Raw genomic sequence first — 69,131 nt, forward strand, 5'->3', positions numbered from 1 at the left:
CCTCAAGAATATCCCGGAGCCCAGGTAAGGTTAACTGGCTGCTGGAGGTTGCTGCTGCAGACTTTCCAGGAGAGAATGATTTTTATGGGCTAAAATCACCTGTCTGTGTGACTGTCAAATGAGCGCTCTTCTCTCTTGAAACTGAATTTTCTAAAGTGGCCAACTGGTACAGAACCGGTGAAGAGCCATGTTTGCAGCACGTCTCAATGCAATTGACATGTTGTTTAAGGTGTCTTAAATGGGAACAGCAAGGTGCTGGAGAGATTCCGCGCAAGGACGAGCAGCAATAAGTGGAATTTTTGGCAGCAGGCAGATTCACATCTTTCCAGTCACTGCAGACAGACTAGTCATAGGTGGTCACAGACATGTCAGAATATTAAACATCTAATTATTTCATATTCAGACAGGGTTCAAAACTGTATTTCACAAAACCAATCCAGAATAATATTATCCTCTGACTTAAATGCCAGCACTACAGAACTAGCTGACTTCTGCTCCAGGGGCTGGTGCACATTTGTGATAATAATTCATCACATCTGAGTCTCATTACAGGAGGGTGAGCTCATGCTTAAGGTATAAGTGGAAGCGATGAAGGAAACTGAAAATATAAGTCCAAATCTTTTAGTGATTCAGAAATTTCTGAGATGGTTTGCACATTCCAAGAATGATCTCCAAGGTCCCTGCTCTACAAATCAATATCTTGTGATTAATGTTCTGTAGGAACAGTTGGATACTTATCTGAATGGTATGTTCACCTGAGGGTTTCATGAAAAAGTTGTCACCATGTCAATGAGTTTAGTGCTCTCCAAAAGGCCGGCAGAATCATAGAATCATTTCAGCTGGAAGAGACCCTCAAGATCATCGAGTCCAGCCATGACCTAACCCAACTCTAGCACTAAACCATGTCCCTAAGAACCTCATCTAAACACCTTTTAAACCCCTCCAGGGATGGTGACTCCACCACTGCCCTGGGCAGCCTGTTCCAATGCCTGACAGCCCTTTCCGTGAAGAATTTTCTCCCAATATCCAATCTAAACCTCCCCTGGCACAACTTGAGGCCATTTCCTCTGGTCCTATCACTTGCTACTTGGGAGAAGAGACCAACATCCTCCATACTACAATCCCCTACAATACTACAATACTACACAGTATTCAAGGTGAGGCCTCACCAGTGCTAAGTACAGTGGCACAATCACTTCTCTAGTCCTGCTGGCCACCCCAGTGCTCGTACAAGCCAGGATGCTGGTGGCCTTTTTGGCCACCCAGGCACACACTGGCTCATGTTCAGCCGCTGTCACCAACACCCTCAGCTCCTTTTCCACCAGGCACTTTCCAGCCGCTCCTCCCTGCAGCGTTCATGGGGTTGTTGTGACCCAAGTGAAGGACCCGGCACTTGGCCTTGTTAAGCCTTATAGAGTTGACCCAACCATCTAGCCAGTCCACATCCTTCCCACCCTCCAGCAGATCAACACTCCCACCCAACTTGGTGTCATCTGCAAAATTACTGAGAGTGCACTCAATCCCCTCATTGGATTATTGATAAAGAGATTAAACAGGGCTGGCCCCAATACTGATCCCTGGGGACACCACTCGTGACTGGATGCTAACTGGACTTGGCTCCGTTCACCACAACTCTTTGGGCCTGGCCCTCCAGCCGCTTCTTCATCCATCACAGATACACCATCCATGAGCTGTAGCTTGTCCAGGAGATGCTGTGGGATACGGTGTGTGTGTCTATAACCAGTGACCACGTAGCTGAGGCTGTCTGCATTTCCATCTGCAAACCTGACTGTCTTCGAGCTGCAGGATTTTCTTTTTTGCCAGTTTTTCAAATGACCACATTAATCCTGTTCACAGTGATCTCAACACAAACCGATTTTGGAGAGAGAAGACTTGCCAAGTTCAGAACAAATGCATTTAAAAGTATATTCCCACCATTGAAAAATGGGTGAGTAAGTTTTCAGTAGAGTTTACATTTCTCTACAGCTGTAAGGTTGTTCTGTATATTTCAGACACTTTAGTGCTGTCTATGGAAACAGTGAGTCAAGTATTGAGATGCTTAAAGGGATTTGTATTCAGAATCTCTGGGGTATTTGAAACTTCTGTAGTCTCTGCTGAATCACTAGCAGAGCTGAGCCCAGAGGCTTTCAGCACCGCTAATGTAAATCCCAGGGCTGGTGGTGTCACTGGTCAGGGGACAAATGTGTTCTCAGGAATATCTAAATCTGACAGTGCAATCCCTCCACCCCCTTTTGTGAGCAGTAACCGCGGTACGAGAAAGCTTGTCAAAATTATTTGCATGCCTCTTACTATCTTGTTCCGCTAAAAACGTTACAAAATACAACCAAGTGAAGCTAGACTTCTCATCACTACGTACCTGCTTTTAAAGATGTTTAAGGCATAAATTATGCAACAAATGTCGTTGGCTACAAAGGGAATAAATGTGCACGCTGAGGCTGATGTGCTGCTCAGTCGTACTAGAGCTGGAGCTCGAGGAAGCAGAAAGGGAGAGAGGAGGAAAACGGGTGCAATGTCAGCCCTTCCTAAGGGCTGGGCTAGGAGGAGCAAGTTTTGGGATGCCTGTTACCATTTATGGTGCTGTCCGCATCAGGAGGAACAGTTTAAGTAATGAGTTTAAAGAGACGGGTTCAATAACTGGTTAAGCAAACAATTGTATTCTTGTTTTGAAGCATAGATTTAGTTTTTGCTACTTCTGGAAGGTCTTCAGCAATTTGGCTAGGCCTAGCAATGCTGATAGTGTGCTTTTGGTTGGTTCTTTGTTTGGGGTTTTTTTGCCCCCGTTCACTTGGCATGCTTTTAATGTTTAATATATAGCAGGATGAAAATAGCAACCACACAAGAAATTCTGCTCTTGCTTAAGGATACAGATCAGCAACACAGTGGTCTGCAGGGGGTTTAGAGTGGATATTGAGATTTCTGTAGTACTTCAAACTCAACCAGTCCATCGGAGCTTGGTAACTATTTTATCCACATGAAATGGCAAGTTACAGTGCACATCAAAAAGCCTCCTCATTGCTCCTTCCTCCTCTTTAACTCTCAGACTCTGCAAAGTGCTGAAGTATCTTGCCTAAGGCTATGGATACAATCAATTACAGGGTTGTAATTACAAGTCTTAGCCTGCTGGTCATTCTTTTGGTCTCTCTTATCTTGATTTTTCAGACTAAGAGCCCATCTGAGGTGCTCTTCAGAAAATCCAGGTCAAGTTTTTCAGCTCTTGGAAATCTAGGAAACTTCATATCTAGTCCCAGATTTGATATTTAAATCCATCTCTTATCAAACCAACACAGAGATGCACCACACCATGAGCAGTCAAGACCTGAAACACGGTAGAGGATCTGAGGGATCCTATCATCTTAAAGAGATGTCCTTTTAAATTCTACATTGCATATTTTTTATTTGTACTCTATGTGATGAAGCCCAAGTATACTCCACTACTGAGACATGTAACAAACCCGTTAATTTAGCATTCTCAGGCCTTTCACATCTTAGATACTCATGGTAAGTAGGTCTTTCTACTGCATTTCAAGAAAGGAGCGTGTTTCTTATCAAGAGTGGAATGCTAACATGTCATTTACAGAATCTTCCATAAGCTTCTAGCGAGTCAAGAAAACAAAGTATGTTCAATTTCTTGTGATTTTTTTTTTCCTTTCTTTTTGGAAGATTGGGAATTTGTACTTTCCAACTTCCAGCAATATTCTCTGTGTACGCATTTTATGAATCATTCTATCCTGTGAACTGTTTTAAGGGAATGCAGTGTGCTTCCAGACTTGACTCCCCTAAACTCTGCCACCTTTCCTTTTTAAGGTACCTGAATCCCAAACCACTTCTACTTGGTGCTTGACACATGCAACATGGCACGTCTGCCTGTTTCTGCAGAGGATGTGAGCAGAGAGTGTGGCAGGAAGAACAGGTAACAGATGCACAATATTTCTCAGACATTTCACTGCGATTATTAGGGGCTGCAAGAACAGATACCACAAAAGGGAAGATCCGTGTCTAGGGGGTAGAAAGGAGAGGGAAAACTCATTTAAAAACAGCTCCAGCTTATTTGACCTACTGCATATTTACTTACTGTTCAACACAGGGAGAGTGAAGTAGAAGCTTGTGTTTCTGCAAAGGATTTTTCCTCTCTAGGAAAGCTATTTTCTGATTTGTTCAGCGTGCCAAGATACAGGACTGTCAGACAGACCAGAGATGCTTACAAGGCCAAGCAGATCAGCGCTGGCATAGACGTTCTGACCCAGACACGCATGCCACTAGTTTGCGTCTGGTAGGCAGAGAAATCCTGCTCTCTGCGCAGGCTTCATGACAGAGCTTTGTGTTGTGCGAGGCTGCAGAGAGACGTCGGAAAACAAAGTGGACCCCAGGGGAGCTCCCGCTGCTGAACCATCGGAGATGAGCTGGCAGCGCACCAGCCCCAGAATAACGAGATTGAAAATGAGCTCTGAGAGGTGAGATGTGATACCGCAGGGTCAGCTGCGCTGGGTATCAGCCTCCGTGCTGGTCTGCAGAGGGATTTCAGCTGTGATCGCTTGTGCAGGGAGAAATACGCATTCCACTGTAGGATGGAAGCAACAACGTCCTTGACTGCTGAGACTTTTTGAAGGCTGGATTCAGGAGAACAACTTCTTGTGAAGCAGGGATTAAAATCCAGTGCCTCTGCGAAGTGTGATAGAATCACAGAATAGTTTGGGTTGGCATGGACCTTCCCAGCTCCCCCAGTGCCCCCCCTGCCATGAGCAGGGACATCTTCACCAGCTCAGGTTGCTCAGAGCCCCGTCCAGCCTGGCCTGGGATGTCTCCAGGGATGGTTCATCCACCACCTCTCTGGCCAACCTGGGCCAGGCTCTCACCACCCTCAGTGTACAAAATTTCTTCCTCATGTCCAGCCTGAATCTTCCCTCTTTTAGTTTATCATCAGCCCTTGTTCTGTTTTAACAGGCCCTGCTGAAAAGTATGAACAGCTACAGGGCAGTGTGTGAGAGCCCCAGTGCCGGGACTGCAAGCTCTAGGTCTCGCTCTTTCAGGAAATGCCGTTCTAGCTTCCACCCACATCAACCCCTGAATCCTGCCTTTCTTTCTGTGTGCAAGCCCTTCAGTCCTGGAATAAAGTGCATGGTGCAAATAGGGACTCAGATGAAACCACTGAGCTCTAGGATGGCTCAAGAGGTGAAGGCAGGAGTGGGTGGGGATGGAAATGCGCTCACTGCCTAGGGAGTGTTTGGACAGAGGATTTCAGCACAGCCAATGCTGTAAATCTGGACAAAGTGTGTTGGTGGAGCTGTGTTTTGACAGGAGCTCTCCAAATCCGAGATCATAAAGGAGAGTTGGAAGGAAATGGTTCTGAAACGGTAAACTACTGACAGACCCGTATAATGAGAAATATCTGTCAGCTTCTCCATGCACACTAGATTTATTCACTTAAACAACAACTTTGCTAGGAAATTTATAACCATTCTACTCCAGTGGAAAACTGAGCCCTAATTACTGTGCTAGTGTTATTCCTCACTCAGGGCTTAAGAAAAGACTTCCAACCCCTCTAAGTCTCTTCCAAAATCGAGAAGAATTTAAAAACATCACCCAAATATAGCTTGGTTCCAAACCAAGTAGTGGTTTAGCTTGCCGAGTGTGGTGGCTTTATCCATTACTCTCCAAACCAGGAGAAATACTGGTGTATGGGTCTGGTATGACAGGGACTGGCTTTTAGCAGAGCGGAGGGAAAGCTGGGCTTAAGAAATCCTTGCATTCCCTTTGCTGAAGAGCTCTGCCTACGTGCAGGCTAGAGAAATGAATTAAAGGTTGGAGTTGGTGCCACAAAGCGGCGCATGTTGACCGTGGAATCTGTGGACGTGATCTGAGGAGGAATAAGGGACAAGGGTTGAAAATAAAGGATGCGAGAAGGGTACTGCCCCACTTCCACAGCACCAGTGCAGCTCGTAGTCCAAGTCTGGATATATTAAGACCAAGGTAAAGGATTAGGAGCCTTATTTTTAATGGCTTCTACCCCATTGAGCCTTCTGACAATTGCCTTGAACTTGAGCTTCATGAGGTTGTTGTGACATTTCCCAAGAGAAATTCAATGTACAGCATTTTGTGCTGGTGCCCGTAGGTACGGCTTCCTTAACTGAAAACTAGTTTCTCATGTGGGCACAGAGAGAGGTTCATCTTCACCATTCCTGGAACTGCCTGATTATTCACACCAGCTTCCAGCCTCCAAACAATTTATAAGTTCTTATGTCTCCTTCTCTCAACAGTCTCCACATTGATTAATCAACTTTTCTAAGTTGATTAATAGCTTGACAGAGACCGCGTGAAAAGTAATGCTTATTCTTACATCAGAATTCCTAACTGAGGTCCCAACCATCTTTCAAGATCAGATAATGGCAGCAACAAAACACTAATGTGGAATTTGTCTTTAAATGCAAAATCTTTGAAAATTAATGCTAGAGTCTGAAACTCTTTGTCTACCCAGGACTTTCTTGGCAGATCTGGGCATGTGTTGCAGCCTATTCTGAAGTCTGGTTAGGTTTTCAGCTAAAGGACACTTTGTTTTTCGTGTGGGCATAAAGAGAGATTTTCTGGCTTTTTAAAGCTGTTTTCCTCTAAGAAGATCTATTCAATTGTCCATCAGAAGGTGTAATTGTATTTTACATTTAAAAAAAGCTTTGCAGTGCCTTATGAAAAAGAGCTGATGCTTATCTTACGGACTGAGAATGGGAAGTAGAAGTAATAAAAGTGATTTACCAGAATGAATGAAGAAAATCCATGATGGAGCTGAGATTAGAATCTGAATCTGTTTCCTTCTCTATACCTTACTCTAGATTTAGGTCAGCTCTCGCTGGGCTGAAACTAGGATCACTGAAAGCAGCAGCAAGCCTTCCAGCAACTTCAAATGCAACAAGTTTTTCCCCTTAATATGTCTGAAGTAGTGATATGGAAGTTTATAATGATCCTTTTGCTATATGTCCAGTGCAGACCACCACTAGTTCCCAGGCTGCTTTAGAATTTCTCCATGGCATTTGTCTTCATTTAATTTTCATTCTGAAGCTATTCATCTTCATGGTGATACAAATGTTGGGTGTTAAAAGTTGCTGGCCCTACAGGGGTTGCTGTAGTAAAGGGAGGAATGCCTTTGATTCCCTGATTGATCACTGAGTTTGGTGCTGATGTCGCATCGGTGGGAGTTCAAAATGCAGCTGCAGCGAAGTCTCCAGCTGGATCAGAGAAAGAGAGTTTATCTTCCAGGGTGGAGAGTTTGCTTTGGGCCACAGTGGTTCAGAGAGGGATTTAAAGACTGTCACAGAAAGCAACTTCCATACCTGTGCTTAGTGCACAGTCACAAAGACAGTTTTTCGGATTATATATATCATAAGGGCATAAAAAAGAATATGAGCACAGAGAAGAAGATGAAGTCTTGATTCCAGGAGCTGACTTAATTCCTTGCCACTACCACCAGTAATCAAGCCAAATATTTTCCCATGTATATTGATGTAAACTGTTTGTTTTCCCTGCAGTGGCTGTTTAGGGAGGGGGAGCGTGTGGGACAGCCTTCTGGACCTGCAGAGTTGATGGCCCATGTTCTGCCCTTTGGAGAAAGCTGAGCTGCGTGTTGATATGCTCCCCTCCATGGCCAAGCAGCGCCATGTACAAGTAAGAAAGCAAAACAGGAAAAATTGGAGGGGAACTGTGACACCGTATAGAAAAGTCTGGAGTCTGTGTATTTCACAAGAGATTTTCTTTAAAACTTAGCTTAATCACAGAATCACAGAATCGACTGGGTTGGAAAAGACCTCAGAGATCATCAAGTCCAACCCTTGGTCCAACTCCAGTCCATTGATTAGATCATGGCACTAAGTGCCATGTCCAATCTCAGTTAAAAAAACCTCCAGGGCTGGTGAGTCCAGCACCTCCCTGGGCAGCCATTCCAATGCCTGACCACTCTCTCTGCAAAGAATTGCTTTCTGATCTCCAGCCTCAATTTCCCCTGGCAGAGTTGAAGCCCATGGCCCCTTGTCCTATTGCTGACTGCCTGGGAGAAGAGACCAATCCCCACCTGGCTAGAACTGCCCTTCAGGTAGTTCTAGAGAGTGCTGAGCTCACCTCTAAGCCTCCTCTTCTCCAGACTAAACAACCCCAGCTCCCTCAACCTCTCCCCATAGGGCTTGTGTTCAAGTCCCTTCCCCAGTCTTGTTGCTCTTCTCTGGACCCACTCCAGCACTTCAATGTCTTTCCTGAGCTGAGGGGCCTAGAACTGAACACAATACTCCAGGTGTGGACTCCCCAATGCAGAGCGCAGGGGAATGATCACTTCCCTTGTCCTGCTGACCACGCTATTGTTGATACAGGACAGGATACCATAATATTTCATCCTTCTTGCCCATATAGTTCCTGCAGGTAACAGTCAGGAGTTATGGTTTCAAATGTCATGAATATCGCTTTGTTGTTTTGTGGCATAATCTTTTTTATCAATAAGTATTATCAATAAATAATAAGTTTGTGGGTCGGAGGTTTGGCGTTGCCAACAGAGAAACTGAGGCACAATCCAATATGAGTGTACAAGAAAGAAATAGAGTGTGCAAGACTTCTCGAGCCAGATCTGGGCAAAACGTGACGCTGGACAAGGTGGGAACGGGAAGAAGGTGGCCGAGCATGGAGGGGAAAAACTGCAGAAGAGAAGAGAGAGAGAGGGAGCAGTGGATTTGTAGAGGCGAAGGAAACGCAGAAGCCAAGTGTCTATGGAAGGAAGTGAAATATTGGGTATGATAAAAGCCAGAGAAGGCTGGGAGAGCCAGATCAGTACTGGGAGAAGACAGAGTCCACAGCACTTGCTGCAGCGCTTACTCTGCTGTTGATCCCTCGTGTGTTCCTCGTGCCGCTGTGTCGTCCATCTCAGTCTTCAAAATTCGCAGAGAAAATTCCAGTTCAGCCTCTGGTGATTTAATCCGTTGCTCTGTGTCTTTGCTTCTGGCTCTGAATTCTCCGGGAGGAATAGAGGGCAGCAAAGGGCTTAAACAACAACCACTTTTGCTGTTGTTGTTTTTAAACTCTCCGTTGAAATCCATGGTCTCTTCCAGCATTAGTCTGAAGCCTCATTTAGTAGAGGAAACTTTGCATTTAATCCAGAGGCCTATTAGGGAAACAGCACAGCGGGAAACTAGTTAAGACTGTTGAGTTGAAAATAGACTTGCTAATAAACCTCTTGTTCTCATTACAGTCCCAAGGTGCTGAGCATTTTTTGTTTTAATAAAGAGACGGTGATTTTGGATGACTTTTTCTTTTCCCCTTAATGTAATACCTTGCAATCTGGTTCAAAGGCAACAAAATGGGGTATTTCAGACAATTACACACTTCTTGTATATAACTCATCCCTTTGCTTAACATATATGATCACGAAGAAAACAAAAACTTGGCTTTTTTGTCTCACTGTAACTTTTTTGTCTAGTATGCCTTGGGATGGCATAAATAAAAGGAGGACAAGGCCCTGGAGGTTCTGTTTCACTCATCATTTTGTCCTTTCATCTTGCCAGTCCTTGTTTTAGATTATGTCTGTCTAGAGCCGAATTTCAGTTTGCTCTTTATGCCCGTTGTTTTTTGGAGACCTGTGTCTCTGATTGTTTCTGTGCCGATTTGTGCTTTCCTTAGGAGCTGAGAAATATCAGCTTGGCGATGCCTCTTTCAGACCTGTCACCGAAGGGCTGAAGCGCAGCGAGTCGTACAGCTAAGGATGTGGCAAAGTCTGTGTCCAGTTTGGGTTGGGAACGTGGATATCCTGATCCCCAGATCTCAGCTTACATCATTTCATTCTTCCCCAATACATTTCGGATGTAGCTACAATAAGCAGGAAAATTCTTCACAAATGTTCAAAGATGAGGCTGCTGAATTTAGAAATAATCCTTCAGGCCTGTTTTGGGGCACTGGTAGCCCAGAGTGGTCTCATATGGTTTCTTTTTTGTTTCCACATGCAAACCTGTCTCTGTTGTAGCTGGGTTTTGGGCATCACATCAAAGAACCTGTGAGGGTTATGTTGTTTTAACTGGGAAGAATGAGCTTGTAAGTTCCCATCGATGTAAAAGAAAGCAATGGATCTCTTTTGGAAGACAGGACAGTTACAGATGCACAGAGTAATCATATAAACGTCACCAATGCACAGGCTTATGGGACAAGAGCACCTACCATCGGACTAGCATAGGGGTAGAAGGCGTATGTAGAAATCGCCTATATTCCCTTAAGTAGTATGTTATGGAAATTCATTGGTTTATTTTGACTCTAATCAGTGTTTATTAGTCTTAGTAGTACTGATTTTAGCAGTAATCACTGTCATGGTTCTCACGTGAACCATTCCAGATTTTTATTAATTTTGTGTCATAAACATGCCATCAAAGGATGTTCTGCTTTCTTCACAGAGACCTTACATTAGGTAACTGAAAGTCAAATCCAGCGTAAGGACAAAGACCTCGCATGCTTTTATAGCACTTCTGAGGGTAAATCTTGGTTTGGCTGGAATAGATGGGAGTTTCTTTTGATTATACAGTTCTAAAAAGGGATTTCATATTTTCCTAGTCCGTTCACAGAGTTAAAAGCGGGGCAGCACTGGCAAAAATGTAGCCCTTCCGCTGGCTAGGAGATTAATTTGCTGGCCAGTTTTGCATGTTCATGTAAACTGTGGGACTGGCAGGCAGCGCCAGTAGCCACATATAGAGTGTGAAATCCTACAGTTATGGTTTCTTCAGGCAGTTTTGGCTGCAGGAGGATGGGAACTGCTGCAGGGGTTATAGCAAGAGCCTCATCTCGTCCTTTCTCCAGCCTCGAAGAGCAGCCACCTGCCCTTTAAAGAGTCTTGTAGAGGACAATTACAGAGGTACCTGTCTAAAGAGCGAGAGTGTCTGACACAGACCACATTTATGCATATATTCTGATCATATAACCATATACAATGTCTCTGAGGCAAATTGTCAGTGAGTTGTCATTGCTCCAGTGGCTCTGAATCCCTCCGAGCCTGCTCTGCTGTCTCTGCAGCAGCATATTTCTGAAACTCACTCCCTTTCTAGTTGTGTTCACTTTTCAGTCCATCACAGTACAGGGCTCTCATCTCCTGACCCCACATGCCAAGATTCAGACAACTTGTTTTAGGCATCAGAACCATCTTAAGAAGGAATTTCCTCTCCAGCCTGTGCTCAGAATCATTTACTGCCACCGAGGGATCCAGAGCAACAAAGGGATGCACCATCCTCTCTCCACTGGCTGCAGAGGGGCCCTAAGTGGCATCAGCAGGTAATTTTGGTGGTTTTGTTTAGTTTTATTCCCCAACTGGAGCAATGTGTCTGCATGTCCCTGGACCTTGTGTGCCTGACACAGGGCTACACACCAGCACAAGATGCAGAGACAACCCACTGACTGTAAGGTCAGAGGGGCGCACAGAGCGTCAGTTTTCTGAATCCTCTGCGGGACCCGACTGCCACTGTGGCATCAAATGCAAACCTGAGGGATGTTTAGATAGTCTTAATCTCATCCTAAAACAATCAGGAGGAGTTTTTCAGTTTCTCAAAACCCTTACGAGGTAGATCTCATCAAATGCAAAACTGAGGGATGTTTAGATGGTCTTAATCTCATCCTAAAACAATTAGGAGGAGTTTTGCAGTTTCTCAAAACCCTTACAAGGTAAATCTGACCCTGTCTGTAACAGATAATTTTGTTGATATGTTCAGAAGAGGTGGCTGCTATTTCCTATGGGGAAAACAGTGCATGAAATTCCCTTATCATCTGATACAAGTAACGAGTCTATAGCTTCTTTCTCGTTCGTTTTCAGGCAGCTTATCTGTTTGAGTTGCAACTTGATTAATTTTCTTAGGACTCAGGCTTCTTTAAGGCCCTCTTCTTCTTGCCATGCTGCTAAAACCCATTGATTTTCTGGAGAACAGCAATGACGCTACTTAATTCATAACTTTTCAGAAGCCTTAGCCATCCTATGAGGTTGTTTACTCTGCATTTATTTTCGTTGCCGATTTGATTAGCTCAGTCTTTCATACTTCTCTTTCTTTACTGGAAGATACAGCTCTGAAGTACATATCTCCACAATGAGAGCTCTGAGACAAATCAATCAGTTGGCTTCTTTGCAGTATCTCTGCTTGGATTAGTTGCTCTCCGTCCTTTCTACAAGGACTTGTAGCATCAGCCCCAGATTAGCTTTTCTTGATTGGATCATCTATCTTGTAAAAGACATTTTCTTCTCTTTTTTGCCGCTCTGAGCTGGTGTTCATGGAGATGACTATGACAGCCTTAGCTTCAATCCTTAGGAGAGTTTTATCTTGAACAGTATAAGCAGCCAGAACTTTCTTTGGAAGCCCAAGGATAATGTCTGTTTAGGTTAGAGAATGTGAAACTCTTGAGAGAAAATTAGTGCTCTTTTGCGCTATTAAAAGTAACTTAATCACGGGTGATCAGTAATAAACTGTGCCATTTGTTGGGCAAGTTCTCTCGTAGAGGGCACTGGAATGAAGACTTTGGCACTAGAAAGACAGAGACAACTACATTTATATAATTTAGGAAAGAGATTTCTCTGAGGAGACATAACCGGAGGCTCTAACTGTCTTCAAGGTAACCCAGTATATTTCCCTTACTTTGTTAATTCCTTTCCTGTGGGACAGTGTAATCCATTTCACACAGTGATAGGACAGAGAGTGATGACCTGAAGCTAAGGCAGCAAAAATTTAAACATCCGTCAAATTATTCAGGAGCTCTAAAAGCACCAAGAAAAGGCACAAATGGTGGAGGGACTAAGTACCATTTCTTAAGGGAATCAAAACTGGCAACAATTAAGGGTGACACACTAACTCACCAAGGTTATTTAGAACATGTTTAGCACATTCAAGGGAACATCTGTGTTTTAGAGAGCCAAAGCACTCTGTACAGTTGTTGGTGTGAAAAAGCATTACCTTCCTTAGCACCGTACACTTTTATCACTGCAGCAAATGTTGCCAGGATTAGCATTATCTTTGTGTCATTGGGTGGCCAGGGAACATGTTGGGTGGGAGCAAAATTCCCAAAAGCATGAGGGAGCACTGATTGGTTTTGTTTCTGGACCAAATTTTATTTTCTGAAGTAAATTAACCTAAGAAGGAGTTTAGCTAATTATCATCCAACAAAGCAACCTATCAGACTAAAGTTATTTACAGGTCAGTAACAAGGTTGGTGCAAGGAACTGAAAAGAAATGCTAATATTTGAAGGCAAAGAAGTCAGAAATTAGGAAACAATCGAATTACTGTTTCTCAGAAATGTTAATTTGTTGAATATGTACGTTCGAGTCCAAGACTGCCGGCTCAGTTTTGGTCTGTTTCAGTCTTGGTCGATCACACTGAGGATCAGGAGATGACCAACACTTTTCCTTCTGTACGGTTTTCTTCTTTGGTGCACTTGCTGAGCTGAGCAGAAGCATCTACATAACATTGTAAAAGTCGTGTTTGTGCATATCCTGTGTGTCTGTCAAATTGAAAGGTTTATTTTCCTTGCTGCTTCCATTTCTGAGTTCGGTTTTGCTAATTCAACCTTTTGGGGTTGACTTTAATTGTTGGCAGCGCTCATGTTTTTGGAAGGTTTCAGAAACCACTGTCTGTGGCATCTTCTGAAACTTTTCTGCAGTGTTAGGTTGATTTTCCAAAGAGCTAAATACTCCAGTGTCACTATTTTAGATGGTACACAATTACATGTATCACTGACAGCAAGAATTAAACCAGGAGAGTGAGTTCAGGCTGGTCTGTGATGGCTGCAGGATCCTGGAGGAGCTGAGGGGGTTGTTCCTGTGGGTGACTGCAGACAAACTGGTCTCTAACACCTATTTACGGGTCTGTTTACCAATGAGAATTCTACTGTTGTCAAGATGCAAAGCTAAAAAGGGGTTTGGTCTGTCTAAAGCTACTTTGCACTCAGGAAATCCTGTATCTTACAATCTACCAGGCTAAAAACAACCCAATAAATCAAAGCAGAGGAAGGGACTTCAGTTCATTCTTCACTTAAGTGGGAGGTTAGTGTTGTCCAGGTAAACCTAGTTCTTGTGAAGCTAAGAAAATGCCTTATGAAATAACCTTAAATCAGAAGTTTTGTCCTGAAGGTTGTGCTTAACACATGTATCACGTATAATTAAGGTTTTTTTTCCGCAGGACACAGTTCAACTCCCTGATTAAAGATCATACTGGAAGTGTGCCAGGCTTAAATCTATTTTGGTAGACAAAAATGGGTTGAAAGGGAAGGGAAAGGTTAAAATATTCCATTATTTATGGGGAAAACACAAACCGAAGCAGGTCATACTGGACCAGTGCCTGAAAAGCCAAGAAGTGAGGAAAACTACAAATGCAAAGGGAAACTAAATCAATATATTAGTATGTAAGCAAAAGAAACAAAGTGGCTTAGCAAATGATTTCCTGTCCACTGAGCTGCAGGAACAGTTCATATGCGTCTTTTCAGTCTACACCAGTGGGGAGATCACATCCATTTCACACACGCAGTGGCCTAAGAGTGAGCGTGCGCTTTGTTGTACAAGTTAGCAGCCTGGTGGTGATTTGCAATAATATATTAATTTTTAGCTTGTGCTTTAAGATGATGAATGATGATAAAATGCAGATTAACCACTATTTGTAACAGCAAGAAGAATCACATAACTGATTTTTTTTTTTCCCTCTCCTTAGGTTTTACATCACAGACTCACAGGATCAGGGACCTGGAAAGCTCATCCAGTGCAATCCCCCCATGGAGCAGGAACACTCAGATGAGGTTACACAGGAAGGTGTCCAGGCGGGTTGGAATGTCTGCAGAGAAGGAGACTCCACAACCTCCCTGGGCAGCCTGGGCCAGGCTCTGCCACCCTCACTGGGAAGAAGTTTCTTCTCATATTTAAGTGCAACCTCCTGTGTTCCAGTTTGTACCCACTGCCCCTTGTCCTGTCACTGGTTGTCACCGAGAAGAGCCTGGCTCCATCCTCCTGACACTCCCCCTTTCCATATTGATCCCCAGGAATGAGTCCCCCCTCAGTCTCCTCTTGTCCAGCTCCAGAGCCCCAGCTCCCTCAGCCTTTCCTCACACGGGAGATGCTCCACTCCCTTCAGCATCTTGGTGGCTCTACATGGGTCAGCTTAAGTTGGTACGGACTCCTGGTTTACTGTGCAGCAACAAAAGCAGAGAAGATGCAGAAATCTTGCTCAGCACGCTCTAGGTATGTACTGTTATTAAAACCACTGGTGGTACATGACCATCTTTCCTTGCCAAGATCCCCAAAGCTTGGCTCTGCCTCTGGAGACCTCGACCAGCGGTTTGTCACCAACTCTTTGCTGTCCTTTGTCCCTCGTGCAGATCCATTTCTTAGCTGACTCAGCTTTACTGTTTTCCACTAGAACACTGTTAGCAAGTTGAGTCCCACTGGGTGCTTAGGGGTTGCTTTTTGCACCCCCACCCTGCATAGTTATTAATTTAATGGCTGCGTTATAGAAGGTGGCAGCTGTTGTTTTTTATTTTGAATACAGTGTTGATTTCTCTCAAGGAGTCTTAGTTGCCATATTAGGAGGGAACAGAAAGAATACTGTACTGGGACCAACTCCTGATATTTTTACTACATCCTACTCGTCTTTTTTTTTTCTGACAGAGGGTTATATATCTTAATTATCTTTTGGCAAATTGTTATTTTTTCCATTTTATCATTTCATGTGTTTGAAACTGAAGCTATTTATAGCCTTCGCTTTCACTTGCTTCTGTCTAAATATATTGTAGGGTTGCTTGCAGAGGTTAAGAACAAATACAGACATCCCCTTTTAAGAAAAAGGGGGAGACATATCACAGACTCCTTTTTTCCTTTCCTCTCAGACACAGTCACATACATTCTATTATTAATTATCGGGTTGTTGTGGAGAAACAGAATGAAAATAAGTGAAAAGAGATAAATATACTCCAAACCCACTTTTTTCTAAGTTACTTAATATGGCCACATGCGACGGCAGTTGTACGCTAGTAAGGTGTAAGATATACAGGGCATCATTGTTGGACAAAAGCAAACCTGCATTGCAGTGTGCTTAGAGCGCTTATCTAGGAACCTGCTCCCCACTCTGCTTTAAACCATTCCCCGGACAATTCAATCTGCAGTAATATTACCTTCCTCAGTTCCTCATTCGTGTCTCGTTCAGTGATGATTTTCATCATCCTGTGAAACAACTGGAGGTATTGCTAAGTTTGTCATGTTTTTTACACATTAACCAGGGGAATCTCCATGTCAGGACTGCACGAGAGCGGCTGCGTTTGAGATCCTGGCGCGAGGTGCTGAGGGAACAAGCTGCAGCACCGCCACCAGGTGAGTGAACCGCTGAGGGATGGAAGTCTGTTCCCACCCACTTAAATCTGTGTTCCCTTCGTCTCTGTTCTGTGGAAACACCAAAATTCAGTCATTTCTTTTGGCCAGGCCTCTGAGTCCCTTCAGAGTTCACCCCTGTCCATAAAAGAGTTTTAGAAGGATACAGAAGATGGTAAATCCATCAGTGTGCAGCATGGGGGAGCAGGAGAGACCTTCACAGTGCAGCACGAGTTAAAAGTCACTGTATTTGTAGGAGGGACAGCAGCGCTGGTGAAAGGAGGCACCGCTTTTTGTGCCCCTTCTTCTCCCACCACCTTTATTTCAAACTCAGAATTTTCCTGGAAAGGGCTAAGAGGAGACAGATTCCTTCATGTGGTTACTGCTTGTTTAAAGAAGAAACTCTGCAGTACCGGCTATCGGATCAGTGGTGTCTGACTTGGGAAGAAGAAAGAGACCTGCAGTTTCTAGAAATGACACAGCCAGTTTATTTGGTGATGTTCTGGAGACATTTTGTGAGCCAGCTAGCGAGGGCTTGGATGAGCCCCACTGAAGCTCCGAATTAACGATAAAAGCATAATGCAAACGCCAATTCTTCAGCCAAGGCTAACAGCCAGATTTGCTCTCTGCTTCGTTAGAGTGAAACATAGAGATTTCAGTGTAATCAGCAGACTCATCGTAGTTTTACACTCAGGTAATAGAATTTGGCCCAAAGAAACTGGAAAGAACTGATGTATCACTTTTATTTAGTTGAATATAGCTGTCGTGCTCCGTTCAGGAGAATATTTTAATCAGGCCCCATATAATATTGCCTCTATGACTAATTTCAGCAGCAATACTAATTTAATTCTGCAGCAATTTATTGACTAAGAAAGAACTAAATTGCTTGACACGATAGTGGAGAGAAGAAAGAACCTGGCAGGAGGGTTAAGTATGGCAGATTACATTGACTACAAGAGTGCTAACTGTAATACAATCCAACAAAGTTCCTGTAAGAACAATAAATAAGGAGCTTAATATATCGCTATCAGGTACGAGCTGCATGATTGCTAAAGACATTGTGCTTTTGCCTGCTTGGAAGCCAAGCTCTGTTTTGCCTGACATCAAAATGGTTTCAGAGCCTCAAGCCATTAGCTCATAAAGAACACAGGAAATAATATTGTTATTGTAGTACTTCTGCTAATTTCATCTCTGTATCGTTGCCTTGCTAAAGCAGAAAAAAAAACAATGTTAAAAGATGTAAATTGCTCTTAAAATCAAGGGGGAGAGCGTTTGTGTGGTTTTATTGGTGTTTGGGTTTGTTTTAAACATTATGGATGATGTTGGTAAACTCAGTATGTGGAAAGTGGTTTCACTTCTTCCCCTGCAGGTTTTACAATTATTAAAATACAGAAGTTATAATGGAATTTATTTAAATCTGTTCTGAGGAATGCAGAACAAAATACTCAAAATGACTCGGACCTGCTGAGTTTTTGAGGATCCTTTCAGAAAGATTTCTAAGTGGCTGAATGAACCCAGGAAGATTAAGCAGCGGAAATACACTGTTTAAATAATGAGCTTGTAATTGCAGCTTTTATCTACTGGGATTTGGTCATTTGCTCTCTCCTCAGATGGGATGGAAACTGGCTCCCCGTAACCCACTTCTGCTCTGCTGTGGAAGATGGTTTACACAGAGCACTGAGGCTCTGCTTGCTTCAATGGTGAGGCTGTAACAGCAAACTGGATCAACAGACACCGTATTTTTCGTTTGAGTAGCTCTGATTTCAGATTTCTAACTTGCCAAACCAGAGACCAAGATCAATAGTCACTGCTGGTGTAAGCAGATGGAAATCCATTGGTCTGAAAAGGTTCAAGATCCTTGGAAATGATCCCAGTACAACCTTGGAATAACAGAACTCCTGCATCATGTGTTTCGTTTAAATCCAGCCCTCCCTCTCCACCCCCTAAAAAAAAAGCAGTGGTCGTGCAGCGCTTCAAATGGACATATTCTCAGAGCTGGGTCAGGAGAGGATTTGGGGATAATGAATAAAAATAAGGGGGTTTCCCTCTCTCCACGCAGCTGCTCCCTTTGCAGAGCCAGCAGCTCAGCCCCATGGGGGGCTTGTGTGGCGACTTCCAGCCCCTGGGGCCCAGGTGTTGAAGAGGCAAGAGCAGCTCAAAGATGGTGCCACCTCTGCACAACCTTTTTTCCACACCGGTGGAAGAGTACAGAGCACTGAAAGGTGAGACTTTTGCATTATTAAGTCTATGTGGTGCTGCACGGGGTAGGTAGGTTAACACACACCCTTTGGCTAATTAGTGGTTGTGCGTTTGTGGCGATGGCACATGCATCTTTCAGCCATAGTTTTGTATCTAAACATTCAAAACATTATGTCTGAGTCTGCTGTTTGAAAAAGCAGCATAGTCATGGCTTTGCTAAAGACAGGCTGTGAGTCCTACCCCAAAAAGCAACCTATCGGACTTAAATCCTGCCTGGTTTTTGAACCTGTACGTGATGGTTCTCATGTAACTTTTCTATCTATGTATTTTTCCTCCTGCTCCACTGCCTGTGAACAGGCTGAACCTGTTGCAGTGTAGGAAGGTCCAGCTGCTGTGTGCAGGTCAGTTCTGCGTTACCGAACGCGGCTTTCATGCAGGGTGAAACCCAACATTATTCAAGAGACAAGTGGTTAGAAATGTATTAGTGAGATCCTTTCCAAACCCAAAGGCTTGAATCCAGTTTTGATTAGAAGCTGGTGAGCTAATTTCTTGGAAACATCAATCTAGGTCCAGTCCTCCCTCCTCAGTTCCCTTTGGTGGCTGCTAGCCCCAGGTGGCTCCTTAGTCACATCCAGCTGGATGTCACCCAGTGCCTGTCCCTCTCCACCAGAAGCTGAAAACATGTTTTGCTGTAGATGAAAATTGCGTTTCCATTTCATCTGCAGGCTCCAGTCTGGCGTGCCTGTGACTGGAATCGAGAAGAAGGTTTTTCAGAGCCACGATTGCTTGCCTGGCTGTTCGAGGGGACAAACAGCTATCAGCTCATTACCTGGCCATAAAAATACATTCCCTGTATAGAATGTGTCAAATCCTTTTCCTGGGATGACTGTAAATGCTAAGAGGGTTGTCAGTCTGGGACAGATGAACTTGAAATGGTGCTGGAGTGTAGTGTTCGGGGGGGGAATATAATGCTGGAAAACTGAACCAGCTTTGCAGTTTGGGTATATTAACTCCATTAATCAACAGGGCAGGTTCACCCATAGCTTCAGGAAGTCAAACTTTCTTCTGTGATCTCTCCTCAGTGTAGCTCAGCCATGAGCTGAGGAGAAATCTGCTGGTGTGAAGAATCAGAAAGTGACTTTGAAGCTGTTCGACACCCTCAGTCCTTGACGTCCCCAAAAATAATACCAAGAGGCAGTTATGGTGCTGTCTCACGCTGACATGAGTGCTGCTGAAGTACCTGTTCGTTTCCTACTGCCTGAGGAAACATTTGGTTCTCCTGAAGCATTGTAAGAGCTGACAGGAAAGGCTTTGCTTTTCTTTCTTATTTTTAAACATAACTTCCCGAGCAGGAGCTGTCTTCCTCTCACTTCAGGAGCTCACAGATCATGTTGATTCTTTCCAGCTCTTGGCAGCGCCAGCACAGTCTGAAGTAGCTGTTTCCCCTTAACTGCCCTGGAGTCAAGCATGGAAGAACAGGGGTGCTGTATTCAAACTGGGGAGAGGGACAACAAGGACAGGACATATTAACATATTAAAAAGCAGCAAGTTTCCGACAGCGAGGGGGCACCTGGGTAGCACGAGCACTGCCCAGGGCTGGGAGAGAGGAGATCCGCTCCGTCCTGGTTTCTGCAGGCAGCGGGGGTGCTGCGAGGTGGGGAAGCCAACCCTGCAGCAAAAGATGGGCTGGTGCTTTGGAGCAGCTGCGTTTAATTGGACTCAGGCTCCCTGTACAGTTTCCTTGTTCTTGCACTTCTAACAGGAGTAACCATGGTGTAACTGTGGGAAGGAGGTGATACAGGATTGTGCTGTACCCGACTGCTCAGTGCTCTGTCTGCCCCCATTTCAGTAGCAAGGGGATGTTATTTAACTACACATTTGGTGGTTTTGGCTTGGCTGTTTTTGAGGTATGGATGGATGATAGTGGCAAGAATAAGGCACCTTTTCTCAGTGACAAGGTAGTTGTGAGACGTGGTGTCTTCTCCATCTGCTCTCTTCTCCAGAGTAGCAAGTGATAGGACAAGAGGAATTGCCCTCAAGTTGTGTCAAGTAAGGTTCAGATTGGATCTTGGGAACAATTTCTTCCCCAAAGGGCTGTGGGGCATTGGAACAGGCTGCCCAGGGCAGTGCTGGAGTCACCATCCCTGAAGGGTTGGACAGACGGAGATGAGGTTCTCAGGGACATGGGTTAGTGCCAGAGTCACATTATGGTTGGACTAGATGATCTTAAGGGCCTTTTCCAACCAAAATGATTCTATGATTCCATGCTCAGGAAAAAGATCACAAGTTGGGCAGATGGCTGGACTGGAACAGGTCAAACCTGATTCTCTCCTCGGGTCGCGGTCACTTGAGGTGGTTTATACACTACCCTGCTAAACCACCCCAGATACAGCCCTTAAGGTTTGGCTGTATCTGCTGGATCCCTCTTCAACAGGTTCCAAGTTGGCTCTTGTTTAAAAAACTGTTAAAAAATGGAAATAGGTGTCTTCCCATTCTGGAAACTCTTCCCTCAGTATCTTCTGGGTCGTACATAGGCTGTGCTTTTCCAACCTCAGATTCACATTTCAATGTAATTAGATTGTCATCCTTATCTCAGTCTTAATTAAATAACAAGCCAAACACGGGCAGATAGGAGACTTAATGCTGCTGGGCTGCCAGCTTTGGAAAGGAGATCCAGGTAATTTGTTTTAACGGGAAAGTTTATTACCAGCTTTTCTTCCCCTTAAGACAGATGACCCTTATTTTCTCCTGCCTGTTGACAACAAAAAAATGTGAATGAAAAACTGTTTTCCTGCAATTTGTTTAAAAATATAGTTTAGAGCACAGCCAGTGTGGGCAGCCCTCGTCTTACTGGACCAGTCACCCGCGCAGTGTCCCTTGTCTTCCAGCTTGACAAGGAGTTTGGGCACTGGGTAATGCAATGACTTCCCCCTTGTTTTTTTTAAGTCTGGGAGAATACGGAAGCTCCTGCTTTTCACTGGGTTCAGTTCCTGCTGTCTCATTGCCTCTTCCCTTCCATCTCCCCAGATCTCTGGATGTCTCCTGCTTCCTCTGGCCAGCTGGCAAGTGCGGCATTTCCCACTCCCCCAAGACCACGTGGATCCCTGCGCCAGCACCGCCCCGCGCCTGGGATATCTGGGACATCGGGCTGAACCGAAACACCAGGCAGTGGGAGCTCCAGCTGCTCGGGGAGCCCAGGGGTCAGCTGGGGCGTCTGACCGGCATCAGGCAGCCAGCGATGGGTGCATGGAGCGCGATAGCGAGAGGGACGGTGAATCAGGGTGATGTGGGTTAGACCTGGGCAGAGCTGTGGGTCTGGACACAAGCGCACGGCAGAGACTAACACAGTAATGAAGGTTCAGCACAAGGGATTTTGACAGCAGGAAAGATTTCTTGCCTTTAAAATGGGGGATGGTTAAACAGGGAAAAATGGGTGGAGGAGGAGCAAGTACAAAAAAGCCAAAAAGAACAGGGCAGGAGGGTGGGGTCTTTAACTAGACATTTGGAGCTAAGGAACATCAGTGCATACCTGGTTACTCTGCATCCAGGCAGATTCCCAACGTTCCAGCCACTACAGAGTCTGCTCAGCGCTTGATGTGAGGCTCAAATCGCTCTAGACCATGTTTACACCCTGAACAGTTTGGATGTGAGACAATTCCAGACTCAGACGTGATACTCTGGCCCAACTCAAACAACAATGTAAACGTAGCTGTGATTTACCTGGTGGCACTGCAAGTTATGAAAGTGTTGAAAGGCCTGTGCCATGCATTAAAATACATAACAGAGCTGTTGAAATACTTGATTTTCTTTTTCCTTAGATCATACATTCCTATAACCAGTGACATATTGATGAGTATTTCAGCACATTAAGAGACTATTAACTTTTGGCTTCAGCCAACTTAGCTAAGAATTTGAGGGCTACGGCAGCTCCATAAAAATTCTCTGCTCTCGGTTCACTCCTCACATGAACAGTATCCCAAACTCATTTCTCCCTCTGGCCTCAGCTGCAGCACTTTGGCACTCCTGTGGCACCCACTGCTGCTAAAGAACTCACTGCTTTACAGATGAAAACCGAACGTCTTGAATTCCACCTGGAGCCTGCTGGCAGCGAACGCAGGGCCGCGGCAGTTACGTGATGTTTTCTCATGGCGACGCGTGATTCGGTAAGCAGGATCCTGTGTTACCTTTTGCTCCCCGGTAGTTTCAAGGTGCAATCCCACCTTGAAGTGCACAAATCTAATCTTGAGGTGACAAAAACAGATGGTTGCAGCGAGATCCCTGCATAGGCAGGGGGTCCCAAGGCTTGTCTGCAGGACACTGCAGCTTGTGAAGCCTTTCATGATCGCTCCAGGAGGAGTTCTTGGGTGTATGTTATATCACATTGCAGGTGGGTTTTGCTACCTAGGTTCCATCCTGCTGTCCCACTCGAGCAGCCTTTCTTGGACAAAAGCCTGGGCTAGTGCCCTGCACTTAGGACAGTGTGTGTGTATTTAGTAATTACAATTAATAATTTAGTAAACGTGTGCTTGCTTTACCCAAGTTTCAAATGGCTCAGCATGTTTGTACTTCCTGTTTTCTCATAATGAGCTGTCTACAAAAGCTGTATCTTAAATTTCATTCCAGACCTTTAACAAACTGAGCTCAGTGAGAGAAATAAACTGCCAGAGGAAGCAATTAGCTTAAATTTACCTGAAACCAAAATCTTACCCAGTGGCGTGAACAAATCCCGAGTGGTTCATTCCTGGGAAGGAGTTTTAGCAAGTGGAGATCAGGTTGCTTTTCAGCTTGGATGCTCTCACTTTACATCCCTTGTCAGACACCAGCTGTCACACTCTTTTCCTCAAGAAAGGCTCCATCAGCCTAAACTTGGCCCAAGGCCCTCCCTGCGTTAAGAACAGTTCTGTGGATATAGAACTGGATTTGGCTGATAGAACAGACATTTTGGGTGATGCTTTGGATTATCTTTGGTAACTTCACAACACTGAAAGCTTGACTTGTTTATTGGCCCAGGCCTGATGGCCAGTGACAGACCGGAGGATCCTGTCCAGCAAATTCCCTAGACGAACTTTGCACCAGACGGGAGAGTCAGTCTGCATGACCAGACAAGAGCTCTGGGCGTCAGGATTTGACTGAGCTGATGGGCCGGGTAGTGAGATGCGAGTCCTGAGCGACTGGGACTTTCCTTTGGAGTCTATTTAACTGTGTTTGTGTGGAGGCAGAGATTACATAAATGAGGGGGAGAAGGAGTGGCGTTATTTATATTACAGGCTCATCCTGTATGTGTGAAGTGCTGGATGCAAATAGTGTGATTTAGAACCCGGCGGTGCATACACTGAAAGGCGAGCGAGCCGCCCGGTCGCAGGGTCTGTCACTGTCCTGAGTGTCCCGCGACACTTCGGATGCAGACAGTGCACCCTGGGCGGGGGATTCATCAAGGGATGGTAGAAAAAAGACAACAGTGCTAGAAAAGCTGATACTTAAAACCCAATCTGATTCTGGAAAATTATTTCCCACCAATACGATGTGCCTGGGATTTGGATCTGCATGCGCTAAAGCATGCAGATTGCAACCCTGAAGAGATCATGCATGCTGCCACCAAGCGCTAAGGGTGTTGTGTGTCCTTCCTGCCTGTTTTAACACTGCCACCCTGTAAGCCTGTGTACAACCATGCAATCTACGCAGAAATGGCATGCGTTTGGTTAATAACGCTTGGCAAGCAGCGTGGCCTGGGTATCAACGTCATGGTCTGATCTCTAGGCAACAGCTTCTCCTCTGCCTCATGCTGTCGCTCTTTCTGAAATGGGAGGGATAAAGAGTGTTAATAAGAACCCAGGCAGGCTGTGAAGGCAGCACACCACTCGGGAAGAGGGTGCTGCTGTATCCTCACTAATAAATCAGGATTGTTATCACACCAGGGGAGAGAAAGAACCCAGAGCAAAGGCATCTGCTGTGAATTATGTCTCTGGGCCCGCCGGAGCTCTCCATCTTCCCCAGCACTTGCTCAGCACAGCCGTGCAGCCTGCCAGCAGCCATTAATCCCTCCGCTCCTGCCGGAAAGCTGATAGGGGGCCGAGGCAAATATTTGTGTCTGACAGTTTGGGTTGGTTTTTTCTTTTTAATACTCGCTGTAATGAGCAAGGGCCCAGAAGTGCTCGCAGTGCTTTCTGCAGGGTCTTTCCGCAGGGTCTACAGATGTGTGTGCCAGCGAAATACAGAAACCAGTGAAGCTGTTTCTTTGTTCAGGTTCAGTCGCCCCTTTTGGCTCCAAATCCGTGTACATATATAAAGAGAGGAGCGTCGGCTGCCGAGCACAGGGACTTCACAACAGCACTCTGTCTCTGCAGAATCCATTTCTGACACAGTACGCTTCCTTCAGGGGAATTTGGGGGGAAATGCCAGTAGCAAACTGATTTCATTAGTTGCTGATTTCACCCAGACTTGTGCTTTTCTAAGAGTAATCCTGATTTATGCAACTAATCCTGTTTCAGGTGATGTGTGGTACCATAACACAGCGTGTCAGAGAATATTTTATAGATATTTGCTCTAGTATTTATGTCAGGTTTTCCCAGGGTTTACCATGGTACAGTACTAGCATGTATATAAGAACTTGCATTTTTCAGCTAGTAAAACCTTATGGATTTGTCTGATAGTCTTTTGTTCCTCAGCAAAGAAGGTGGAACCTGAACCCTCAATAACCAAGTGTGTGTGTTTTCAAAACAAAGGTGAGTCACAAGAATAGACTTGATGTGCTTCTATAAAATGACCCAAGTAATGCCAGCAAGGATGTCTGTAGGAAGCTGCATTATTTGGGCGTGTGCGGTGCCGCTGCCCTCTAACAGAACGTGCTATTTCATGTCCTGCACGTTTTCAGCATCCTCACTCTTCCACCACATCCTTCTGCTGCTCATCTGGAACCCAAATACTGGATTCCCAACACTCATCGTGAGGCTGTAACAAAGGGGCTGGGTCTCCCTCAGTTGTTTGTTTGGAGCTGGATCACTTGGTGTGGCAGCACAGGACAGGGGTAGACCTCAGCTGCTTTTCTCCTCCATGGAGGCTGACCATGACACGTTGGAGAGGTGGGCTTGTGCCAGCCTGGTGAAGTTCAGCAAGGCCAAGTGCAAGGTCCTGGGCAATCCCAAGCACAGGCTGGGCGGAGAGTGGACTGAGAGCAGCCCTGAGGAGAAGGACTTGGGGGTTTTGGTTGATGAGAAGTTCAACATGACCTGGCAATGTGCACTTACAGCCCAGAAACCACTCGTGTCCCAGGCTGTGTCACCAGCAGCATGAGCAGCAGGTTTGGGGGGATTCTGCCCCTCTGCCACGCTCTGGTGAGACCCCCCTGCAGTGCTGGTCCAGCTCTGGGTCCTCAGCACAGGACAGACATGGACCTGCTGGAGAGGGGCCAGAGGAGCCACAGAAATGATCTGAGGCTGGAACAGCTCTGCTGGGAGGACAGGCTGAGAGAGCTGGGGTGTTCAGCCTGCAAAAGGGAAGCTCCGGGAAGATATTATTGTGGCCTTTCCATACTTAAAATGGGCTGATAAGAAAGATGGGGACAGACTTTAGCAGGGCGTGTTGTGACAGGACAAGGGGTGGTGGTTTTAAACTAAAGGAGGGAAATTCAGGCTGGACACAAGGAAGAAATTGTTGCCCCTGAGGGTGGTGAGAGCCTGGCCCAGGTTCCCAGAGAGGTGGTGGATGAACCATCCCTGGAGACATCCCAGGCCAGGCTGGACGGGGCTCTGAGCAACCTGAGCTGGTGAAGATGTCCCTGCTCATGGAAGGGGGGGCACTGGGGGAGTTTAAGGTCACTTCCAACCTAAACTATTCCATGATTTAGATTAATTGTTTCCAAATGAATGTACCCAGCAGCTGGGCAGGGTCTTGAAGCTCTGGCTGTCACCGCTCTGCCTTGTGTGAAACGTGTTTTGATGACTGGGAGCGGGCGAAATGCATGAAATTCTCATCCCCAGACTGCTGATGTGCAGTGCCTCCTGCCAGTGCCCATGAGAAGCTCGGAGAGAGCCGTGTGCTGGATGTTTACCAAGTGCTGAGTGAGGCACAGTAGTGAATCACACACAGATTTCCTGTTCTTCCTATCAGAATTATGGCAAGCGATAATAAGATGGACCCAGAACAAAAATAACTCCACCAGACTATGGTATAGTGAGCTATTAGGGGACTCTCTATTTAATAACCAAAACTTAAACTGAATTTACTCTTCCAAAAAATTTTTAAGGGCAATGCATTACAGCAAGTGGTGTACTAAATACAAAGTTTATCTGTTTGCTATAGAGATGGAACTAACAGTAACAAATGGTGACAGGTAACATGAGAGGGGATGGCTGAACGGGTTTTTCTGATTAACTCCTAATGAACTGGATACAATAACAGCAGGAATATGATCTTTGATGTCACCAGAAACTCCTCCCGAAGGAGGTGTCCCAGCCTGGGTAACAATCCTTGGTTATTTCTCTTTCCTTGGGCTAGCACAGAGGACTAAACAAGCCATGGGGATATTGTTAATTGCTCCTGTTAATTTCACTGTTTGTTTTGTTATCAGATTGCCTGTGTGAAAAGAGTATTTATAAATTCAAGAGACAACAAAAAGGTGAACTGTCTGTAGGAGTAAAATCAAATGGATCCAACTCACAGCTGCCTCGGTCTCTCCAAACAAGAAAACCCCTGTTTCTGGTGGAGAAGGAGCAGGAGGAGGTTGCTACTCGCACTGCCAGTACTAGTGATGAGGTAACACTGCACCGAGACACCTTTTCCTGCAGCACCTTTCTCTTCTGGTCCCTCCAAAAAGCTTCTGCTCCCGGTATTAATAATATTGAGCTGTAAGTCGTTCCAGTCAGCAGGTTCCACTATTATTTGTACCCTCAGGGCAAAGAACCGTGACAACTGATGTGTTCTGTGGTTTTACACTCTGGATTTTGTTCTCGTGAGTTTGAGAGAACTTGCTGTGCGGTAGCAGAGACGTGGGGTTACAGCCCCGGCAGCACCAGTGCGGCGGCACACAGCAACACCACGGTCTGCGGTAACAAAACCAGCCCTACAACACCCTGCGTAGTACTGAAACATGGTTGTTTTCATTAAAAATCACGAAATGCTGCTGTTATGCACCTGAGTCCAGTTCTGACCAGCTGTGCAGAACAAGCAGCTCCTTTTTGTAGAGCAAGGGTATCAGCTTCAAAGATGTTCCTGTCTGTACAGCTGCTGCCTGCGCTCTTTCCTCACTTAGGAAAAAATCCTGCCCAGATCAACCGGCTTCCTCGCAAGGACTGACAGTTGCAGCTGTTTTCCCCAAGACAGGAACATCATAGCTGCACATTTTTGTCATTTGCTCTTCATCCCCTCGGTAACAAGAAATCTCTTTGTCGTGAACTGGATGATGAGGACGTCCCGCACACCAGCACCGTGCGATGCCTGGAAGGGAGGGACCTCTGGCTGCCGCCCAGTGCAGTGTTCCGCTCTTCCCAGATCCTGATTTTCTGCTACATACGGAGATGCTGGTGATCCGTTAATCACCATAGGCAACAATAAGTCAAAGCACATTGATCCCTAGTGAGAGAAACAGGATTTCACCCCTTTGGAGGTGGAGGTGAAATGAAGAAATAAAATTAACAGCAGAGTCAATTATACTGTTAAGTGACATTCTTTATTTTATCGGCACTGGGGAACACTGGGAATCATCCTCCATAAGTGCTCCAAAGACTGGATGCTCTTGCATTGTTTATATTCACATAATTACTACATATGCATTACAACTTTTGAAAATTTTGACATATATCTATACTAAGAAATAATTGATTACGTTAGTTATAATTGTTTCATTTCTTACTTACAATACTTCTATTAATAGTTAAATATAAACTAGGCATTCTGCTTCTAAACAATGTATCACTTAATCTTCTGTCTCCCTCTTGTCATGCAGAAGGATCTAAAACTTGAAAAATATCCCCTTTTTTTGCAGGTGGTCAGAAAACATTTATCTCATGTCATTTGGTCAACGATGGGTACGTCTTTTGTAACTTAATTGCAGTATACTTTAATTTGGCAGCTTCTCTTCAATGGCAGCTTTTGAGTTAAATCCATGTCTTGCTGCTTCTCCTTTTGGTCGTTCACAACTTGCTCTTTAACTTCAGCCACCGTAGTTCATCTCTAAAAGTGTGTTATACACACACTTATCCCAGAGTTCTCTCAGTCCTTCACTACCTAGAAGAGGGAGAACACTTCATCTTCCCTCTGTTTCCAACCTGTTGCTTTTTGATCTCTCTCTTAGATTCCTTCTGTACTCGAGCGCTCGCTTCAGAGAAAACTACTAAAATGAACCCAACTGTACTGTTGTGTTGTCATTATCACATAAAAGAACGAATCCTGTCTGCAGCTACTAACCTAAAGCTACGTAAACCCTTTCAGTTTTAGGTCAGTCTGACAAAGAGAAGAGTGACTTGTAAAACACCCAATCACAGACTGACCTTGCAGCTTTAGACATTTTGAACCGCATGTAATTTGTTTACTCTTGTTTTAACACAGATCTCGAGACTGTTGGATGAAGTGTCCATTAGCTGAATGTTGCTTATTATATGCTAAAAGGATTGTGTAATGCAATATGCAAATGTGTAACCAATTGGTTCTTCAGAGTGTGAATGTGGTGATAAGGTTTTGTATATAATAGCTGTTACTTTTCTTTGTGGTGCGCTGGCTTTACTCCAGCATCCAGGCTTGCGCAACTCAAGTCCAACCATTAATCACTGCCCCATGTCCTGAGAACCTCATGTCCGTCTGTCCACCCCTCCAGGGATGGTGGCTCCAGCACTGCCCTGGGCAGCCTGTTCCAATGCCCCACAGCCCTTTGGGGAAGAAATTGTTCCCCAGATCCACCCTCAACCTCCCCTGGTGCAACTTGAGGCCGTTTCCTCTGCTCCTGGCGCTTGTTCCTGGGGAGCAGAGCCCGACGCGCCTGGCTCCAAGCTCCTTTCAGGCAGTTCAGAGACCAGAAGGTCTCCCCTCAGCTCCTGTTCTACAGCCTACGGCAGATTTTGAAACAAAATAAGAAAGGCTGGTGGGCATGCCTGCCTGCCCTCGCTGCTTCATCGGAAGATGCTGAAAACGTCCCTTTCCGTACAGACTCCCGTGTTTCCTGGCGGGAGGTTCGCGACGGGCGGCGGCCGGCAGGGGGCGACAGGGAGCCGCACGGTTCACGCATGCGCAGTGCGTGCCCCGGCCTGGCGGCCGCGCTCCGCCGTCCGCGGGGCCTCACGGCCCCGGCGAGGCCCCCCAGGCCCCTTACCGCCCCGCGGCAGGCGGAGCCTGCGCTACCGGGCCCTGCGCACCGGGAGGGGCGCAGAGGCAGAAGCCGCCGGAGGCGGTGGGTCGCGCATGCGCTCTGCGGCGGGCGGCGCGCTGGTGACGGTGCAACCGGAAGCGCTGCGTCGCACTTCCGGCTGAGGACGCGTCCGCCCGTCAGCGGGCAGGGGCCGGAGCGGCCGTGAGTGAACGGGAGAGAACGGGGGCGCCGGGGCCCGGACCGTGGGGGCTCCAGCCTGCGGGGCCGGTTCAGTGCGGCCCGAGGGGCGGCGGGGCCAGACCGGCGGCAGCTCTGGGCCAGGCGGCGGCTTCGCGGTGCGTGTTTGGGGCGGGGTGAGCGGGCCCGGGGCCCCGCTGCGCGGTGTCAGCTCGGCCGGGGGGTGAAACGCTCACAAGTATTTATCTCTCCCCTCAAATTTTTGTTTTACCTTCGGAATTCCTGTGCTTTCGTGTTGTCAAGTGTAGCTGACAGTTCTGGGCTGGTTCCTGAGACACAGGGCAGTGCTCATACAACCCCAGAATGTCAGGGGTTGAAGGGCCCTGGAAAGCTCATCCAGTGCAATCCCCCCATGGAGCAGGAACACCCAGATGAGGTTACACAGGAAGGTGTCCAAGCGGGTTGGAATGTCTGCACAGAAGGAGACTCCACAACCTCCCTGAGCAGCCTGGGCCAGGCTCTGCCACCCTCACCAGGAACAACTTTCTTCTAAAATTTAAGTGGCACCTCCTGTGTTCCAGTTTGCACCCATTGCCCCTTGTCCTGTCACTGGTTGTCACCAGCAGAGCCTGGCTCCATCCTCCTGACACTCCCCTTTCCATATTGATCCCCACGAATGAGTCCCACCTCAGTGTCCTCTTGTCCAGCTCCAGAGCCCCAGCTCCCTCAGCCTTTCCTCACACGGGAGATGCTCCACTCCCTGCAGCATCTTGGTGGCTGCACTGGACTCTCTCCAGCAGTTCCCTGTCCTGCTGGAACTGAGGGGCCACAACTGGACACAATATTCCAGGTGTGGTCTCCCCAGGGCAGAGCAGAGGGGCAGGAGAACCTCTCTGACCTACTGACCACCCCCTTCTAACCCACCCCAGGTACCATTGGCCTTCTTGGCCACAAGGGCCCAGTGCTGGCTCATGGTCATCCTGCTGTCCCCAGGACCCCCAGATCCCTTTCCCCTACGCTGCTCTCCAACAGGTCATTCCCCAACTTATACTGGAACCTGGGGTTGCTTCATGTTTAGGCGAAGATGAGGTTTCGGCTTAAAAATCAGTTTTGTCCAAAGCTCGGATAGTCGCTGACCATTTTGTACAAGACAAACACACTGCTAAGAACAGGCTGGGTGAGCGTCTGTCAGTGCTGAGGCTGGAACGGGTGCCCTGGTCCAGACCTGCAGCAGCACTCACCCATCCCGGGCACAGGGACAAGCAGGAGGATGGATTTTCTCCTCACACATTCAAGTTTCGCATCCAATTCGTCCCCACAGGTGCACGTCCTCATGTCAGTGTGGATTGTCCCTGTCCGTGGCCGCAGGAAGGGGCCTGCATGTCACTGATGTCACCTCAGGCTCCATCTATGGCTTCTTACATTTTATTTTGTCCAGGTAGCAGCAACCTGTTCTCTGGTATCAACATGGTGAGTTTAAAGAGTTGCAGTCGCTTCTCCCCTCTGTGTATTTTACATGTTCTTTTTGCAGAAATATTCTGTATATTTATTCTCATTCTTCCCACTCTGACCACAATTTTGTAGAATTTTACAACCTCTAATCGCAACAAATCATGGAATAGAGCGGTGATTAAAGTCAAACTAAGTATCTCATCATGCAGCCACAACCCTTTGGAAGAGACACAAACACCCTCGGGTGGTTTGTAAACTTTCTGCAATGACTCTGGGGAAATCCTAATGAAATTTCGCAGTGTTCCTACAAATTAATTACTTTGAAAGCTCAGCTTCAAACTAAGAGAAATGTTGTCTCGCTTCTAACGAGAGCAAAGCCGACAGTGGGCTCAGTGGAAAATCTGTGTATGATTTCACATCTGTAATTTCGTTAGTTCTTCTCATAATTCTTAAAATGCTTTCCCTTGGTCGTATTTAATGTAGAAATATATGTGTATTTACAACAATGTACAGTACATTTGTGAGCCATTATGTGGTAAACAAGTAAGATTCTTATTATTTTAAGAGTAATTTTACTTTCTCTTTTTTTTCTGCTGTCACTGTTCATAGCCAAAATGTTTGCATCAGCTTCTGGAACAACTGAAGAAAAGGTCCATGTGGTCCCAGCTGCTGCCGAAACACAAAACAGAATTTGTGGTAAGTGGAGTTTTTAGAGGCTGGGGATAGGAAGGGGGTCACATCTCATGAAAGAAGTTGGCACAGAGACAAAATGTGGTGTTTAGTTGGTCAGAGTTGTGGAGTTTCGATGTAATTACTCTGGTAAAGATTTGAGTGCTAGAAAAACTACAGGTATTTCTATGGTTGTACTTGCACATTTTAGAGTTGAATCCCACTGGTACCACAGTCACAACAGAGCTGTCCCTGTCTTTATTTTCCCCAAGCTTGACACTGCCATGTTTCTTCAGCCCACATTTCCTACCCCTCCAGTGGTTTCAAGATATTTAGGACAGAGTAACATGATTTCTGATTTCAGGTGCATCTTTACCTTGTTTTGTCCAACGTTTAACCTACTTTCTTCTCCTTCCCTCTGGATTTTTTGGCAGAGTGGGGATAGCGGATACACTGGTGGGCTTGGGATGTAACACAGGAGGTGTCTGGTGAGCACAGCAAGTTCAGGTGTTGCATTTTGTTAGGTCCCTTACTCACAGCACTGAAGAGGTTTTAAAGACCAGAGCTCGCCCGGTCTGGCCAGCTGTGAGTAAAACAATTCCAACAACAAAGTAAAACCATAAGCAACAGCAAGTGGAAGTGGGGAGCAGTGAGTTCCCCCAGTCACAGTGGTGGATTGATCTTTAGAGAAGTGTTCCTGCAGAACCATGAACCAAAAGGCTCTGCTGTATGAATTCCTACTAAAGAATAAAAATACTATGTTCAGCTTATCTTTTGGAAGGTGTAAATGCTTAGAGAGGTTTGACCTCCTGAGGTGAGATTGTTGAAAGAAGAGCTAAAATAATCTGAAGTAAAATTGTCTTCACCAGTTTAGCTGCAGGGCTGTCTGAGGGGGAATTACACCGTCGCTTTCTTGGCCTTTAAGTGCAACTGTCACCACTTCTGGGTTAAAAATCTCAGCGGAGGGAAAGCACAGAGAAGAGGCTCAAGTTGTGCCAATGCCAGTTGTGCCTTTAGTGGAGCAGATCTAATCGAGGGATGTGGGAGAGGCGGCTGCTCGCGTGTTTCGCACCGTGATTCCCTTTGTGTTTCAGAGCTCAGAGGCGGCAGCAGGAGAAGGGCAGTGACTGGAATGGCCGTGGTGGAACCCTGGCCAAAATCTGGCCAAAATCACCTTCCGTGTGCAAAAGCTGGGGGTGGTCTGACCTGCCGGACCGTGATAATCCTGGAATAGTCCCTCACTGGAGAAGCTTCTGTGGCTTAGCTGGCTGAATTCAAAGAGACGCTTCAAGTTGTGGTTTATCCGTGGGGTTTCGCATCAGATGAGCTTCCTTAAATCGCTGCTGTTTGTGCTCGTTCTGCTTTTTCCCTGCTGCCTGGCACATTATTAGACCCATCACATTTCCCAGGACAGTTACATTGTGAGAGAAGGAACAGCTCCTGTTCCTGCCCATGAGTTAGAGTGTGAATGTTGTATTGATTTAAAGATAAATGCATGTCTGTGAGCTAAAGCAGAGACGCTCAGCGTCCCAGTTTGCGTTTTGAGCTCATTAACAGTTTGGCTGCTTGCTCCGTGTAATCCTGACAGGTTTTAGAAGGGATTTTGTAAGCGTTGTCTTCCAAGTGGAAGATAATAAAGGAACATTGCAGAAAACAGAAATGTGATTATAGCTGAGAATCGGAGAAGAGCAAAGCCTTAGCATGTAGACTGACTGCACAATTTGAAAAGCAGAGACAGTGTCTGGCTTGCAAAATAAAGTTAATAATAGAACGGGAAATCTCAGCATGAAGCTGGAGGATGCATCTTAGAAGACACTTGTGCAAATAAGCGTTCATTGATTTTTCTCTTTTTTTTCCTTCCACATACTGCATGATCATTTTAGGTGATAGCAGACGACACGTAACAAAGCTGAAAAGTGGATTACAGAGAGACTACAAAGCTGTTTGATACAAAAAGTGACACAGGAGTTCTTAAGAAAGCGCCTCTTCTGTCAGCTTGAATTTTAAGCAGTTTTATGACATCCAGATATACTTAGAAAATACAGAACTAAGCAGTTTGGCGAGGCATTCGCTGTGCCCTCCAGACTGACGGGTGATCAGCCCCAAACTCAGATATAAACTGACCCTAATGGAGGTGGATTTCAGGAATGAGCTGAGCGCAGCTTCGCACTCAGGCGGAGGGACAGTCCAGGTGCAGATGAGCCAGGTTCACATGCTGTCAAAAGACTTCAGGACCTTCCCGAAGTATTTTGCTTCTCCTTTTTGGTTTATCATAATGTTTGTGTGGTGAATCCCTTGGAGATTGTTGAACATCAGTGTTTTAATTTCATGCCAATTTAACAAGCACTGTCATCAGCCCCTCGAGACTGTGTGTGGTCACAGAACTAAAAGTATTTAGAGACATGGGCTTCAAAAAGCAGTGGGGGAGAGGCTACTGAAACTCTGTGAGACTCAAATCTGTTTATCTCAAGTTTCGTAGTTTTGCTTTATTCACTTTCTCATAGGGTGTCTGTCACCTGTCAAATGAAGAAGCTGGAACAGCCTGTCCACAGCCAAGCTGACGAGCACATGAGATCTCCGCTACACCCCGAGCCTTTGGTTGGAGATGCGCATTCGGGTGTCTCTTCCCACGCGCAGAACATGGTATTTAATCGTTGCCCAGCTCCTGTGTTGTGGGGACGCCACTGTACAGCTGCTGGTTTCTGCAATGGGCTGCTAGCGGGAGCGCTGGATCTCGGCTCACAAACCAGCTGCCCCATTGGCTCTGGGCAGACGTGCCAGCACCGTGGCCACTGCTTGGACGCTGGGAATTCACAGGCCAAGGCAGTTGTGTGGGGCTCTCTATTGCTGTGTGTTGCAGCCTAGCCTCAGGCTTCTGGGGAAGTAAATGTGCAGAGTTCTGATTCTGTGCACTTCACGGACAGTAAATCAAGAAGAATGGCTGAATTCCAAATGGCTTCTGTTTGTATTTATCTTCCATGTGTTGTTTTCTTTTTTCTTGCTCTCTTATTCCAGGCTCACCCCTTGGAGAAAACCATTACTGCAGCGCGCTGTATTCTGCAAGTGATGATACATTCACCAGCAACACAAGAGTTCATGCTGTGGAAACGGGCTTCAGCATCAACATGCCCCTGAGCCGCCCCGTGGGCATGACATGTCAGTTCATGCCTTTCTGCTGGGTATTTTTCCTGGTTGCATCCTGCCATCCTCTGCTTAAATTGCTCTCTCAGTGTCTTGGAAACGCTTCTGGTAATGCTGTGGTTCAGTGAAACGTTGCCTTGTCTCCTGCCGCTGCAGCAAGGGGAGGCAGCGCTGGCACAAAGAAGTCACCTCTTCAGCCCACCTCACCCACTTTGGAGAGCTTTACTGTTAACGTACAGCGGGGATGTTTGTAAAGATGTGGCACTACACACAGCGCACTCTTCTCCCGTTCTTTTAAACAGGATTTATTGATGTCCTTCAGGCTGGGGTGGGGGGAGAAGGGAGGGCTGGCTGGATATTTCTCTTGCAGTTAAATTCTCTGTGTTGGCTCTTAAAAGCGTTAAGTAACGACAGGAAAAAACAAAGCTTAAAAGCCTAAAATCATCTGGGGCAATCACTTCCATTCCACCGCCATTAAACAGTTAAGGGTCATTTTGCCAGAGTGAAAATGTTGAACTATTTTGACTGTACAATTCATGCTTTTTAAATTCAGCTTACTTGCCGAAGGGAGGGGAATCTTCTAGCAATCTACCAGCCTATTATATATTGTGTATCATTTGGGTGTGTGAATTAAAATAACCCCATGCACCAGTACCTGCTGTGGCTGAGCAGCTGGAAAGCGGTTTTGCAGAGGACCTGGGGATCCCGGTAGCCACCAACCGTGGGCCAGGAACGTGTCCTTGAAGCAAAGGCTGCGTGAGGTGGCACCAAAACATCCAGCGAGGTGACTGGCACCAGTGAGATCCCTGGAGTGTTGTGTCCAGGCCCATGCTCCCCAGTGTGGGACACATGGAAACATTAGGTTGTTCAGTTTGGGAAAGCGAGAGCTCAGGGAGGAATGTCTGTGCTATAAATACCTGCTGTTCAGACTAAAGATGGCTCCAGACTCTTCAGAGTGATGCCTAGGAAAAGCAGTGGACACAAATTGAAATTTGGGAATTGCCACTTTAAAAAGCCCCAGAACATAGTGAGCGTGATCAGGCAGTGCAGCAGGATCACAGAATCCCAGAATGTCAGGGGCTGGAAGGGCCCTGGAAAACTCATCCAGTGCAATCCCCCCATGGGGCAGGAACACCCAGATGAGGTTACACAGGAAGGTGTCCAGGCGGGTTGGAATGTCTGCACAGAAGGAGACTCCACAACCTCCCTGGGCAGCCTGGGCCAGGCTCTGCCACCCTCACCCCCAACAAGTTTCTTCTCATATTTCAGTGGAACCTCCTGTGTTCCAGTTTGCACCCACTGCCCCTTGTCCTGTCACTGGTTGTCATCCAGAAGAGCCTGCCTCTATCCTCCTGACACTCACCCTTTCCATATTGATCCCCAGGAATGAGTCCCCCCTCAGTCTCCTCTTGTCCAGCTCCAGAGCCCCAGCTCCCTCAGCCTTTCCTCACACGGGAGATGCTCCACTCCCTGCAGCATCTTGGTGGCTGCGCTGGACTCTCTCCAGCAGTTCCCTGTCCTGCTGGAACTGAAGGGCCACAACTGGACACAGTATTCCAGGTGTGGTCTCACCAGAAAGGTTGTGGAACATCCTTGCATATACTCAAAGTGCAACTGGCCACAGCCCTGGACAACCAGCTCGAGGTGGCCCCGCTGGGGCAGGGTGGTTGGACCATGCAGGCCCAAGGTCCCTTGCCAACCTCAACAATTCCGCAATAAGCACAGGATAGTTGGGTGTCATCTCACTTCGAAACTGGTCTTTTCAGTTGCCATTTACCCTCTTTGGAAAACATTTTTCCTTCAAGAAACTTGTTACTGGTTAAACTTACTTTGCATGTGTTGCCTGTAGGTGGAGACACTCCTTAATTGAAAAGAGATTCTTTGCCTCAACAGCCCTGGCTGCCCTGTTCACTGATTTAGAAGCGGTGTGCTTTTCTTCCCAATAATATATGTGTTCATCTTCCTTACAGAGCTATCCAGCTGAAACCGGCTGCAACATCTGCTGTCTGTTGAAGCTTTTAAAACCGTACAGGCGCCCTTAGCCTGCCCCTGCAGGCAACCAGCGAGCCCTGACTTTGCACCCTTGCCTTCTTTGTAGCTGCATATTCTTTTCTCCAGTTCTCTAGAACAATGATCTTAAGTCTCTGTTTCCACAAGTAGTTGAGCAAATACCTGCACTTTGTGCAGGAACCTGTTGAAGTGATGCCTCTGTAAGCAATGTAGATAAAAGCCTGTAGCTGTTGCGTGCTCCTTTATCTACAAAAAGCAAAAAAGGAAACACCTGCCCGAGTTGGTACAGAACAGCACTGTGAACAGACTGCTATGGCTGCTGTGAGAGCAGTAAACAGCCAAAGCTTCGCAGATGTATTGGGAAGGGGATGAGCACTGACCTTCCCCAGAGACTACAGAGAGATTGTACACTCAATATTTCTGACACTGATTGTCCTGGTAGACTGAAATACTTTCTTCCTCTTAAGATACATCATACATTCCCCTTTTGAGATGTTACCTTGACTGTTCTGACATCTTAAAAGAATTCTCTTGGTTCTGGGGTTCGGTTGTTCCTCCTGCTCGTTCCTGGCGGGACAGGAGCAGGAGAGCTGCGGTGTCACGCTGCTGGGGGGACTCATGTGGATGTGCCTGTTTGGAGAAAATTAACCTTTCTGTAACTACAGAGAAAAACAACCTATTCCAGGCCTCCCCCTTCTGATGCTCACAAATATCCGCAGATCCATTCCTGCATCCATTTTGAAGACAGAAGAGTCAATTCTTGGCAAACATCACAGATTCTATTTTTGACGTTTGATGTTTCCTGGTTTTTGTGTGTTTGTTTTAGAGGACATCAAACCTTGACCTAAAAGCTTCTCCTAATGAGGAATAAGCTAGGTAACTTATCAGTTCTTTTTAAAAAACCCACTTGATTTAACAGTACAGAATTGTCTAATGTCGGCTTTTAAACGTACAATTATTTAATCTAGCAGCAAGAATCCTGCCGCTGAAAACGTCCAAGACTGGAGACTGCACCAGACTGCCCCTCTTCTCTTGGTTAACCAGTCTTCTGGTTACGAGGTGAATCTTTGGAGCTGCTGCAGGCATTCTTCCCTCTCAGAACTGCAGGCTGCTCTGCCCGCTGTCTCCTCTGGTCAGTTTTTAATTCTGTGTACCCTGTTTGATGTACAGACATGACATGAGACACTTGTCACAGGTGCTGTCCCGAGTTACCTGAGGTAAGTTCCTGTTATCTTCACCCCCTGTGAGAGGATGACTCCAGCAGTGCTGAAGCTCTGGCCAAGCTGGTCTCCCCCCTTCTAAACCCTTTCAGCCTGGCAATGCACTGTGACTCTCCCCTGTTGCACGACCCACACTCTGCCCCACATGCGCTGCGGTACCATCAGGTGCAGAGCGCCAAGTTGTGCTCAGCTCGTGGTACCCAAAGCCCGGCCTGATTAACTCGCCCATCTCCACCATTCCTAGAGCTGGCTCCCGCTTCATCCGAGAACCTGACAGCTCTGATTGTAGAGCTCCTTTTAAACCGCTTCAAAACGCAATCAACATTTTGGACTTGAGAGCAGATCCCATTACCTCATTAGTGATTAAGTCTGGGACAGCAGTTCTGTTGCCTCCCTTCTGATGGAAGCTCCCAACCCGCTGATTTTAGTTCAGTTCTTACACCACATCAGCATGGCGTGTGTTGCTATTTGAATAGCTTGTGGGATTGAGACAAATGCGTTGTAGGAATTGCAAGCTTGACGAGGAAATTCAAATATTGACTAGGACTGTGGGACTGTTGTGTGGGTTGTTAACAATCGGGCTCCCTGGTAGCCTTTATGGGGCACAGAGGGGTTCACACTTACTGTGATCAGGCCACTCCACCTGCACTGACTGACATCAAAACTGACGCAGAATTGATTTTCATTTTCCATCCTGAGCCTACAGAACTACCACATTTGCATTTGTTCTTATATAACTAAGACTGATAGTTATTAGTAATACAGGCTACATAGTGATACTGTTAATTCCTTGGTTCTGTATTTCTTAGCAATACTGACTGTCAGTGTTGCGCATCCATAGGCAGAGGTGCAGCACGTAGTGGGTCATAACATGACCGAATTTACTTGGTAGTATCTGAAGTCTTTAGTCCTTCATAGTTAAGGCATTTATCTGCTGTTTTTAGTGTTGCTTACTGCTGGTTATTGCACACAAAGAACTCCATCATGTATCTCTAACCCTATACAATTCTCAACTATTTAAGTAGTACCAAAAAGAGCAGCAGGAACTTACACATTCAAGGCATTCCCTGGGCACGCACCGTTCTCCACAGCCCTCAGAGGAGGCACAGAAACCAGCTCACCGGGGGGCTCCAGTCAGCTGCGCTGAGACCCCCCAACACCCACTGCCCAATTCAGCCCATGGGGCATGACCTGAACCGCACTAGGAAGAAACGTGGCCCTGCTGAGAGGAGCCAGGCAAGACCCCGCGGAGAAGACCCCGCACAAGCCACCCTGTTTATCACCTCCCAGGCAGGCTGGGAACTCCGTACAGCCGAAATGTGCAGGGTGCCAAGGCTCGGGAAGCGGGGAGGCGCTTTAAGTGAGGTGCTGAGGCTCTGAGGGGGGTGATATGTGAGGTGATGAGGGTCTGAGGGGGGTGATACTTGAGGTGCCAAGGCTATGAAGGAGGGATATGTGAGGTGCTGAGGGTCTGCGCAGGAGAAATACAGAATCACAGAACTCCAGAATGTCAGGGGTTGAAGGGCCCTGGAAAGCTCATCCAGTGCAATCCCCCCATGGAGCAGGAACACCCAGATGAGGTTACACAGGAAGGTGTCCAGGCGGGTTGGAATGTCTGCAGAGAAGGAGACTCCACAACCTCCCTGGGCAGCCTGGGCCAGGCTCTGCCACCCTCACCAGGAACAAGTTTCTTCTCATATTCAAGTGCAACCTCCTGTGTTCCAGTTTACACCCATTGCCCCTTGTCCTGTCACTGGTTGTCACCAGAAGAGCCTGGCTCCATCCTCCTGACACTCCCCCTTTCCATATTGATCCCCATGAATGAGTCACCCCTCAGTCTCCTCCAGGCTCCATGAGGTGATGGGGCTCTGAGGGGAGACCCGTGAGACACCAATGCTCCAGCTGTGTGGCAGCAGCAGCTCGGGGGCTGCCCAAAGACCTGCAAATGCCAAGTTCTCCATCACCGCAGACAGCAGGTGGCAGGCCCTTCGGGGTGCTACAGCTTCAGGGGGTCCCAGGAGGGCCGCAGCCTCTGCACAGAGCCCAGCGGTTGCCCTGGGTGAGCTGGGGCTGTTTTTGGTGGTGAAACCTGTGGGCAGGTCTGCCATGCGCACCCTGTGTGCATTCTGTCAGAATATATACATGTTAATGAAAAACTTGTTGGACGTATCTGGCTTTGCTACGGGGTTTCCCTTCATAAATGACAAGCCCTACGCATTTATTTATATATATAATGCATGTATGTACGTACTTTTATGTATGTACATCTTCTGCAGATTTTTGCTGCTAGAGTTGCAGTATAATAGTATTTGTCTTGAACAATAGTCGGGGGGGTTTAAAGCGCGCTGTGGGACACCAGCAGCAATTTTCTGCCTGCACCAGAGAACAATGAATTAACCGCACGCTATTCAGTTAGGTGTTCTGCTGTCTCATTGACTCCAACATTTTAAACTGAGGTGGGAGATGGGGTATGCAGTGGCAGAGCGCTTCCTACAGCTTCAGGAGACTGGGGGTGGAAAAATTTGGCCACAAAGGTATAAAAATATGACCCAAAAGTCCGAACCCTGCGGAAAAACGTGTGGGTGAAAGGCGCTTCTCCCAGGCAGAAAATGAAGGGAAGCTTCCCATACCGGGAGTCGAACCCGGGCCGCCTGGGTGAAAACCAGGAATCCTAACCGCTAGACCATATGGGAGGCGCTGAAGACGAACTCTTCCGCCCGCCCTATAGCGCTGTCTGTCGCACCCTAGTGCTGCTCAGGGCACCCGTCCTGCGCCCCGCCCGCCCCGCTCCCGCCTCCATAAAGCCCCTCCTGCCAGAAAGGGCTGCCCACACCTAAGATGGCGTCCGGCGCTTCACTGCCGTCCCGCCCTGCCCTCTTCCCCCTCGGCCCGCCCGCTTCGCCGTTGGCGGCGCCACGTCACGTGACGGGAGGGGACCCGGGCGCGCTGGAGAGGGCGGGGTGAGCGCTCACGTGACCGGCGGCCGCTGAGCGTTGGGTCTCGTGAGCGCCGCTGGGGGGGGCGGGGCGGGGGGTCCCGGGCGCCGCGGCGGGAGCGGGCGAGACCCTGGCGGCCGGCGGGCCCACGCGAGGCCGCGGCTTTGAGGCCTACTCCGGAGCGGGAGCCGCTCTGCCCCGCTGAGCTCCGCCGCCTCCGGAGGGCAGGCCGGCAGGCACCCCCGCAGCCGCCCGTGGGCACTGCCGAGCCGGCCCGGGAGGCGCCAGTCGCGGCTGGAGGTAGCGGGGGGCGGCGGGGCCTGGCGGGGGCTGAGCCGCGGGGCGAAGCCGCCGCGGGGCCGGTGGGGCCGGGGGCAGCGGGGACTGTCCAGGCGGGCGGAGGCGGCGGCCCGGGGGTGGCGGGGCCGGCGCCGGGCGAGGAGCGGGTGTGGGGACGTGTGGCCGCGGGTGGCCCGGTGCGCGCTCTGGAGCACCGCGGGGTGCGGGAGCCCGGCTCGGGCTGCGCTGTGCCGGGTGCCTCCCAGCGCTGGCTGCGCTCATCCCGGCTGGGCCTGCTTGGACCGTGCGGGCACGGGAACGCTGCTCGGTGTGGGGCGGTGGGGGCTGGAGGCTTTTGCTCAAGTTTCCCCGCGCTGTGCGGAGCAGAAGTTGTCGAGTTCCTGGGCAGGCGGAGGCTGGGGATTGTGTCAGCACGGGAGCGCTTCCCCTTCTGCACGGTGCTGCGGGGGATGTGGGTGCTGGAGTGGAGCCTGTGACTGGGGAACGGGGAGTGATGTAAGGAGATGATCTTCTCTCTGTAGGTGGGTGATGCCAAGCACAGCCATGAAGAAAAAGGTAAGCACTGAAAGATGAATCCTTTGCAGTTGAGTTTTCCTTCCCCATGTGCATTTGCTAATGCTGTTCTGTGTTCGCATCTGTACCTCGGTGTGTTCTTTGGCTGTTGGGTGCCTCTTGAGATGGAGTCAGCAGATGCATCCTTTGCTTGAAGTGCTAGAAATCAAAATCGAGCTGGAGTTTATCCGCTGGCAGGCTGGCTGCAGAGCCACCGGCGACAACCGCTGTGGGAGCGTCTGCTGTGCGCCGCACAGCCCTGCCCCGGCTGCAGCCTGTGCTCTCACCTGCCGCATCAGTCTGTGAGGAGACCCTCCTGGTGCGTTACACAGCCTGTAATTCACTGGGGGCCCCTGGAGGGGTGAAACAGCACATGGGGAAGGAGTAGCACTTTTACTGAGAACCTGAGGGTTTATTCTAGCAGTAAGCATATTCAAAGCCGTTAAAGCGGCTGCGTAGAGAATACATGGCTGTGTTTCTGCGGTGTGCTGGGACTGGGTTTCCTGCCTCCCCCTACATCTGACCCCTTTGAAAGGCCTCTGCAGTCTAAAACCTGGGAATTGGGCTGGCCTGTAGGCTGATTTGGGCTGTGCCTTGGGGCCGTATTGAGTTTCTGCGTGTGGCTTTTCTGCAGATGGTACGAAATAAGAGATGTCAATGTTCTCTCTTCTCTGTGCGTAGCTCGGGGAGAAGACACCATAGTTTTCTAGCCAGAAAGGCTGGTAGATGTGACCTGACCAGCTGCCTTTCCAAGGAAAAATCCTTCTTACCAAATCGAGGCACGTGGGCAGCTTCTTTTTGGAAAGGGTGTCAGCCTGTTGGGTGTCGCAGTGGCTCTCAGAAGGATAACTTGTGCACACAGGACGCTGCCATTCTGCATCTTCTGCTTTGTGCTGAGGTTCTGGCAGCTGTTGCTGTGCGGTCGCAGAGTGAGGTTGGGAGTTGAGCAAGTGCCTTCCCAGCTGGCGTTTGGCCCCGGTGTGTGCTGGGCAGGCAGACTCGGGCCGCTTACACCCTCATTAAACCTACCCTGGGTGATAGATTTTCAGGGCCGATGCCAAAGGCTGAATTTGACTTTGTAACTGAACTTGTTTAGCAGCTGTTTTTGTGAGCAGGTCTGTGTTGGCTGTTGCTGTTGGGGGTTTTTCAGCTTTTATTTTTAGATCGCAATGTTAAGTCTTGCCTTGTGTGACACTCTTCCCTCTTCACCTCCCACAATCATCCCCTAGTTTTTGGCTACCAAAAGGTGCTGCCTCTCCAATGGATCTACAAACAGGACTCTGGAGTCAAGTGTCTCCCTACACAATAGCCTGGTGCGCTTGAACTGGGCTGTCCCATCTGCTTTTAACTTTTGCTGTTCTTCTGACATGCAGAACTTGAAATGTAACTTGTGTTTCACTTCTGTTGGGGAAGAGAAAATGAGTCATGTTACAAAAAGGAAAATATTGTGATTAGGAGAGAAATAATGGGTAAAGAATACCAGTTGTGAGTGGGCAAGGGATTGTTTCCAGCCTGGTCTTAAAGGCTTGAGATAAAGCTGTTTTGCCTTGGCAAAGGCCTTAGCTGTCATCAGAAACATCAAGTGGCCACCTGTGGTGCCCGTGTGTTTGGAAAACAAGCAGGTGCCAGAGCACAGGGATGGGAGAGGCTGCGGCAGCTTCGGGAGCAGCTCCTGCTCTTCCCGGGCGCTGGTGACAAGTCCCCTGTCAACGGGCACTGGGAACAGGGGCTGGGGGCCTGCGCTTCCTTCTGGGTGCTGGGCAAAGGAACAGGAGTGCAGGCAGAGAATCCTGAGTTTCATCGTTCCGGAATGCGAACAAGAGGGAAAGGTTTTCAGTCCCACCCCAATTCAGTGACTGTGGATAGCAAGGAAACGTCTGTCTCCTGCTTTCCCAGCTGGGGGACTCCTTTCCCACCCATCTCTTCTGAAATATTTGCATCTGAAATACGTTGTTCCTGTGCTTTGGTGGGTATGGCAGAACATGTTAACGCTGGGGGAGCTGTGAAGGACTCAGTTTTCTGTGGTAGCTAATTTTTATTTATATTTTTTTTCTTCCCAGGTGCTACTGATGGGTAAAAGCGGGTCTGGGAAGACCAGCATGAGGTCCATTATCTTTGCAAACTACATCGCCAGGGACACACGGCGCCTGGGTGCCACAAGTAAGACTGCTCTTGTTTGAACTGCAGGTTCTCAGGGCTCAAATCCCTTCATTAAAGGGGCAAGGCTGTTCCCTCCAGCAATCTCTGCCTCTCCTCGGGAGCAGGGGAGTGTCTGCTGGTCCTCCCAGCTGCCACACCTCCCAGGGAACTCACTGCCAGTTCAGCTGAGGGCAGGCAGGAAGCTGGAGTGAATGGGGAGGCAGCACTGGGCTCAGGTTTGCTGCTTTATCATTGAACTTTAATCCTTAACTCATTATGTTTTGATTAGGAAGCCTTTGCTGCAGCTACACCCATTATTGGAGGAGTGTTCAGACCCTCCTCTGGTCCTTCTTGGTGAAGCTTTCCTGTCCTTTGCCAGATGATCACTAGTGCAGCTGGAGGTGCAGGGATCTTGCCATGCACCCATGGTTTTGGCAGGATGATGCACTAGGCTTAATTATTGTCTTCTGCCTTATTTTTTTCTCTCCGAAGTCACTGATCTGAAAAAGCAATAGGTGATTCCTCTGAAACAGGGGTGCGAGTTGTCAGGATCTAACCACGCTTCCCGGAAAGCACCTGTGAGGACTTAATGTCATGGATAGATGTACATTTCCCTTTTGCCATAAATTTGGCCTGTTCATAAAGTTTACATTCTTTGTGTTACTGATTTATTGTTTTCAGGCCTGCTTAAGGCCTTGCAGAGTGTGCTGGAACTAATGTCATTCTTAAAATATCACGCAGATCAGAGAACACGTTGTTAAAGGGGAACTACCTGCTATGCGTTTCAGGAGAATAGTGTCCTGGGTAGAGAGCAGGGAGGCTTCAGTTACCCTGGGAACTGTCTTTTTTACCTTCAGCTACAGATTTACATCCAACAACGTTGTTTAATGGGATGTTACGGACTGTGGGCTGTGTTGTGAAGAATGGCGTGTTTGGCTGCCCCGTGATGCAGCTCTGATCTAGGGGTGTGGTACAGTGAATAAAGTCCTGCTGTCTCTTTCCAGTTGACGTGGAGCACTCCCATGTTAGATTTCTAGGAAACCTGGTGTTAAACCTCTGGGACTGCGGAGGGTAGGTACTGCTTGTTCTTTTGCTTTTAGAACTGTTGGGGGTTAGCTCTGGGGAATAAGGCTGGGATGCAACAAAACGGGAGTTCCTCCTGCCCCGGAGGGACGAGGATACTGCTTGTGTGAGAAGAGACTAGAAAAAGCTTCACGAGCGCACTGTAAAACTGGTGAGACAACTGCGGAAAGAATGGATGCCACATCTTAGGCTTGTGGGTGGAAGAGGTCGGCACGATTACGCTGTCTCTGGAGTTATCCCTACATAAAAGGCGCGGTATGTGGGTTCTCCCTTCCTTTGCTACCTGCTTTCTTCTGCTGGCAAAAAGCCTGAGCCCTTCACCTGGCCTTTCTCCTGAGGTGGTGGGAGGCGACGCTGTTTGATCCCAACGGCTGCGTGCTGAGAAGTGATGCCGAGGGTAGACAGTGATCCTGTGGCTCCTGGAAGCAGCTTTTTGAAGAGCGCTCTCCCACGGACAGAGCCTCGGCAGAGCTGTGCGGCTTTGCCATGTTTCATCAGCTCTCACGTCCTCGTGCATTGTCTGGGCCATATTCAGCAAAAGCTACTGAAGTTTTGGTTATGTATTAGCTTCTGCTGCCGTGTCTTTTTACGTGCAACTCTCTAAAAGGCAGTGTGGGTCCAGAATTAACACAGCCCTGTTTGCACGGGACCCTGAGCAGCCAGCTCTGACACAGGGAAAGCTCCAGCTTCCTGGGAGACAGGTGAGCACATGCTCTTCAGGAGCATCCAGCTCTGCTGGGTTGGAAATGCCCGGGGAGCCGTGTGTCATGGGGAGTTTATCCACCTGTGGGGCTCTCGTCTAGACTCCTGTGATGGGGTCTCTGGCTCAAACTGCAAACTTTGCCTTTCTAGCAGGAGATATTTCACATGTAGCACCTTTCCTGACAATGCTGAGGGAGACCCGGTTGCCCTCATGGGAATCTTCTTGCTTTGTTGCTCTGCTCCTTCTCAGACAGGACACCTTCATGGAGAACTACTTCACCAGCCAGCGAGACAACATCTTCCGCAATGTTGAAGTCCTCATCTACGTCTTCGATGTAGAGAGCCGTGAACTGGAGAAGGACATGCACTACTACCAGTCATGCTTGGAGGCGATTCTTCAGAACTCTCCCGATGCCAAGATTTTTTGTTTAGTGCACAAGATGGACTTGGTGCAGGAGGATCAGCGGGATTTGGTGAGAAGCTGATAGTTGCTCTAGAGATGCTTCCACATTGAACATCTTTTGACTGCGCTCATGCGTTGTGATTTCATACTTCAAATACAGCCCCATCAGTGCTGTTCCTAGAAGAGCTTCTCAGATGTTAAAAATTGTCAAAGCCCTCTAAACTTTTTGTGCCTCTTCTACGTTGTATGTCATCGCTATGTCTTGCATATAATCTAGTGGAGAACAGAGCTCATGATTTTTAGTGAAAACTACTCTAAGCCTTTTATAGCACTGACTCTAGTGTTTTCCCCAGCCCTTGGCTCCAGAAAGGAGGTAGAACTGAAAGAAAGCAGCAACCTTAGACTTGCTGCTCACCATTTGCATGGCTTTAAGGATGGTGACAGCGACAGTTGGTTTCTCTTCAGCCATTGCTTGTAGTCCAGCACAGGCTCTGTTCTAAAGCATAAAGAAAATGAAGAAGTTGAAACTTTCCCAGTTAACTAGAGGGTGGTTTCTGTTGGTTGATTTGCTCTGGCAGTTTGGCCTGCCTGCCCAGACATCGCCTCTTACACCCTCCTCTGCTCCAAGAGGCTGGCGATCAACCTTTCAGAGACTTTTGGTGTTTGTCTCTTCTCAGAGCTTTTAAAAGGTTGCAGGGAGACGGGAAGATGTTGAGTTCCTACCAGCTTTTTTCAGCTTGGACTGAAAAGCAACCAGCTCCCGATACCAAAAGAACAATGAGCTTTGTGGGTTAGACAAGTACATCCGCGGCTGCTTGGCCACTCCCAGGCTTGCAGCAGGTTTGGAGGCCCCTTTAGGCTGTTGGTTTTTGACTCCAGTAAGAAGTCTTATTAAGTTTTCTTCTGGTTCCTGGTGAGTATGTGCCTGGGCAGCTGGGGAGGAGGCCACGCGAGCTCCTGTGGCTGAAACCACACCCTGACCTCCCTGCGCAGATTTGTTCAGCATGGCAGGTTGGCTTCAGATCACTCGTGGTGATCCTCCTCTTCCAGCCTTAGTCCTGCCCTCCAGCCCAGGGCAGAAGTAGCTCGAAGAAGCTTCTTCACAGGCTTGATTTGAGGAGCTTTTCCTCACTTCTGTCTGCGTTAGCGCCAGACTGAAGGATGAGTCTCAAATCATCTTGGTGCTGTCCTGTTTGTTTAGGGGCTAGTGGACAAATCCTGGTTTTATATAGCTGTGCAGATTCTAGTGAGGCTGTGAAGTGAGGGTAGACAGAGGAGAGGCCTCACTTCAGTCATATTTTCAATGTGTATCATTGCACACCCATCAAGATCTGGTTTAAGGTATCTGCTACTCAGAAAAACCTGTAAATACTGCGCAAAATCACTCTGTAAACCTTACTGAAGCCTTTGGTGTCCCAGGACCCCAACGTAAGTGTTGTCCTGTGCAGGATTTCAGGAGTCTGGGTTGATGTTCTGGCATGTTTCTAAAAACAGCAAGCTGAGGTGAAGGTGGTGATGGTGTTTTCCCCACAGAGGCACGTTGCTGGATGTCCTGCTGGTTTTTAGCAGTTCTGTAGGAACCTGGCCCAAGGCTGCCTGGTCTCTGCTGTTCCCACTGCTCCCCTTTTTTTTGCTGTAGGTACTCGAGATGTGTTTGAAATGCATTGTAAATGAATGACAGCAACCACACCAAAGGCAGAAATATTTACACTCGACTGCTGATCTTTTGCTTTTTATTTCCCAGATTTTTAAAGAGCGTGAGGAAGACTTGAAGCGCCTTTCCCGTCCCTTGGAATGTGTTTGTTTTAGAACTTCCATCTGGGATGAAACACTCTACAAGGTTCGTACAGCTTCCTCTCCATATCTGGCTTCTCCCCTCCCACTTGAAAACAAGGGCATGAGGAAGGCAAGTGGTTAGTTGCTACTGGTTTATTAGTGATGCCCTTTGTAGTTCTGCAGCAACTAGTTGTGGAGGTTGTAAACAGCATCTGAGCATCCTGGGTTTAATTAGAAAAAGTAAAACCCCTGCACATGTTGGAGTCATGGTGTCAATATGTTAATGCTGCTTAAACACTTCACCTGGCTCCTTTAGAAATATTTAGAAATAATATGTAAGCACTTTGCCTGGCAACTTTCTGCATCTCTTAGTCATATTTATGCAGCATGGAATTGTTGTGTGGCTTTCTCTGCAGCACTGTGAAAACAGGAGCATTTTTCCCTTCTGGGAATTTGCTTTCCTTTCAGGAGTGGGTGGGTTTTTTGCTGTGACTGCAGTGTCAGAGGTTGTGCAGGTGTGGGGGTGGCAAGTGCTACCTGGGCTAGAGCAAATGATTGATATAATTGCCAGCTAGTGCTAATAAGCAGCCGTAGTGTTGTGGCTGGGCTGCTTGGCTGAAGGTGAGGACCATTTGGCTCTTTGTCTTGATTTCACATGGCACATTTGCCCATTCTGGCAAATCCACCCAAAGCCATAACAAATTCCCCCGCTTCAGCGTGTGACAGCTCTGGCTGAGGCTGATTCGGTGGGTACGCCAGACACCGCTCTTCACAAAGCTCCATCTAGAAATCAGCCTTCTCGAGCAGTCCCGCAAGCGTCCCTGACGTTCAGCAGTTAACACCTGTTATTCTGAGCAGCTTCTACAGAGGCAGCCGTGTTCTGGACACAGCCCTGCCGACGCTCTTCAGAGCTCGTGCCCTTGGGTTGGGCTTTTAACTTGGCATTTGGCAAGTGGGCTGGTAGGAGCGCTTGGTAAATATCAGGTACTTGGTAAACAGGAGACACAAATACCCACCCTGAGCCCTGCAGAGAAGCGTGTGGTTGAGCACAGGCACAAACCTGTGTTGGTAGGTAGGCAGTGAGGTAAAGCTGAGGTTGGAGGACCTGAGTCTGAAAGAGGACAGATGCTTATTACACCATCCCCAGTCCTTTCTGGGCTTGGTCCTGACTCATGGAGTTAAATTAGAGCTGTTTGGATCAGTGACAAGTTGCCAAGTGTACATCTGCATGTTGACCTTGCTCAAGATTAAAAAAACCTGATAACTTGAGCAGGTTTACCTGGGAGCAGTAGATAGAAGCATTGACAGTTTAAAATGAGGGTGATTCAAGCTTATTTTATCGAACAGTTTCTTTGTGACCGATGTGGAGAGGATCTTGACTTAGGAAGAGTTTACTCACGTCTGGAGTACTACTGGTAGTCTCTACTGCACCAGAGGTGGGAGAAGCTTCTTGGTCTTGCTTGGGTTGTCACCATCCAGCTCTGCAAATAATCAGTTTTTGAGCACCTTGTGTGATGAGACAATGAGGCAGAGAAGTGCTAATGCAGCTTGTGTTGTGTCCTCCTTTATCAACAGGCTTGGTCCAGTATAGTCTATCAGCTGATCCCCAATGTGCAGCAGCTGGAAATGAACCTGAGGAACTTTGCTCAGATCATCGAGGCAGACGAAGTGCTTCTGTTTGAGAGAGCCACTTTCCTGGTGAATACAGCAGTTCTGCCCCTCGTGTTCCTCTGCCCGGCCTCGGACGGAGTTCCCCGGATGGAAAGTGCTGTTGTGGCCGTAGCCCAAAGAGCGGTGCCAGTGTCAGGTGGCAGGACACGTTGATCCAGGCCTTGTGATATTGAAAGTAGCTGTTGTGACTCCATGGCTCATGGCACCTTCCCAAAATTTCCACTTCCAGCAGGTGCACTGAGTGCTTGATGGGTATTTCTCTCTTCCAAGCTGTGAGAAGGTTTCATATCCCCATTCTGTTGGTGGCTGTGGGATTTTTTTGAGAATTCCATTCTGCATAGGGCAAGAGCCTCCTTTCACTTGAGGAGTCTTTTCAGTTCCTCCTGATCTGGCATTTTCACTGGTATTTATTCCTCTTCTTTTTCCTGATGCTCTGCAAACCCAGAGTATGGACAGAGGGTGACAAGCGGCTGCATCGCAATGGTTTTTGAAGGTCCCAGCTGCATGGTTCTCTGCTTCCAATCTGTTGTCTCTGCCAGGTGGAATGTGTTGGGTAAAACCACTGTTGCTCCTTGTCTGTCCATGCTCTTGGTTTCTGGATTGTTCTCTTTGGACTTCACACCAAAACTCTTGCTGACCCCAAGGTTTTGAATTTGAGTGCTTTCCTTGATGGCCAGATGTCTGATTTTTGAAGTGACAGAGGGAATGTGGAACAGGAGTCATTACTTTTCTCACTTCTTAAACTATCAGAAGTAAAAACCTGCCATTTCTGGCAAGTTCTGCTTTGTAACCTTTTGTAGATAAGTAGCTCCACCTCGGTGGTAAGTAACAGAACTTTCATTGTAAGTACATTTCATACTGAAAAAGAGGAATCCTTGCTATGAAAAATCTATCCTTATTTTCGGTGCGATGGTGGCTTTTTAAAAGGCTCTTTCTTCTCACTTTTTTCATACGTTTAAACTTCTCCTGAAGTGAAATCTTACTCTGAAATTGTATTCAAATCACAGTAACAGAAAAACCGATCTGAAAAGTTAAGGAACGAACTTGCACGCAAGGAAGGCTTCGGTATGAGTGTCACCCTTGAACCTGGCTAAACCTGTACCCGTATGAATAATTGGGCAGGTTTAAAAAGCAGGAAGTATATGATGATTTTTTAAAGTGCTCCAGGAAGAAAAAACAAACCAGGAAAAACAGAAGCGTTGTTCTCACAAGCCTGTTCAATGTGACTCCATAGATAGGAACATAAGAGTTTAACATCCCTGTGCAGGGGTGTCCAGTGCTTCCTGTAGCAATTGGTTTCATGATTCTTAGGGGCTTAAGGCACACAGCATGAGGTTTTCAGAATATTCCTTTTTGGTTTGCTGTGGGAACAAGGATGATGCAGCTATTTGATTGTGTCCCATTCCCCTTACGCAGTAACTGATATAAGTTAACTGATTTGGGTGAAGAGTAAAGGTGTGTAAATGGTCGGGGAGAGGCAGCTGTGGGTCACACTGCAAGGATTCCAGAAGACTTTGGATCGTCTGAATCCCAGTCCTTGAAAATCCTCAGCGCAATAGACTTGGGAAAGAAAAGCTATTCAAGCATTTGTCAAGTGTCTTTCACCTACCTGAGGTGATGCTCTCGCATTTTTTTCCTCTCCTTGCTCTTCCTTTTTCTTTGAATCAAGACTTGAATCGCTGTTAAGCTGGAGTATTCAGACCTTACTGGACAATAGTGTCTCTTGTGTATCTTATAGACTTGCACATGCACTTGTGAAAGGTTTCTTGGTGACTGTATTACTGAGTCTTGTTTTGCCATGAAACACAAGTATTGTGGCAAATAGTTTCCAAGATTAAATTGGCAAAAGGCAAAGGGAATCCCTGTCTCGGTCACCACCCGTTTCCTGTCATTACTGTTGAGCCTGAGAAACCTTTCCTGAAACAAATTATGAACTCTTACGCTCCCTTTCTGCCTTCCAGGTCATTTCTCACTATCAATGCAAAGAACAGCGGGATGTCCACAGATTTGAGAAAATCAGCAACATTATTAAACAATTCAAGCTAAGTTGCAGGTGAGCCGGTTGAATCATTAAGTGGGGAAGAAACCTCCAGCAGGTGTTTCAGCTTCATCGAGAAGCACAAAAGTTCTTCTAATTATTACTAGTTCTGTGACTCCTCAGCAAGCTGAGGTGTCGTGGTTAAATGGCACCATGCTCAAACACAACTGAGTTAATTGTTACATTTTAACTTCTTCCTTTGCTGATGGTTGAATGAGGTTTGTGTTGAAACAACCATTTTCTTGTAGACCTTGTTCTCCAGGACAAGGTGGGGAAGGCCAGGACTGAACTGGTAAACTGGTGACAGTCAGTGCTGCAGAGGGTCGGGTGGGGAGTTCTGTTTCAGCCCCTCGACCACAACGCTGCTCTGGGAGGAAGAGCCTTGCAGACACTATTTGTTGGTATTTCGAATGGAGAAGTGCAAAGTTTGCTTTGGAGCAGCTTGGCTTTTGAACAGCTTCCAAGTCCCACGGTCTGTTGGTGATACGGAGCCTGGATAGGGTGGTGAAGTGGTGGTTTACAGAGTTGCCTCCAGATATTTCCGTTTTATACCGATTTTGGCTCGGTTGCCCGCAGAGTGTTCAACTGCCCTTTGGAATGACCAAGCTGTTCTGTCCTGGCACAAGTGACACTGACTGCTTGGGCACAGCGACTCAGACAGTCTCAAATTGTCTTCACCATTCAACGTACAGATCATTTTGTGGTGTTCTCATTTAGCCTAAAAGCTAAGGAATATTTTATTTAAGAATAAAAACATATAAACAAAACCAGAAAGGAAAAAAAAAAAAGCTTGTAGTCGCACCTGGTGGTGTTTGCGGAATGAGGACTCAAATGCTTCTTTGTTACCAACAACTCAAAAATGGGATGTTGGCTACCTGGGTTATGTGGGTGCAAAAGCAGTTTGAGCAGTGTTACGATAATAGTTCATTTACTTTTGGTTTTTTCTCTCCTCTTAGTAAGCTGGCAGCTTCTTTCCAGAGCATGGAGGTCAGGAACTCTAACTTTGCTGCTTTCATTGACATCTTTACATCAAATACCTACGTGATGGTGGTTATGTCAGACCCTTCAATACGTAAGTTGAAGCAATGATAAGCTGGTTTCGTTTGCAGGGACAAAAAGCCAAATGAGTCTAGTTTCAACTGTCTTTCTCTTGAAAAACTCCAAATACTGTACAAAGCAATAAAAACTATTGTAATTAAAAGAGGGAGAGGGATGGATAGTTTTGCTCTGAGCAGAGGGTGAGGGGAGGTGGTTAAAAAGTGACTTACGGTGCGGCAGGCGAGCGCTGTGCCTTTGACAGCTGAGCTGTCTGTCGCTGTCGAGCAGAGGATCGTAGCAGTGGTGGGGAATCACCGTAGCAGATGTGACCTGATTTAGTAGGTCGTGTCTAATAACCTATTTTGGGCTGTTCTGATCTGGCAGTCTCAGTGGTATTTTTTTGGAGAGAAAGCAGAGATGGATCATATTGGAGTTTTTGCTCTTGCTGCCCGAACTATCTTGGTGGGCAAGGACTCTAATTATAGGAGCATCTATTTATTTTAAAAAAGAAGCTGCAGCGCCAGCCCTTACAGGCACGGTGTGACTGTTTAACTGTTTACATGGCTCCAACTGACACTGCTCCTGTTAGGACTTGAAGTGCTGAAGAGACACTGTCCAGGCCAGCCTTGTGCTCCTCGCATGGTTTACTGAATTAGGGAAAACCTGTGTGAACCTTGTGACCGAGCGGCCAGCTGTGATATTACCGTGCTTGAGGAACTGGGGTGACTTGTGCGAGTATCCCGCCTTGCTCAGAGTTTACTCCGCCTCTTCCGCAGTGTCGCACTGGGATCAGCAAACAGCGCAGACCTCCCAGCATTACATTTGCCCAGCCGGGGAGCAGTGGGGTTGAAATAAGAGCGTGCTGACGGGGATGTTGTGTTTAGGCAGCGCTTGACTTCTGAGGGCTTGGCTACTCGCATCCCTTTAAACTTTTGTTTTATCTCCCCTGTCCCTTTTTCCGTCCCAGCTTCTGCGGCTACGCTGATCAACATCCGCAATGCCAGAAAGCACTTTGAGAAGCTGGAGAGGGTGGATGGACCAAAGCACAGCCTGCTCATGCGCTGAACGTCGGCCAAAGCACGTGGTCTTTGGGGGCAGAAGAAAAGGAGTCGGAACTAGTTATTTGTAGGAGAATCTAACAATGTCGATGTCTTTGGGCTTTGAAATGAGTGTGCTGCTTTATTTTTTCTCCTTTTAACGTTGGACACTAGTCACTCAGAGGATGTCTGCATACACTGTGGACCTTCAAAAGAGCCTTCCCTGGCCTGCGGGGGCTTGGGAAGAAGTGAGGATGGGTGATGTGCACATGGTCTCATACTCCTCGTTGTCATAGTGGCACACGGCAAAGCCATTCCGGATATTTTCCTCCTGGGTGATCGTATAAATCGCAGGAATGGAATATTTACTGGTTTATTGGTGGGTTGTTAGAATACGTTTCTAATTTTTTCCTTGTCTTCAGTCATGACAATAAATTTTTGCTACCGGGGATTTCAGATCCTAGAGCTTCAGAAAATGGGTTATCTTTCTTCTAAAACTTGGGGCAGCTTTGGCAAGCAGGTATGTAATAGCTGCATTTCTCCTTTCACGTTATTGGGGTTGTTGACTGAAGACCATTCCAGAGTTTCATTTAAGATAATAGTTTTTTTCCCCTCATGTGGAGGCAAAATTCACTCGGCTGGTGAAGCGGTCGGGCTGGCATTGGCCTCTTTACACTCGCCAAAGCGCTAGAAAGACCACGGTAAATAAAAAGGGCCAAAGACCCTCATTGACCAAACAGCAGGATGGTCCTGGCGCACCTAGTGTTGGTCCTGGTGCGCCAGGACGGGCTGCGCGGGCACGGCGGAGCCGCAGGGCGCGGTGTGGGTGGTGTGTGCATGAGCTATATTAGCTACATTTGCGACGAGCCTGTCGGACAGTGTTTGGCACCGATGTTACTTGACTTGTCTATTTTTTAATGAATTTTTTTGTGTGCGTTTCCATTAAACATAGGAACAACAAAAGCGCTGTGAGTTGGAGGAATCTCTGGCTTGCTGGGTGGGAGCTGATGCTTCTCAAGGTCTCTTTTCTTTTCTTTTCCGTTCGCTGCATCAAATTACTCCATGAAGAAGGGTGTGGTGACTGAGCCTGGCTCTGTGCTCTGTATTCTCCACATCAAGGTTTCCCCATGTCCCTGTGGGGGACACATGTGCTGGGGGCATGGAAATCTGAGTGGGTGAGTCTCACATGAGATTGGGGAGCTAAAGGGCACATGTCGGCTGGAGAGCCGAGGACCCTTCCATCAGTTCTCCATCTTTACAGCATTAACCACCCGCATCCTGCACCACCTGCTCAGATGTGTTGGTGCTCTGTCAGGCTGGGCGTGTTTTCAATTAGAATCAAGTCAGCGTCCCTGTGGGAGAGGAGCTCTTAATGATTCAGGTGCTCGAGTTTCTGGAGAACTGGTGAGTGGGCTGGAGATGCAGCAGGAGGTTTCTGTCTGTGGTGCCTGCGGGTGTGGAATGCTGTGCCTGGCCTGCCGTGGGGACGGCAGATCTTGGCTTCTGTCTGACGTCAGGGTGGAGGAAGCTGAAAGGCGACTGCAGTTCCTGCTTGGACAAGGTCAGTCTCTACTTTTGCTCTGGTTGCTGGAGAAACTTCACAGCTTCCTGCACCCAAGCCCTGCCCTGGGTTCTGGTGAGCAGAGCACAACGATGAGTTGCTGCTGATCTGGATGTTGTCAGAGCCTTGGGACTGTCACCCTCACAGAATTATTGGGAGGGGTTCTGCTTGCAGCTGTCACAGCTCCAGGAGAGCAGAGGGTGGCTCGTGGCCACAGTTCCAGCGCAGACTGAGGCACCTTCTGCTGCCGGGACATTTTCATGGACAGCAGCTGTTCTGCGAAAGACGGGGGAATGGGCGGTGGGAAATGCTGCCTTATTTCTATTGTTACAAGGAGTTCCCTCAGGTTTTCTTTGGGGATAAACTGCTCAGCACATGTAACTGGGATAATGTTAAGGGAGAGAAATGTGTGGAGGAGCAGGTACCAAACCACTGTGAGGGACGAGCGGTGCCACAGCTTATCGGGACCCAAACCCTGTGTGTGGGTAGCCTGGCTTGCTGAGGCCTCTCTGGGGCCAGTGGTATGATGGTGGTTGCTAAAGCCCTGCTGTTCCCTCTCCCTGCAAATCTGTTTTCCTGAAGAATGTGTATTTTTGGGGCTCTTTTGAAATCAATGTTTCCCTGGCAAGTGACCGCCAGCAGTGTGGATGCAGATATGCCAGGTGGCTTTAAGACAACCGCCTTACCCTTTTCAACAGTATGGTGTCATGTTTGGGTTGTCTCCAAAAAGCAAATCTCGGGGCCTCTTTTGGGGTTGGTTGCTGCCATGGGGGATGAGTGTCCAGCTGTGCCGGGCAGGTCCTGCCAGTGGCTGCTGTGAGCTGGGACTGAGCTCCTGGATGTGCCCGGTGGTGACAGGGGTTCTGCAGGATGGTTTCCAGGTCCCTGTCAATAGTCTTGCTCAGTGTAACTGTGGCTTGTGGGCACCCCCACGTAGCATCTGCACCACCCCGAAGGGCCTGGAGTTCACAAGATCTTGCGTCCAGGTCACATAGGGAAGTGGCGTTTGGCCAGATGCAGGATCTTCCCCATATGTGAGGTGGGGAAGGGATAATTTGGGGTGTAAAAGAACATAGAGTGCTGCATCTCAAAATTGTGGGCAAGGCCCCATCTCTGTGTCCACCGTCCTGCTCCAGGCAGGCGCTGGGACATAGACTGATGGCATCTCCCAGGATGAGGTTTCCTACCCACGAGCCCCGTTCCGCCGTGTGGTCACCCTTGTGGGTTTTAAACAAATAACAAAAATCCACGTATCGGAGCTTCCCATGCCGCAGCTCGGGCCCTTTCCTCTGCTCCTGTCAGCACCCGGCCCCAGCACCAGCCCGGCTCTTCCCTGTGCCTTCCTGATAAGCACTTGCAGGCAGCAGCGTGAGCCCCCGAGTGCCCTGGCACGCTCGGCCTCTCCTCGCACCTCCTGGCCAAGCTTTGGTATCTTCATGCCTGTTTTGCTTGTGCTAGGGAGCCCCAAACCAGACACTGGGTCCTGCTCTGGCCTCAAAAGTGCTGAGCATCTCCTCCATAACCAGTTCCCACTGGGACTTCCCAATCCTCATCCCAACCCTTGGAACCTAGTAATTCCTTCAGTTTTCCACCTCATAATCCATTTTTTTCCATACATTTCTCAAGAAGACCATGTTGATGTTCTTGATGCACTGAGCACACACAAAGTGTGAAATTGGGCTGGAAGGAGACTTGTGCTTCAAAGCCACCCAAAGCGCTGGATTGAGCCCCAGCTCCAAGCAGCAGGTGCTGTGGTGGGATGGACTCTGCTCCTGTGACAGAGCTGGGGGAACGGATCACGTCCCCGCAGAGCCACAGCGGTTTGTGTGAACAGCTCCATATGGTTGGATCTTGAGATGCCAGCGGTGGTGGATCATGTTCATCAGGGAGGAGAGAGGCAGGACGGTGCATTGCCAGGATCCCGTGCATTTCACTTTGTGGAATCACTGATGGCATCTGTGGTCAACCTTGAAAGCAGAGGCGTGGAGCTACTGGCCTTGGTTTAATGATTGAATTGAGGAGGGATCCGGTCTTCAACGCAGAGCTCCTTGCCTCGGGGCGCTGGGTGAACAGCAAAACACACCCATTTCTGGAGCAGAGCGTGGTGTGGGAGCACCGAGACGAGCTCAGCGCAGCGGGGACGTCCCTTGCCTGCAGCCTGGTGCTGGGTGGGTGTCCCCACCGACCTGGATTGTCTTAATGTGGAATCCAGCAACGCTGCTCTTGGAGCCGAAAGGCCGGTGGTGTTGGACCTTCCCCTCGGGGCTTCACGTGCCTGTTGCTGTGGAAAAGCTCAAGGGACCACTGGGCGCATAGACACATGTGGCCCCTTCACAGGGGCTGTCCCCATCCTTCTCTCCTCTGCTCTGTGTGTGCACCCCCAGCCCGAGACACCCTGCCCGGGGCGGGGGTGAGCGCAGGCAAAGGCTTTGGCTCTTCTCAAGGTAAATAAGTTATTTTGGGATCTAACGCCCTTCCTGTTTGATGAGGAAAAGGATGAGCCTGTGTCTTGTGGGTGCAGCGAAAGCACAGGTTAATTTTTCTGCCTGTGGAAACTCAGCAGGAGGCTCAGGAAGGGGGTTGACTCAGTAAATAAACACGGGCTCACCCCCACCCCCTCCTGCCCCAGCTCCAGCCTGGGGGTGGAGATGCTGTGGGGCTGGGACCCCCTGGAGCTGCAGAGCCCCCCAGCACCACCCCCGACCCGGGGCTCCTTGTCTGACTCTTCCTGCCCAAAGCTGTCCTAGAAGACGTGTAGCTGCCAGGGAGAGTGGGGGGGTGCACCCCAAGCCCCCCAAACGCTGGCAGGCAGCTGCAGGCGCTACATCCCACCCTGGGATGGTGTTTTTCCGCAGGGCAGTGTTTCCCCCTTTTTCCTGTCTCTTTTGGGAGGGTTACCTGGCATTTCAGGATTTGGGGCTGGTCCTTCAGCTCTGAGGGGGTCAGGGTGGGGGTCCCTTGGGTGCAGCACCTGCTCTCACTGCCTGGCTCTGTCCCCAAAAAGCTTTTCTGGTCCCTAAAATCTGGGAAAGGCAAGAGGCAGAGCTGGGCCAAGGGGTGCCTGTGCCCATGGAGGTGGGGGGGGGCCCAGGTGAGCTCAGCCCCGTGCCTCCCCCCTACACATTTTCCTGGCTGAGCCGCGGCAGCAGGGTGAAGGGCAGGGTGTCACCGGGGTCCCTGTCCTTGGTTGACATGTGGCAGCTCCGCGTTGGCGTGGAGCAGCTGCAGCTTCAGCCAAGGTCACCGCCAAGGTGGCCATGACCCGCTCCTCTGAGTGATGTCCGGAGGGGACAGCGTTGGTGGGGAGCACCTGGCCCAGCGCTCGCTGTCCCCCCCCCGCCTGCCCCATGGGGACACTGGTGGCAGCGCCCTCCACGTGGGGTGGATTTGCAGGCAGGTTTCAGCTCAGAGGAGTTCGGTGGAGAAATGGGGACCCCACATGAGGGGCGGACAGGACATCCTGAGGCTGGGGGTCGCCTTGCTGGGAGCTGCAAGGTCAAACGGCAGCGCTGAGGGTGGGGGGCAGCGGTGCCTGTCACTGTCCCTGTGCAGGGGTGGTCAGTGCTGAGGGAGTCCAGGGGGTGCTGGGTGGGGGGACAGGCTCAGGAGTGGCCAAGCAGCAGGTCTGGGGGTCCGCGGGGCCCCTTCCATGTGAGAACCCTGCATCTGAGCATGGGGGGGCAGAAGCAGCTCCTGGAGCGGGTCGGGCCCCACTGTCCCCACACTGGCCCTGCCCCTGTCCCTATCAGCCTTTTCCCGCCCAACACTTCCCATGTGGCACCTCAGCCCTGAGACACCCAGGAAGAAGCTGGGGGACTTCCTGACCCCCCCGTGTGAATCCCCCAGTGTCACCAGGGCCCCAACCACCTAGGACTCAACCTGCCCCCCACCCCAGCTGCACCGATGCCCACTTGGCCGGGGTGCTGGAGTAGAGGGGGTGCCAAGGGGGTGCTCAGAGCAGGCCAGATATTTGGGGGGGTTACATGGGTGGTGGGGGCGTGTGGGCAGCCGGGCAGGGCTGCAGGCAGCACCCACCCCACCCCCTTCCGTGGGAATGTCCCCCTATGTGGGCCACATCGTGACCCTGCCCCTCCAGGGCACCCATGGGTGCTCGGCCTGGGGTTTTGGGGTCCTCCGTACCCCTATGGGGTGTGGGGTGCAGGGGGATGCTCCCCCTCCCATCATCTGCGGGTGGGGAGACACGTCCCCAAATGGGGGTCTCTGCCCCCTCATTGCTGAACACGAGTTCCCCAGGTCTCAGCCCCTCCAGCAATGCGCCCCTCTCTCCCACCCCGATTTAAGGGGGGCCCCGCGTGGGGTGCGTGTGGGGGGATGTGAGCAGGTGGGGGAGCCCCCCTCCCCAAAGCCTGTATCTGTTTCCATGGCAACGCCGGATGCGAGGGGAGCCGCCCATTGGCTGCTGCTGATGTCACCGCAAGGCGGGGCACCCCTTGATTATTTTATTTTGGGGGGGGGGGGAAGGTGTGGTGCCCCCACCCAAAAATGGGTGGGGGAGGGGAGCTCCGCCCCACGCGGCCCCGCCCCTCCCCGCCCGTGGGGCCCCACCCGCCCCACCCGGCACCGCCCCGGGGGCAGCAGCGGCGGCGGCAGCGGGGATGCGCTCGGAGGAGACGCGGGAGAAAGTGAGTGAGTGGGGCCTGGACCGGGACCCACCGGGGCCGGGGAGAACCCGAGGGCGCGACCGCTTCCATCTCGAGTGGGCTCTTAAAGGGGCAGCGCCCGCGGGTGGGAACGGACCTGCTGGGGGGACATTGTGGCAGCGCGGGGCCCGGCGCGGTGGGGGGAGGGGGAGGGAAGGGCGGGGGGGGGCGGTTCCGCCCCCCCCCCGCCCTTCCCTCCTCCTCGCCCCCCCCCGCTGGGCCCCGCGTGGGCCCCCCCGCCCGTGGCCTCTTCCGGGGCGGGCGCCACCGCGCGCTTGGGAGGTCACGGCGCGGGGGGGCAGGGGGGGAGGCGAGGGGCGACGTCGCGGCGCGCGCCCCGCCCCGCCCTTCCCTCCCCCCCCCCTCCCACGCCCTTTGCTCTTAAAGGGCCCGACCCACTTCATGCGTGTCGTGCGTTCCCCCTCCCCCCCCGCCGCGGGCTGCTTGTGGAACGGGTCTGCGTGGGGCTGAGCACCCCCCCCACCCACGGGGGGTTGGATCCTCGGTCCCCACGACCCCCCCTCCCCGAGCATCCCGAGTGGCCGCTGCCAGAGGGTGGAGTGGGGAGGAAATTCCTCGGGGGGGTGTGACGGCAGCGGGGTGTGCCCCCCCCCACGCCCACGGGTGGAGGACACAGACCCGGGGAGGGGGGGACACACACGACACAGGGATCTTCCTGCGTTTTCCTGTGCCTGCCCTCCCCCAAGGTCACTCCGTGGTTTGGGGGCACCCCACATCTCTCCCGGAGCTGTTTTAGGGCAAAAAGGGGGGGGACTATTAATTCCCAAACTGGGGGGGGTGCACAGCGGCTCCCCGACATCAGGACTTGCGTGGGGGCTGGGAGGTCCCCTCATTCTCCCCCCTGCCTGGGTGGGTTTCGGGTGTGCCTGGGCTGAGCTTGGAGAAACTCAGCCCAGTGATGAAAGGCCAGGGGGGTGCGGGGGGGCAGCGAGGCTGGATTTGGGGGGGCAGACCCCACTGCCACATTTCTCACCCCTCAGCCCCATGAGGCTTTGGGTTCAAAGCCCCCTCTGTAAAGTGGGGCTGGGGGGGTTGCCCCTTTCTCCCCCCCCTTCCCCCTAATTGTCGGTTTGTGGGGACCCCCCCAGGTGTGAGGGGGTGAGTGTGGGTCTGGGGGGGTGTGCTGGGGTTGGAGATCCCCAGCCAGGGGGGAGGGGGCAGCTGTGGGGTTGTCCCCGGGGGGAGGGTACCTGGATGTGGGTGTGTTTGGGGGTGCCCTGGCCGGGGGGGCGTTTTGGGGGTCCTGGTGATGTGTGTGTTGGGGGGTCCTTGGCTGAGTGTGGGGGTCTTGGGGGGTCCGTGGCTGAGAGTGAGGTGTTTGGGGGGGCTCCTGATGATTTGTGAATGTGCCTGTATTTTGGGGTCCCTGGCTTTGTGTGGAGGTATTGGAGGGGGTCCTGGCTGGGAGTGGGGGTGTTTAGGGGGTTCACTGGCTAAGTATGTGTTGGGGGTGTCCCCAGCTGAATATGAGGGTGCTGGGGGGGTGTCTGGCTGTGTGTGAAGGTGTTTGGGGGGTCCCTGGTGATGTGTGTGGGTTTGGAGGGTCCATGGCTGTGTGTGGGGTAGCTTTGGGGGGATGCCTGGCTGAGTGTGTGTTGGGGAGGGTCTCCAGCTGAATATGTGGGTACTGGGGGGTCCCTGGCTCTGTGTGTGTGGGTGTTTGGGAGGGTCTGTGGTGGGGGTGTTGTGGGGGTCTCTGTTCTAGGTTTGGAGGGGGTGTCTCTGGCCGTGGGTGTGTATTTTAGGGCCCCCCCCCATCTGCGTGCGAGGGCTGGGAGGCTCCGGGCCGTGTATGTGTGTGCAGGGTGTGTGCGCTGGGTGTGGCCGGGGCGGGGCCGGGCCGCGCGTGTCCGTGTGTGTGTGTGAGTGAGTGTGCGTGGGGGGCTCGGTGCGCTGGTCCCGGGGGGGAAGGTCTCTGCTTGCAGGCAGGTACGTGCGGGGGGCCCCGGGGGGGCTGGTGGGGGTGTCAGTGCTGGGGTGATGAAGTGCTACTTTACGGGGGTGTCCCCCGCGGCGTCCGCGTGCGGGGCACCCCCGCGCGTGGACGGAGGGACCCCGCGGGAGGGGGAGTGGTGGTGCTGGGGGTCCCTCTCGTCGCGTGCGTGTTTGCAGGGGGCCCCCTTGGTTCCGCGCGTATTGGGGCACGGCGTGTGTGCAGCGTTTTGGGGGGAATGGAGGTGTCCCGGGTGGGGGCCTGCCCGGCTGCCTCCCGCGGGCGCCGGGCCGGGCCGTGCCCGCAGCCCCTCCCTGCCGCGGCGGGGCTCTTTTAAAGAGCTCCACCCCGGGCCGAGCCAGGGTGGAGCCGCGGGGCCGTTCACACCTCTCGCTCGGCTCGGCCCGGCCCAGAGCGGCTCGGCTCGGCCGGTGAAGCGCGGCGGGGAGCATGATCCTGCCCGCGGAGGGGATGAGCGCCGCGCACCCGCGGAGGAGCCCCCCCCGCGCCGCCGGGGCGGTGAGTGACCCGCTGCCGTGCCCGCTTCACCCCGGCCGAGGGAGGGGGAGGGTTCGCGCCGCGGCGGCGCGGCCCCTTTAAGGCGCGGGGGAGGGGAGGGCGGCGGGGCGCGCCACCGCCCCGCGGGGGCCCCGCCCACCCCCCGCCCCGCCCCGCCTGGAGGGGCGCGGGGGGGCACGCGCCGCGGGGCGGGGCGGGGCCGGCCAACGGCACAAAGGCGTGCGGGGGGCGGGGCCTGCGGGGGTGGGGTCTTCTTCCCGCCTTTGGCTCGCGCCGGGCCAAACCGTCGTGCTGGCCGGTCCGACCCGTCCGGGTCCCGCTCCGCCCCCCCGGGGGCTCTCGGCGTCCCGCACCCCGCGGGGACCGTGGCGCCCGCCCCGGGGCAGCGCCGCTGCCGCTGGTTGGGGTGAGGCCGCCAAAACCTCTTGCCCCGCCCTCCCCCCCCGCCCCGTGCCTCAGTTTCCCCGTCCGCTCACGGCCCGCGGGTGTTTTGCAGGGCCCTGGGAAGGCGACGCCCGCCATGAGTTCGTCGGCGCTGCTGGCCGAGGGCCCCCTCGACCCCCCGGTGCTGCTGGCCGACATCAAGACGGAGCCCCCCGAGGAGCTGCTGGCCAGCGACTGCGGCCAGCCCCAGGCCGAGCCCGTCGACCTCTCCCTCAACAAGTCCAAGGTGGCTGCGGCAGCCTCGGCCCCTCCACCGCCCGCCCCCGCCTCGGTGCAGTCCTCCCCTTTGCTGGTGGCTCCCCCCCTGCCTGCTCCCACCACCGTCTCCATCTCGCCCTCCGGCCTCAGCTCCACCTCGGCCATCCCCGCCGTCCTGTCGCCCGGCTCCATCCTGGCGTCCACGCAGGGCAGCGGCGGGCAGCAGATCCTCCACGTCATCCACACCATCCCCTCCGTCAACCTGCCCAGCAAGATGGGCAACCTCCAGACCATACCCGTGGTGGTCCAGTCCCTCCCCGTCGTCTACACCACCATGCCCACCGACGGCGTCACTGCCATCACCGTACCCCTCATCGGGGGGGACGGCAAGAACGCTGGGTCTGGTAAGGGCACGTGGTGGGGAAGCACTGAAATTTTGGGGGGAGGGTCCTGCAGCAGCACCCCGGAAGGATGTCCAATTTTGCCGCCCGGGGGTGCCCCCCCACCTACCATATATCTGCCACCTTCACCCAAAGCCCCCCAGGAGGACACAGGTAGGGCAGGGGACACGCTGGCTGTCGCCCGTCCCGCTGCTGGCAGCCTGCCTGCCCTTCGCGCTGCCCGCGGCTCTGGTTGCAGTTCGGCTGCACCACCCCCCCGTCTCCTTCCCAGGACGTTCCCACCATATCCAGAGTGGGGGAACTTGGATCTCCCCTCTTCTGTACAGGCAGCCCAAAGGGGTGTCCCCCCAGAGTTGTGCCTCACCCCCCCATATCTCTGTGCCCCATGGCGCAGGGACCTTCTCCATCTCCCCAATCTTATTTTTTGGGGGAGGGAGCAGCATTTGGGGCGCTGTGGGAGCAGTTGTCCCTCTGGCGTGGGGGTGGGTTTTTGGGGGAGAGGTGTCTGTTCTCTGCTCACAAGCCTCACCCCCTCCCTCCTTGTTTCTCAATAGCTTTTCTTTCCCGCCCCCCACCAGTGAAAATTGACCCGGGCTCCATGTACCCCATGACCATGAGCAGTGACAGCGAGGACAGCGCCTCTGAGAGCGGCCCAGCCCCTTTCCAGGACCTCCAGAGAGAGTGAGTCTCACCAGATGCGTGTCCCCCTCCTTGTCCCACTGGCTGTGTCCCCAGGCGCTCCGTGGGGTCTGTGGGTGCAGGGCCATGCTCTCCATCTCTCCGTCCTCCTGGCAGGCCAGTGGCGAGGGGGCAGCGAGCCGATTCCCCCGACTTGAAGAAGCGGCGCATCCACCAGTGCGACTTTGACGGCTGCAATAAGGTCTACACCAAAAGCTCCCACCTCAAAGCTCACCGGCGGATACACACGGGTAGGGGCCAACGCCGCACACTGCTCTGCCCAGGAGGGTCAGGATCGGCGCCCCCAGCTCCTAGTGGGCTGTGGACACCCAGAGATGGGCTGTGGGGACAATGATCATCTGTCCCTGCGCTCGGGGAAGGTCTTTGAGGATGCTGGCACCCTGTGCCGGGGCTGGGCTGGCTCTTTGGGGGTGCTGCCAAGGGCTGAGGGGGTTGCCTTTGGGGGCTTGGGAGTCTTTCGGAGTGCTGGCAGCCTGTGTCGGCTTGGAGAGGCTTTTGGGGGCTCAATGGGACCCTTAGGGGGTGCCAGCACCCTGTGCTAGATACTGGGGGTTGCCCTTGGAGTCTCAGGGTAGCCCTTTAGGGGTGCTGGCACCCTCTGCCAGGAGCTGGGGTGTCCTTTGGGTGTTTGAGGAGGCCCTTTGGGGATGCTGGCGCTCTGTCAGGGACTTGGGGGCTCAGGGTGGCCCTTTGGGGGTGCTGGCATGCTCTCCCAGGGTTTGTGGAGGCCCTTTGGGGCTGGGAGGGACTTTGGTAGCACTGCAGGCCTTAGGGGACGCTTGGGCTCTGTGCCGTCCTTTAGGGGTGCTGGTACTCAAGGCCATGCCCTTGGGACTTTCCTGGCCCCTGCCCCAGGTCCGGTTAGGGGTTGCTCCCTTGGGTAGCCTTGCTGGGGCCCCCCTGCCACCCCACAGTGCCTTGGGGTCCCTTTGCCCGGGGGGCACCCCCTGGGCTGGGACACTGTGGGGTGCTGTGGGGTGCCACTGTGCCAGGCCCCAGGGAGGACAGGGGTGCTGCTGCTACGGTCGCATGCAGGGTGCAGGGCACCCCGCTCCCACCCACGCATCTGTTGACACCCACGGCTTGCGCCGGGTACATGCCGAGGTTGGCGAGGGCTGGCGCAGAGATGCTGAGGCGTTCGCAGCGCCATGGCGACCCCGCCGCGGCCGAGAAACCTGCTGTTGTCTGTGAGCGGGTGCTGGTGACTGCGGCCGTGCTGACCCCTCTCTGCTCCTCGCTGCAGGTGAGAAGCCCTACAAATGCACCTGGGAAGGCTGCACCTGGAAGTTCGCCCGCTCCGACGAGCTGACCCGGCACTTCCGCAAGCACACGGGCATCAAGCCCTTCCGCTGCTCGGACTGCGACCGCAGCTTCTCCCGCTCCGACCACCTGGCCCTTCACCGCCGGCGGCACATCATGATGTGAGCCCCGGGGCGCCTGGCCGGGATGGGGACGGGACAGCAGAAGCCGGGGGTGCGTCCCCCCACCCCTGCTCCTCCGTGTGCGGTGGAGGGACTGCGGGAGTGGAGAAACTGAGCTGTGCCTGGCAGCAAGTGAACGGTGGCTGCTCCGGGAGCCTCACCGACGCAAGATGTAAAAAGCTGGTTTCCGGACTGGTCCTCCTCCCTTGCTCCCATTTCTTGTTTTTCCCGGGCTTCTCCTTCCCCTTCGCAACGGCTGGAGGCTCCTCCTTGACTCCTCACTTGGGATTCACCCAGCAGTAGCCTCCGAACCTGCGCATCTGCCTCTTCAGCCTCTTGCCCATCTCCATCCTGTGTACTCGCTGTCCCCTGCCCCACTCCCAGTCACCGGGGACAGAATCTGGGAGCCACGGCAAGGATGGAAGCCCGGGGGAGGCTCTGTCGTCTCCCTCATGCAATAGCTGTTGGCCTCTTTCCTCATCGGAAGCCGCTGCCTCTCCATCCCCAGCCACTGTGTGTCCCTGTCCCCACAGGACAAGGCACCCTGGCACGTCACCTCCCTCCCCATCCCTTGGCACGTTCTGAGCGTCACCGGAGGTGCCGGGGACACGCAGGAGGGATGGGAAGGAAAGAAAAAGCAAGAAGGGGGGGGAAATACAGCCACCCATCAGCAAACCACAAACAAGATCACCACCACCAAACAAAAGGGAAACTTTTGCGGAACATGGAACTGTGATTTTTTGGAGTTTTAAGGGGGGGTGGGGGGACGGGGGCCACCAGGTCTTGTTTTTTTTGAAGACTGTGGGACAGTTGAACCATTTCTAAGTTAAAAAGGCGTACTGTGGCCACACGCTTTTCTTTTTAATTGTAATGATTGTTTTTATGGGGGTCCCCCCCAGTTGCTGTGGGGGCAGCCCTGCTCTCATGCTGGGAGGGTGGCAGGATTTCAGGATTTGGGGTTGGAGCTTTGGGGCTGCTGGGTGGTGGGAAGGGTGATGGGGGGGCTGTGACATCCGCCACCCCAACCAGTACCTGTGGGGCTAGTTAGGTGTGGGGGGCACTTCCCAAAAGCTCTCTTTGAACCTATGCCTTTGGCTGGGAGTTGCTAGGCTGCTTGGGGAGGGGGGAAGCAGTGTGTGGAGGGTCGGGGTGGGGGGCAGAGACCCCCCCAGTCCCTGAAAATAACTGACAGATATTTGGGAAATTACTTTTCCTTTCTGTTTCCATCCACTGTCCGAGGAGTTTCAGGGCACAGAGCTTGTCCCTGGCTCCGCGGTGTCTCCCAACCTTCTTGGTGCTGGGCATGGCTGAGGATGAGTCTTGTTGGTGGCTGGTCACCAGTGGTGTCCCCAGGGCTCCGCACTGGGGCACTTCTGTTTAATCTCTTTATCAGTGATCTGGACAAGGGGATCGAGTGCACCCTCAGTCATTTCACAGACAACACCAAGTTTGGGGAGTGTTGATCTGCTGGAGGGTGGGAAGGTCATACAGAGGGATCTGGACCGGCTGGATCATTGGGCTGAGGCCAGTTGTCTGAGGTTCAACAAGGCCAAGTGCCAGGTCCTGCACTGGGGTCACAACAGCCCCATGAACGCTCCAGGCTGGAGAAGAGCAGCTGGAAAGTTCCTGGTGGAAAAGGACCTGGGGGTGTTGGTGACAGTGGCTGAACATGAGCCAGCGTGTGCCCGGGTGGCCAAAAAGGCCACCAGCATCCTGGCTTGTACCAGCACTGGTGTGGCCAGCAGGACCAGAGCAGTGACCGTCCCCTGGAGGTGAGGCCAAACCCCAAATCCTGAGGTCAGTTTTGGGCCCCTCATGTCAAGAAAGCCCTTGAGGTGCTGGAGCGAGTGGAGAGAAGGGAACAGAGCTGGTGAGGGGCTGGAGCACAAGTGTGATGGGAGCAGCTGAGGGACCTGGGGGGTTCAGCTGGAGAACAGGAGCTGAGGGGAGACCTTCTGATCTCTGAACTGCTTGAAAGGAGCTTGGAGCATGGAGGGGGTTGGTCTCTTCTGAGTAACAAGCAACAGGACGAGAGGGAACAGCTTCAAGTTACGCCAGGGGAGGTTGAGGTTGGATATGGGGAACAATTTCTTCCCCAAAGGGCTGTGGGGCATTGGAACAGGCTGCCCAGGGCAGTGGTGGACCCACCATCCCTGGAGGGGTTGGATAGACACAAAGATTTGGTGTTTGAGGACATGGTTTAGTGGTGGACTTGGCAATGCTGGGTTAACGGACTTGATGATCTTAAAGGTAATTTCCAACCTAAACAATTCTATAATTTTGGCCAGGTCTGTGTGTCCCTGACCTGCCGCGTGTCCCCTCCCACAGCCGTGCTCCCCAGCTGATTTGGCTCCTCCCAGGGCTGCACCCCCGTGTCCTTCCCCCAGCATGGCCTCAGATCCTCCCAGGAACCACTGGCCTAAAGAAGGTGAGAAACCCCAAAGGAGGAGGCTGTGAACACCCCCGAGGTTCGGGGGCTGTTCTGTTCCTCCAAGGCTGGTGGCCCCACAGGACCCCCAGAGCCAGGGGCTCATCTTGCCCCCCACTGCTGTTTTCCAAGCCCCAGGGCAGGGGGTGCATTTCTGTTTTCCTTTTTGTTGTTTAAAAAAAAAAGATGACACCACAACATGCAATTTTAAACTCTTGAGCTGTGATATTTATACAAAAAGTGTTTGAAGTTTTTTCTACGCAGGAATAATATTGAAAGTGGATGAGTTTCCTCCGTGTGTGTCTTGCTTGGCCGCAACGGTGGGGCAGGGAGAGGGACCGGGGCAACGGTTCTGTGTCCGCTGTGCCAGGACCAGAGGGGCTGAACTTGGCAAAACGAGTTATTTGTTTTGTTTAATAATCTCCCCTTTCCCAGGAACTGAAGACATTTCACAGCTGCGGGAAAATGTGGCTTTTCCTTCCTTTTAAACATCTCCGGGGGATGCTCCCCAGCACCTTTGGCTTCAGCAGGGACCTGTGTGATGGAGGTGACCCCCTCATCCACCACTGCAGCACCCCCAAGTCGCCCCCCTGGACGGGGATGAAGAACCCTCCGAGGTGGCAGGGAAGGGGGTTGCTGTCCTGCTCCAACATCCTCCCC

At 50.5% G+C, this 69,131-nt stretch overlaps 2 protein-coding genes and 1 long non-coding RNA gene across 10 annotated transcripts; all 3 read left to right on the forward strand.

Annotated features, from left to right (window-relative positions):
- Positions 1–29,878: 29,878 nt before the first annotated feature.
- On the forward strand, positions 29,879–38,935 carry LOC308045483. 5 transcript variants are annotated; one of them, XR_013922782.1, is made up of 8 exons: positions 29,879–30,176; positions 31,340–31,488; positions 32,080–32,166; positions 33,234–34,782; positions 35,155–35,295; positions 38,117–38,166; positions 38,259–38,349; positions 38,461–38,935. It is a non-coding gene; the product is annotated as an uncharacterized lncRNA (long non-coding RNA). The 5 variants fall into 5 exon arrangements; XR_013922781.1 differs by having other exon boundaries at positions 38,259–38,935; XR_013922783.1 differs by lacking the exons at positions 38,117–38,166; positions 38,259–38,349; positions 38,461–38,935 and adding an exon at positions 37,251–38,105.
- Positions 38,936–41,494: 2,559 nt separating this feature from the next.
- Positions 41,495–55,146, forward strand: LOC308045508 (ras-related GTP-binding protein A). 2 transcript variants are annotated; one of them, XM_080352815.1, is made up of 10 exons: positions 41,495–41,746; positions 42,268–42,301; positions 44,359–44,458; positions 45,442–45,508; positions 46,473–46,695; positions 48,370–48,465; positions 49,977–50,099; positions 52,034–52,125; positions 53,067–53,182; positions 54,116–55,146. In XM_080352815.1, exons 2-10 carry the CDS (start codon positions 42,275–42,277, stop codon positions 54,211–54,213), a joined length of 942 nt encoding a protein of 313 aa, XP_080208941.1. In that variant the 5' UTR covers positions 41,495–41,746; positions 42,268–42,274; the 3' UTR covers positions 54,214–55,146. The 2 variants fall into 2 exon arrangements, with proteins under 2 accessions (XP_080208941.1, XP_080208942.1); XM_080352816.1 differs by lacking the exon at positions 49,977–50,099.
- Positions 55,147–62,272: 7,126 nt separating this feature from the next.
- On the forward strand, positions 62,273–66,765 carry KLF8 (KLF transcription factor 8). Of its 3 annotated transcripts, none has more exons than XM_080352910.1 (5): positions 62,273–62,357; positions 63,377–63,926; positions 64,478–64,604; positions 64,719–64,852; positions 65,866–66,765. In XM_080352910.1, the coding sequence occupies exons 2-5, from the start codon at positions 63,401–63,403 to the stop codon at positions 66,045–66,047; spliced, it is 969 nt and encodes a 322-aa protein (XP_080209036.1). In that variant the 5' UTR covers positions 62,273–62,357; positions 63,377–63,400; the 3' UTR covers positions 66,048–66,765. The 3 variants fall into 3 exon arrangements, with proteins under 3 accessions (XP_080209036.1, XP_080209034.1, XP_080209035.1); XM_080352908.1 differs by lacking the exon at positions 62,273–62,357 and adding an exon at positions 62,805–62,880; XM_080352909.1 differs by lacking the exon at positions 62,273–62,357 and adding an exon at positions 62,805–62,880 and having other exon boundaries at positions 64,502–64,604.
- The last annotated feature ends 2,366 nt before the right edge of the window (positions 66,766–69,131 follow it).

This window comes from Nesoenas mayeri (assembly GCF_963082525.1).
Source record: "Nesoenas mayeri genome assembly, chromosome: 13".
Lineage (NCBI taxonomy): Eukaryota > Metazoa > Chordata > Aves > Columbiformes > Columbidae > Nesoenas > Nesoenas mayeri.

What these genes read in the sequence shown, in the direction of transcription:
- KLF8 (XM_080352908.1), top strand. Translation starts at nt 62,812, where the DNA reads ATGATCCTGCCCGCGGAGGGGATGAGCGCCGCGCACCCGCGGAGGAGC. An exon ending in CCCCCCGCGCCGCCGGGGCG is followed by an intron (nt 62,881 to 63,376) that starts GTGAGTGACCCG and finishes GGTGTTTTGCAG; the next exon opens with GGCCCTGGGAAGGCGACGCC. An exon ending in TCACCGGCGGATACACACGG is followed by an intron (nt 64,853 to 65,865) that starts GTAGGGGCCAAC and finishes TCCTCGCTGCAG; the next exon opens with GTGAGAAGCCCTACAAATGC.
- LOC308045508 (XM_080352815.1), top strand. Translation starts at nt 42,275, where the DNA reads ATGCCAAGCACAGCCATGAAGAAAAAG. An exon ending in GGGATGAAACACTCTACAAG is followed by an intron (nt 48,466 to 49,976) that starts GTTCGTACAGCT and finishes CTTTATCAACAG; the next exon opens with GCTTGGTCCAGTATAGTCTA. An exon ending in TTGAGAGAGCCACTTTCCTG is followed by an intron (nt 50,100 to 52,033) that starts GTGAATACAGCA and finishes TCTGCCTTCCAG; the next exon opens with GTCATTTCTCACTATCAATG.